The sequence below is a fragment of the Parus major genome, chromosome 6 (assembly GCF_001522545.3).
Source record: "Parus major isolate Abel chromosome 6, Parus_major1.1, whole genome shotgun sequence".
Classification (NCBI taxonomy): Eukaryota; Metazoa; Chordata; class Aves; order Passeriformes; family Paridae; genus Parus; species Parus major.
Genome location: NC_031775.1, coordinates 25,065,276 through 25,137,364, shown reverse-complemented (window position 1 = coordinate 25,137,364; position 72,089 = coordinate 25,065,276). Strand labels below are relative to the sequence as shown.

Genomic DNA, 72,089 nt, shown 5'->3' with positions numbered 1-72,089 from the left:
AGCATCTTCAGGGGTTGCTATAGCAAATATAACGTTGAAATCCCCTTGGCAGCAGTGAGATGGAGCCCTGTTAATATGCAGAATATATTCCCTAGTTCAGAAAATCATGCATTATTTTGCTTGATTGTATTAACATCCCAACATATTTATTTCAGCTGCATGAGTACAATTGGTCAGATATGAAAGAAAACCTTTTTCTCTGTTAAGTTGCATTATGTGTAAATTATATGGGAAAGTAGGTAGTGGCACTGTAGGCAGGTAGCATTGTATGGGTTTGTAGGAAGCAACAGAAGCTTGTCTGTGTAGCTGTGTCCATCAAAGATCTTTGCTTCCATTTCCTGAAGTGAATGGCAGCACCTTAGTTTTTACTGTTCTGCATTTCTGACAGTGTTGGTTATCTGGAATTTTGGGGAAATCGTGACCTGTGCCTGTGACCTGTACTTAGAACCAGTACTGAGCTAGGTTTTGCCCAGTCTTTACACATTCACATCTGTGGTTCTGTGGAGAGTAAAATGTTTCTCTGCTTTTCCAAGTGCTGTTTCCTAGCAAAAATCCTGAACAAGTAACACAGCAAGCCAGAGCTGATGCAGCTGTGTTTGCAAGTAAGGGATGAGCCAGTGTTCCAGCAAGGCAAGTGCATTTCCTTGTCTCTGTGTTGCATGAAGGTGTCTTGTAGGGTCTGTATTGAGACTTTTGACTTGTAAATGAGTGCATTCTGGGCCTCGTTGTACTGGCAAGGCACTAAATAATTAAAAAGAAAAGAAATAGAAGTGCTCTCTGCCAAACAATTGCAAAATAGGGACTTGACTGTACTACTGTAGATATGGGAATGAGTCCTTCATTCTGAAAAACAAAAATAAAGGGACTGTGCTTGCATGAAAACAGAACAATTTTTTAGTTATTAAGAGCCATTGAGCAAAGACAGTAAAGATTTATCAAAAATAAGTTAACTTTTTCTTCTGATAAAGTTTAGGTAGATGAATTTTCTTAGGTCTAATTCTCTGTAATTCTGTAAAGTGTATGCTACAGTGACACAAGGATATTTACTAAAACTGGAAAAGAGAAATCAGTCATGGCTGAAAAAGAAATAACAATGAAAGGAAACTGCTGGACTGAAGGATGATCACCATTGAATTCCTCAAGTATAAGCCTTGCTTAATACTCCCACTAATAAACTTGTCACAAAGTATAGGAGCACTTGAAATAAATTTGTTGATCTCACAAAGCTGAAGCTGTCAGTACACAGAAAGATTGAAATGCCACACCAGAACAACTGGGTGACAGAAATAGCAAAAAATTAGCTGAAATTTAATGGAGGAAAGCACAGGGTCAAGCACAGAGGGATTAATGAGCAGAACTTTTGCTACTTGTTCAAGTGGCTCCAAGTGGAGATGAGAGCTGGAGAGAAAATCTGGGTGGTTTTCTTCAGCACCATTTGATTGGGAGCCACCAGTGTGTGAGAGAAGATGCAAAGAGGACTGAGAGATGAATCAGGCCAAGGGACATTGTATTGTGCTCTGACAAAATGAAGTCTGAGAAGAAATATGAGTATTCTCTGCTGGGGAAAAACCCAAGATGAGTAATTTCAGGCACAGAGAGGCTGGAAAATTTGACCATAAATGGATCAGGAATAAAATAACAGAATTGCAGTCACCTAGAAGCAATATGGGTCAGCTTCCTATTAGAAATTGTGAGTCTAAGAAATATGATCATTAGATACACAGTTTATAAAATATATGAATGCAGCCAAAAAATTAGGCTTAATGTACTTTATCTTGTGTTTGTAAACAAGTGTTTTGTCTAGTAAAATTAAAGCCATGTAAAACCAAAGTAAAAAAAAAAAAAAAATCTTTGTTGAACCAGCCTGTCCACTTAATAAGTTGCCTTTTACAAATTAACAAAATGGAGGTAAAGGTCTTACAACTCCTTCAGGGTTTTAAGATGGAGCAGTTTATGCCATGATTTTTAAGATTTTTTTTCCTCTTCCTCATTCAATTATTATATAGTTGACACATCTTTTCTGCAAGTTTTTTTGACAGTAAACTTTACAGCAGATCCTTCTGTCACATCTGCCAGTGTAATTTAGTTAATTTCAGTGCAGTTTTGTGAACTAAGGTCTTGGCTTTCAGGCCCTGATGAATTATCTGCCAGAAGTCATTTTTGCCACTCTACATTTTTGTAAAAGGCCAATAAGAAAGACATAAAAAAAGTCAGAAGCATGTCAGGTGTACATTTCCTGCTGTGTCACTAAGGAAGATTTTAGGACTCCAAGTGTAATGATGTCCCCCTGTAAAGCTTCAGTTTTGCTGCTGAAGTTGTTGGGAGAAGTATGAGACCATGGGGGACTACTATGAATACTTGTTACCATGGCTCAAGTCTTCAGCCAGTGTTAATCAGCCTTATTTTCTAGATGTCAGGGAACCTAAACTGATTGATACCCCTGATCCCCAGTATGAGACTGTCTGTGAAGAGCATCTGATATGGCCTTGATTTTTGTGTTTCCAGGGTCACATCATCACTGCCAATTTTTCTGGAAGACTATTTATAATTTATAAATACGGTCCATGCTTACTCAGCTTCTTAATTGATTTAGATATTTATCAGAAGATACAAGATATTTCCAAGCCATGTTCTGTCTCTGAACACATTTACATAATGTCACTGCTTCCACTATTTCCTTGTCATTTTAAAACATGTTTGCAGTGAGTGGCTGATGAAAAACTCATTGAAGTCAATGAACACAAATGAGTTTTACTTCAGTATTTTACATGCTTAATATAGAAAGAAATATATTACACTGGCCTTGCTCTTCACTGCTGATGCTTTTCTTGCCTTCTATTTATTTTTCTTGGTTTCCTCTTCAACTTTGTTCTCTAAATTTGGTAGGATCTGCTCAGGGGTAACTGACCTGTCCTGAGACAGGTCAGCAATTTCCAAATACTATTTAGCAGGGATATGTGAGATGCTTTCCTTTGCCCTTTTTTTGCACCTAGCAAGGGGTAACTTTCATGAGTTGTTTTGCACTTCATATGACAAAAAATTAACACCAACTGCCCTCTCCCTGGAGCCTGCAGTGTAAGCACCATTTCTCATTGCTATAAAACATCTCCACTCTTATGGTAGCAGTGAAATTATCCAACTTTTAAGATTTATTTCTGAGTGAGCATTTACACACTGACAAATTACAGCTTGAACTGATTTGCACTCCCTGGAAAAAAAACAATCTGTACACTATCATTTGTTTTTTTCTTTGAAGTATCCCTTGTTTTCTCAAAACACAGAGGGCTGGTATTTCCACAGGACTTCAAACCTATTGACTTGCTCCTTGCTATGGCCACAGATCACTTGTAAACCAATCTCTGGCCAGTTTGCCTCTGTGAGGGACTGGCTTTGTTGATCACCAACATATTTGGTGCTGGGCTCAGGCAGAGCTCCTACAGTGCTCTCATGTAGTCCTACTGGCTGAGGTACTGTACTGTTCTCAGAGGTGATGAAACTTAGAACTCGTGTTTAAAATGAAAATCTCAAAGCACTTCCATAGAAGGATGTGCCCCTAACCTGCAGGCACTCTTTGTCCAGATAAATGCAGCCATCCTCCTGGGCAGTGGTTGGTGCTCAGACCTCCAGCTGGGCCCTGCCCTGCTCATTTCTTTACTCTCTGTCAAAGCTTTCAGGAGCCTCTTTTCTCGTGTTACAGTGACTAATTTCAAAATGAGCTCCTTTACTCACAATGCAGCAAGAGGTAAGCACTTTATGGAGAGTAGCAAAACCTGCTCCATTCCTTTTCCTTTTTTTTTAACCTCAGTGCAATGAGGCAGTGTCAGCTCTGGCAGGCAGGAGGAGGCGGCTGTGATCAGCTGTCAAATGAAAATCCCTCTGACACCAACAGCAGGCAAGGAAAAATGCTCAGATGGACCAGAGATGACAATTTACATAGGTAAAAGTTTGAGAGACTCTGGCAAAACATGGTTGTGTATCACAAGGAATTTCTTTTACCTTCTGTTCTCTTTCTGGAGATGGGAGAATGGTAGATCCAGAGTCAAGCAAAAACACAGGAGAAAAGTAGTACAGTCCATCTTTGTTTGAAGCAAATCCATAAAAGGTGCTCCTGCTAAATCAGAAGGTGAATTTTGCTGCTCAGTTAAACTACTAAACTAACCGACCAAGAATCACTGAGAAAGTTCCTTTTTGTTCTGCATTGAGATGCTCTCTGTTTTCTCTTAGTCTTGTCTAAGTCAGCTCCTTGCTGCAATCTTTCTACAAGGTGTCAAACCATGGAAGGATGTTTCATTTTCCCTCTGTGGACAGTGTAAATGAAGGACAATCCATGGAAGAAAGGAGTTTGTTACATTCAAGCTGATTCAGCACAGTGGATTAAATATTATATGGAATAATTGTATTCTACTCTTGATTACTGTTGAGCAAAAAGCTGAACCAGACAGAGAATTTGCATAAAGGGATTCCCTAGTTATTTATTAACAAAATTACCTTGTTGTTTGATTTGCCTTGGTTTTAAAGTGCCACAATCAGGACAAAAAGGCTTTAAGTAGTGCCTTGTACAGATCTCAAGTGAAGGACACCTGGGAAAAGAATAGGGTCTCAGTGATGATCAAAATGAAAAGATTTCAGGAACCAGTTATGTTGCCAAAGGGGAATTCAGAGCTTTGCTGTCCTCAAGTACCTGGTAATGCTATTTCTTCATAAAGTCCTTTCAAATATTTCACTTTAGATCATGTTTAAGGCGCTCTTCAGTACTCCTTTCTACAGCAAGTACAAGATCCTTAGAAGCTTAGTGGATGTTTCCCAGTTAATACATTTTCTTGTGGGACTCTCTAATCCTCACCTGTCAAGTTTTTATGCTCTGTCCAAATATGCACAAGTACATAAATCCTATGAAAAGTCCACTGATGAACAGTTGTATGTTTCTTAATCTCCTCCTGTATCCCTTTCCAGTAAGTGTTCTGAGCAACTGCTTAGTAAATTATTTATTGTTCTTGGGTTCAGGTATTTCTTGTATTTTACCCCTGCACTCTGTATTTCTCTATCTGCCAGAAGAACAATTCTTTGGGAGTGCAATTGTTCCCAGCTCAGTTAGGGATCAGTTGATTTTTCTTTAAGGAAACAACTTTATAGGCCCAGCTTCTTTCACTTCTGATTTTTAATTGTGTGTTTTAGATGCCTGGATATAACTTTCCATATGGGCTACAAGTATTTTCTGTCCCCATCTTCAGTTTCCTTTTCCCCTTTTAAGTGTTCTTTCCTGAGAGAACTTCTAATATGGGACTGCTCCACTGCTGAGCTGTCCTCTGTGCTCCTACTTTGGGAACTACTTCCCACTGCCAAATATCCATATACCTTAGTTTGCAGATGTTTTCTGACCTCCAAAACAGCTTCTCTTTTATGACTAATAATCATTGATATTTAAATAATGTAGTGAAACATAATTTGTGATGGTTTCTGCCATTTCTCCTTTCCCCCCCAACCATCTTAATAAGCTGGAACTCATCAGAGCATTACTGAAGAAAAGATATTTTAATTTGGAGTAATTTTATCTGCATACACTGCAATAGATGTTCTTTTTCCTGTATTTGGCATTTATGAGGATTGTTATTGTGAAGGCAAGTGCTTTAAAAAGTTCAGTGAGTTTGGACAGCTTCAGCAAAAGCAGTGATTTTAGATACAGAAAAAGCACCTTGTAAATAAGACATTAAAAAGTTCAATGTCTTTGGGTTATTTGGAAGGAAAATAAGACATGAGTTTAACAATCTCCAAAATAACCTATATGGAGAGAAGACGTGATAGAAAGGGGTAAAGGGGTAATAATTCAGTGTCTGGAATTTGAAGACACACTTAATCTAGAAATAAAGTGCAAATGGTTGCTAAGACAACTTATAAGTTGGTAAGTTTTTCATCACATTAGGGCCTTAAAGAAGAACAAGAGGTCTTTTTGAAAAGTCAGATCAGTCAGAAATAATGGGCTTCCCTTGGAAACATATTTAAGTCAATTTATGGTGGTAGTCCTTGCTATCAATGTTCTTGCTCTGTTCCTCCTGTCCTTTTCCCCCTGCTCTTTTTTTTTTCCTTGAAAACAAGAATATTCAGCCAAGACTTTATAAATGAAACTTAACACTAGAAAGGGAATTTTGAACTGCTGTACTCATCTCCATGTGCAGTAAGAAAAAACCATGAAATGGCTTTGTGTTGTGTCCTCATTTTTGTGCTACCTCATAAGGACCAACTTCCCCTCATGGTACAATATATGGTGATGGCAGCACTATGTTGTATCCTAACTATCCACTGGAGTTGTTGAATATGCTTAAGTGAGCAATTATGATCCTTAAAACACCCATAAGAATTGGATTTTTTTGCTATGAACTGATGAGTCTGAAGTTACTGTAATAATAAATTCTTTGATTCAGGAATTATTGTTTTTCTATTTTTTCTAGAAACAATAAGCACCTCCCAATTGCCCTACAGTTCCAATCAAACAACATTCAAATCTTCCCATAAGTCTTCAAAGGCACCAGAACTCTCACAGGACTAAAAATCTTACTCAGAAACATATTGCATATTGAAAATACCAATAATGAACAATATTTTTTTTAAAAAAAAAAAACCTCTCCAAGAAATTCTACAATTTAGCATTAATGCCTTCCTCAAGAAGAATAAAGTCTGCCACAATGTTTTTCAGCTTTGGGTGAGAATGGGTGTTCTCAGTAATAATGAATGACATTGTGTATCACATAATAATGAGCATTTGCTGAGAGCAGCCATGCTCAGAGACAGAGCCATGTCACTCAGACAAAACAGGAATTATAGCCAAATTCAAGGGAAGCAAGCCCAGAGAACCAGGAAACTGAAGGACCTGAAAACTGTTCTCAAGCTACTTGCCATCTCTAACACAGAACATTTAACAGATAGAATCACAATATCATTTAACAAATCTAAATCAAAAATGTTTCAGACTAGATTCTTAAATGACTTTCTAGGATCTTCATCAGTATATCTACAAAGATTTTTGCTTATGACAGCACTTGATGTGATAACAATTGAAAGAAAAGTTAAATAATCCAGGTAATTTCCTCTTGGTTAGCTACATATCTTTAAAGAATATTTTTTAAAAATAGAACAAAACTAGCAATCTTAATCATGTCCTGAACTAGACTGAATTTAGTTCTGCTGTTGTCTTCAATTTCTTTTTGCTTTAAAGAGAAAAAGTCTCTGTATTTTGGCCAAGTAACCATCCATTTATTTATAAGCAGTGGACAACAGCCAGCTGAGAGCTGTTAAAATTTCTGAAGCAGCTAAAGAGAGAGAGTTTATACATCTTTAGTATGCATTGTTTCACATAATGTAATTGAAATTGTAACAAATTTATATTAATACATCTTAATTGAGAATTATCACTCATGATACTCTGACTTTTGCTCTGGCTGAGCTGGAGAGTGTAACATCTTCAGCTCCAAGGCAGAAGGCAGCTGGTTCCATATAGAAGTGTCATTGAAATCACTCAATCCATCTATGGCTTAATTTCGGAACAGATCCTGAGTCAACATCTAGATGTGTATAAGAGTTCCATATAGAAGTGTCATTGAAATCACTCAATCCATCTATGGCTTAATTTCGGAACAGATCCTGAGTCACAGTCACAAGGCTTGTGGGAAGTCTTCATAAATTCATTATTTTGCATGGCTGTGGTAATTACTGTCCTGTAATGCTCTTTCAAGTTTCAGCTATAACATGCAACTCATAATGACTTGATCCTCTCTTTCTTTATTTTTTTAAAGCTTTGCCTGAGTCAAGATCTTTGAATTATTACAGCTGTTAATATAAAGATCTTCCCTCCTCAGCTGGGTCTAAAGCTATGCAAATTATATTGTAATTGATAACAGTCTTTCTCATGTTTGATCATAGCTTTTGAATTATACTTAAAAGGGAACTGATTTTGGTGAAGAAGGCAAAAAAATCAATAGTTTAAGAAGAAAATTCTTCACTGAGGTAAATATAGTCATTGACTGTAGTGGATTTTGACTTTGCACATTTGATTTTTTTCCACATTTTCTCTTAATTCAAATTATCTTTTCAGCACTTGTATCTCAATCAGAAAATCTCTCTGATTTAATTCAAATAGACTCAGATGTTCAGAGTATCTGAACAAGGTTGTTTTTACTCTTTTGTACTGAACAGCCAGTGACTTGGAAAGCATTTATTACCTTGCTCTATAAATTGCTCATCTAAGGCTCCCAGGGAAAGGCAAACACACACTGAAGAGTGCAGTTTTACTGTACATGACAAAGGTAATGCTAAAGCAATATCCTACAGAAGTGTCCCGGCTTTTCCACTCTACATGGAAGATGTGGAAGAGCTTCCAGACACATCACTTGTGTCAGCCACCTGATTCTTAAAGTTTTTTCTTCCAGTGGAATTGAGGAACTGATGCTAGGAAAGGTGAAGTTGTGACATCATTCTGTGCTCTTCTTTTCCTCCCCTCTTTAAGCAAAAATCAAATTCTGTACTGACTCTTCAGGCTTCTTACTCTGCATTTCCCATTCTACCTGCTCTGCTGCAAGACACCTGGAAGTAAAGAATAAACAAACCACAAGCACTGCTTTTACTCTCTACTCAGCCTCAAGGGTTGCTTGTTTTTACAAAAGATCTAATGATGGCATTGTTACTTCAAAAAAAAAAAAAGACTGTGACCCAGAGGACTCTGGACCTTCCAGTCAGAGAGACTTGGAATGAGGACAGGTCTGAAAACCCTGAATATTCACCTGAATTTTTTGCCAAATGCAGTTGTTTGGGGATCACCAGTGATGTTTCTAGGACCCTGTAGGTTTCTTCCCAATCCTTTGCAGGTGAAAATAATGTCTTCTTATTGGGCCCCTCCCCATTTTATTTCAAATTATGCCATCCCCTAGAGCAGAGAACACTTTTAAGGACTTGAGAATTTTGCTAACACCTCTCACAAATGGACCTTGTCAGAAAACTCTGCTGTAAGTGAAAAATCCAGTTCTATGAAGGATAATGAATGTTTTACTACTGCTCAGAATTAATACTGAATTCAGCTGGATATACATAAAGTTTTGAAAGATAAATATTTCCTTTTAGATGCCTTGAAATTGAATAATGTTTTGTGCTTTTTAATATATTGTTTATAAGCTCAGAGAAATGGAGAAAAATAGAACAACAAATCTGTGATTAATTTGAGGCTGTTTAGATTTATTCCCTTTTCTCTCTATCTAAACAGATATTTTGGCTAAATCAGTTCTTCTACCAAAAATGTTGCTTTTAATTTTTGATCAAGCTGTGTTTTTCCTCTAGAAAATAGTTTAAATGTTACATATTAGTCTTTTGTTATTATGTTGATTTAGATGTTAAATATATAGTTTAGATCCTTACTTCTAATACCCTAATACCTAAATCATGTGCCTGAGATGGTTAAATTCAGCCTTAAATCTGATACAAACTCTCAAGTGATGACATTATATTTTCTTGATGCATTCATTGTTCAGAGTAACACAGGGAACATGAACATGATGTACCTTGAATTATTACCCATGTTACAAAGTTACTGTCATCCAGCTACTATTTCTGTATAAGTGGCTTCTGTTCTCAAATCCTCCATTCATCTGTGTTAGAAAAAAGTCTGTGGGCAGGAAATTTAGCACAATCATTCACAACAACATGTATATTAATAGCCTGGTCTACTAGGTCAGGTTGTTAGGCAAATTAGGATATATCACAAATAAAAATGACAGGTGATTTCATCTTGTGGCTGATTAATCAATTTTTGTCAATTTTAAAAAAGGAATTTTTTAGAACTTTTGCAAAATCTTTCCTTAACCCATCTTTTTGTCCTCTTCTTCTTTGTACTATGCAAACTAATTTTTTTTGAAATTATTTTTTTCTTAGTACCATTTTTTTTTCTATATCTGAGTAAGATTACTCACTAAAACTTCAGGCTCTTGCTTTCTCCCCCATCTTCACAATCCAGAGAAAATTGTATCGCACAAAGAGTTTCTAAAGAGAGCAGATTCACGACACAAGCCTTATGATGACTTTGCAGGAATGAATAAGGGGAATAGATTTAAATCTAACTTCTCTTGACAGTTTGTGAAGACAAAAATGCAGATAAACCTGCATCTTGGTGCAGGACTATCATCCTGAAGCATTCAGCTGAATGCTAAGTGGCAAAGGAAAACTATTTTTAATGTTTCTCTGAGGCATTTGATTGGGTTGTAATTATCTACCTGCATGGTTTTCCATGGAGGAACAGGGCACTGCTGGCTATAGTGAAAACATTTGCTTTTTGAGATGGGATTTACTTACATTAAAATCTTGTCTTTTACTGCTGCATGCAGCAATTAATGAGAGTGAATACTGCTGACTGATTACAAGTCTAGTGATGCACTGTCTTGCTTAACCAGCAATTATTATATTAAAATATACATCAGAACCAATTCCTTTCATGCTCTAATCTTTGCCCTCCTTAAACTCATCTTTCAATAACAGACTGCATTCTGAATTACCAAGCCTGAGAATGAAGCATTTTGTCCTTTGGAGCAGGAATGTAGCCTGTCTGTGGTGTTTGCTCCCCCATAGCTTTAGATTTTCTGGAATGGAAAGTTTAATGCTGGAATTGCTGTTCATTCCCATCTTCTTGGTGCAATACAAAGAGACATAGAAGTAAATCTAATGATTTCTTCTTTCATTCACCTGAAAGGTAAAGCCCAAAACAACAGAAAAATATCATGTCTGAATCCAAATAGATCTGAATCTCTTTTTTGGGTTTGTTTTTTTTTTTTTTGGATGTATTTGTTTTTGATAAAAAGCTAATTAATTATTTTCCTGATCCCTGAACTTGTTCTAGGCATTGACTTGGAAGCTGGTATTAATTAATGAAGAGCTCAGTGCCAGCTGTTTATGCCAGAAGCCACCTATGCCCTGGAGTTCATTAGGGGCTTTATCTGGTGGTATGGGGTGACTGAAAATCCACGGATCTGCCGATCCGTGCTGCTCTCCCTGGGAGTTTGGGGCTGATTGGGGAAAAGTGAGCACAGTCCATGCCTTAGAGTGACTAGGGTGTTCTAAATCTGAGACATTTTAATCACTGCATAAGTCATGGAATAAATAACCATGGAAGCAATGCATAAGAATGTGAAGATAAGGACAGATTTAGAAGACACTATGGAGATGGTGAAAAAAAGTTACCTGAATTTGTGAGAACCAAGGCATGTCAGGGCAGTGTTACTGGAGTTTTTGCTCTGTGTTTCAGCAGGACAAAGCCAGCAGCCCAGGAGGGATCCAGTACCTTGGGTACCAGCTCTGCTGTGAGAGGCAGTAGGATGGAGATGAGACTTGCTTAGTGAAGATGTGTCTGAGACATGGGAGAGTGGAAGGCTGATGTGCAGGGAGAGAAAACTGGGAAATGGTGTGGGGAGACCTGCAACAGAATGAGGAAGCTGAGAAATGGGAAACCCAGAGATTTCCCTTGTGATAGGGATCTTCTGTGGCAGTAGAAGGAGGTTCAGAAGTGTGAGATGTACTGGGTTCCCAAAGACTGAGCCCTCTAGTCCCGTAGCAGGACTCTGGTATGGGACTGCTGCTTCCTCTGCTGTATTTTCTGCTTTGCTGAGCCTTAGCTGGGTGACAGAGCTATAGCCTTGAGTAAGAGAGCCTCAAGCACTATTATTGTATAAGCTTTCTAGGGTAGCCAAGGGAGACAGTGCCCTTTTTCAACTTCTCATGATATAGCACTTATGTGTTTTAAAGATAATGAAAAATTCTTGAATTATATTTCCCCTGGAATATGTTTTCCTCAAACAGAAGCAAATAACCACTTATTTTTTGGAATAACTTCCTACCTCATGTAATACTGTTTTTTTCAATGCTAGAAGTTATAGAAAACATTAAGAAAAATTCATAAGGTGTATGGGTTAAAAATTACCATTTCACAGTAGTGCTTCATGGAGGGACTCTTCCCTATTGAAGACATAAACCCAAAGTTGATGTCTATACAGAAGTCAGCATGAAAGCACAGGACTTCACAAGGGGCTGCCCATTGCAAGAGACAAGTCACCAGAAGTGGTCAGAGATGTTACAGCAACCAGCAGGAAGAAATTTGTCTTTGATCTTTCCCTTAACAGTCTTCTATGCACTCTGGGAGTGTTCGTCCCAGCTAAGGTCAGAGTGTTCAAAACTGAGCTGAGAGAATTACATTGGACAGGCTCTGTCTGCAGTGTCTGACAGTTTCAAGTGTTGCAGACTTTCTGAAGAGCCTTAGACAGTCAGTCCTTATTAACTGCTCCCAGACTGGTTTTTTTTCTAAACATCGTGCCTGAAATAACTCCCGTAAGAATATAATCTTATTTTTAATGATTCCCATGATCAGCCATTTCAAGAAGATGGGATTTACATAAATTTCTAGTTTCTTCTACTCTATGCCACCTCTTTCACTATTCTGTTCCTTTTTATCTATTAGGGAACAGTTAGACAGTAATACTGCTCCATTTCCAAAACAAATTATTTTTTTTGTTTGTAACAAAAAAGCAAACCAATAAATCCCTACAAGAAAATTGTTTCCCAAAGAATGCAGAGCTAATGCCATAAAACATAATTACACTGAAAAAATCTATAGTGAATTAGAGTTCTGTTGGGTTCTGAGTTTGTCTGCATGTGTTTTATTATTGTGTTAGATGATATTCCATGGGACATAAAATAAATGTTGTATTTCTTAAAGGTTTATGAGACATGGCAGGAATTCCTGAAATTACAGACACATTTTGGAGAATATATACTCATTCACTTTTTATCATGTTTGTGATTTTTCCTATAATCCTATCTATGGTGGACATAAAAGTCCTCTGTCTTCTTGGAGGAATGCTGCCACATGCAAATGCTTTTGACAACAGCTGAAAGTCTCCTTTCTGAGAAGAATCCATGAATCTGATGGGCATAATGCAAATAGTCATCCATCTGTTGTCAAATATAGTTAAGAGAAGTTTACCATCCCAAAAAAATGTTTTAATCTAAATAGTCCAGTCCATCTAGATTAGAACTACAATCCCTGTAATGCACATTGATTCCTTATGTCATTGTTTAAAATCAATGTCAGAACCACCCCCTCAAAAAAAACCCAAAAATATGAAACAGAAAATGAGTGATGAGGATGAATCCAATGAGGTAGAAAAATCTGACCTAGCTTCCATACTGGGTGCTAGTGCTTTTTTGTAACTGGCCAGTATGTTCCATGTGTCAGTGCATGTTTTGTAAGCTAAATATCCTTAGGACAAGAATCCACCCTCTTTTTCTTTTATCTCTATCTTACTCTTTTTGCTTGTTTCCTTTAAGTATTTTCATTTCAGATACAGAGCCTGATGTCATAACATTAGTTTCTCCTGGAATTTTTTTGCTACTTTGTCACCTTTCTGTAGCAGTACAGCCTGTCCCTTAGTCATAAGGACAAAGTTCAGAATGGAGGGCACCAGGATTTAGAGTTTAGTCTTTAATAAAAGTTAAAATAAACAGCCTTTCATTCTACTGTAAGATACTTACTGATACAGCAAACAAAGTTTATTTGCTACAGGAACTGAGAAAATTCTATTAAGTCAGAAAAAGGGATTCTGAGCTTTTACCTTTGTTGTCTAAAATCTGATTTTCTCTGAATTCCCCTCTTATAAAAGATAGTGGAGAAGTTGGTTTCTCTGTTCATATTAAAGGGGAAGTTAAATAAAACTCCCAAGAGTTACTGTGCTCAGGTGTCCTGACAATGCAAACAAATTGTTGTAGTTTCTTAATTTACCTAATGTTGGCATGAAAATGTTGTTGTCATAAAAGACCTTTCAATCAAGACCAAGAGGGAAAGGATACAACTCTCTCCAGAGATGGGAACTGGAAGTTTATGCATATTTCTTTTGAAAACAGACTTTGTACAAAGACTATGGCAGTTTTCCTCTGCTTCATCTCCAACGTAATTCACCTTGTCAGAGGAGTCAAGAGACTTCACTGTTCTATAAAATATCAAGGGTTAGGACAATAGGTAAATAATGAATAACGGAGAGATTTGCTTGCTTTGCTTCCACTTCTCTTTAAGATGCAATGGATCAGGAGACAAGTACCGTGTGTAATGCTCAGGAATTCTCTGAGGTAGTTGTTAAATCTTAAGCTACTTATCAGACGTCTTGTGTTGGTGCTCGAGAGCCTTGCTGACCATGACTAATTTGTCCTCAAGTTCCATTGAAATGTCTTGGGCTCCTTGAAAGGGCTCTGCCTAATAATGCATTACAAACACAATCCCATCTGTTTAAGCTCAGTGTATCTTTGGCCTTGTTATAGCTGTGAAAGAATATGTTCCTGGAGTGATACTGCACAAGGAGTTTATTTGAAGATTATCTGTGTTCAACACAGACAGCAAATTATTATGTCTTTATAATTCAAGCTCTATCCTTGACAAACTCAGGAAATTATTAAAAAATATTATTTTAAACACTAGCAAATAAAAATTTTAATATACCTATACAACCTTTTATTTTATTACTGTCTTTTTACTAGTAGTTGGAATTAATAAAAAAAATATAACTGACAGGTTAAAACATGGTCATATATACTCATGGATAGATAGCTAAGAATCATAATTACTAGATTTTAATAACTTCATCCCATTTTAATTGTCAACAGCTATAAAAATATCTTAATATATTGCCACTCCAAGTTTTTATTGTCTTGGCACAATCTTATCACAATTTTAGATACAAAAAAAACCCAAAAAAACTCAAAGAAACAAACAAAAAAACCCCAAACCTCAAACTCTCATTTCCCACACCAATAAGCTCAAAAATAAACAATGACATATGGCTATCCTCTTCTTCCCATCCCTTTTCCTTAAGAGACCTCATTGATGGAGCTCAGCTGGGTCACTATGGCTTTCATACAGCCTCATAAGAAATAGAAATACACAGGAGCAATTCTCAGCATACAGACCTGCAAAAGTCACACCAGAGGCTGGCTGAGCATATGGCTGTAAACCTCACTTTCCTACCAGCAGGATGTTCCATATGCTCATCAAAATCTTGCAAACCAGATGGGGTGGATTTTTTGTCTTGTTTTCTTCAAACATTTCAGTAATGTCAGTAAGCTGAAAGTGTTCTGTACTCTCCAGGCCCTGGTACGAAGCTGCCCTTGGTTGGCCACCACCATCCTCATCCAGCTTTTTTTTCTATCTTCTTGGTATTTCTTAACACCTAACACAAAGAAATGTTATGAGTTTGGTGCCAATTTACCTTAAGCAAGTTTGAGCTATGCTTTACCCTTATGCCCCTTGCCTTAACATGAAAAAAGCTTTTGTGTCACTGCATACGGGCGGATTCAGACCCAAATTCATAAAATTAATTATTACAAAGACTTCTAGGCCTAAAGAAGATGTGATAAAGTATGCCACTATATTTATTTTTCCTTTTAGTATTCAATCACTAAATAAAGGCTAGGGTAGGGGAGAGGAGAAGATACCTCCTTTAACTGATATCTAACAGATATCTGTCTTGAGAGGCAAGGCTGTGACACTCACCTTTGAGTTACCTCTGTTGTAGTTGTTGTGACAAGCCTTTCAGAGACATTCTTTTGTGAAGATCATGTGTAAACATTTTTACCTTTGACTTTGTGAATTTGAAGCAAGATTGAGCTAGGAAGTCCTTCAGAGTGTTGTGGTGTATGCTTTAAGCAGTACACACAACAAGGTGAAGGTTAACAACTTCCCCAGTGTGGTTGTGCTGAATGTTAGAAAAGAAAGAGTTGTGCACTGAAACAGACTTCACTTTTCCTTACTCTTTGCCTTCCACCTCAGCAGAGCACTGCTGTTTACTTCATCTGGTAACAGTCTAATAGTCTCAAAGAAAGCTGCTTTCATAAGATTTTAGCTGTCCAAGGTGCCATTACACATCTGTACGCAGTTTGCAGTGCAGTCACTTATCACACATTTGTACATACCCAGGGACAACTGAAGGTTTCACCCTTTAAATAGAAATAATATAACTTTATTGATATTTCTGGACTAGTCTTTTAGCATAATAACCTTTCCTGAGCTGCACTGCTGGCATGGTTTGACCATGCTGTAATGAGGTGTTGATGGGAGGTTAATTTAAAAACAGCCTAAACCAGGCCTAATAAATGTAGGCTGTGACAGAGTGGAGTTCATCATGTGAGGCCAGATTTGCACCACCCCTCAAATGACAACCAAGCTGTTGCAGCAACTTAGTAATTGAACACATAATCTACTCCAAAAGTGTCTTTGGTGATAGAAGGTGCCAAGTGTGATCTTTCCATCCAAATGGGCTTGGTGAGGTTTATGCCCACCTGACCTAGGAGGAGGTTGGAGGTAGCTGGACCCTCAACACACAAGGATTGCTGCTATTTAATATCTGCTTTTGGAATTTGGAGGCTCACCAGCCTGAATCCTTCTCTCTGGCAGTGCATGGTGAGCATGAGAGAACCACAGCTGTGCTAACTCCACTCCATCATCCCTGTGTTAGGAGGCAGAGGAGGATCTGAGCTGATCTTTACCCAAGGGAAGTGTCTGACTAAACCAAACTGGCATTGCAGCCATTTGTGTGTGCAGCTGAGTTTTGGGTCTCTGACTGTGTGTAACTTTATTTGCACTCCCACAGAAAGAGAATTGTTTATACATTAACATACATTGAAATTATTTTGACTTCATTTTGATATATATATGAAACTGTTCTCTATGTTCGCTTTCAGTACTCAGAGGTCACTGTAACTTTAAATACAATTTTATGAGCTTTTTTTGAAAACAAAAATCACCTCTTAGTAATAAATAATTAATTGAAATAATAAATAAGTAATTGTAGGAATTATACATATGTGCTTCCCTTGGGTCCCTGCAGCGTTATTTTAATTAAGGCTAAGGTTCCTATTTGAATAAATGAATGACAAAAAGAATATTTTTTTTAAAGCTATTTTGATTCCTTCAATATCAATGTTTCACTAAGAAAGTTTATTAAAAAGAATGAAGTGATTCAGATAGATTTTTGGTTCTTGGCAAATGCAATCTGTGTTCTTTCAGAAATCTAATTTTCTAGATTAGTGGCTCATATCTGACATTATAAATAAGTAAATGCTTATTGCTTTTGTAGTACAGCATGGAAAACAGTGTAACCAACATGGATTTTTTCTTGGGTCAGTGTTTCAGCAGTATTAATGCTCAACATGCTGCAACTATACAATGCTCCTGAGAGTTGTACATTTATTTACTCAGAGCTCTGATTTTTTGGCAGAATAAAAGGATTTTTTACAATATGCAGCAACATAAGCAGATAAGCCTTCTAGCATTTCCACTTGTTTCTTCACAAAGTTGGTTACAGGAAGTAGTAGCTTGATTCATAAAAGAGGTAATTAAATAGGAGAAATAAATCTGGAGGATCTCCATTTTTCTGAACAAAACTGGAATATTTTGCTTTTAATAAATGTATCTAGTTTCCATTTTGTAATGGAGTAGTAGTGATAAAATGTCTTCATAGAGTAATCTACACATAGAGTGTAAAGAGATTAAAATGAATTAATGTTTAGAAATGAGCAAAGGATTTAGCCCTTTTGACTCACAGCATGCATGCTGCACAAATCTCATTGACTCAGTAGGAAAGAGATCAGATGAAAGGGAAATAGAACTGGGCAGTATTTTTAGTGATCAGTTTCTCCATTCCTTTGCCCTAGATCCAGATCAGCCTTAATTAATTCTGACATGTCTTCCAAACCTGTTCTCAAAACCTTCAGTGCTTCAATGTTCTATATCAGATTTTCCTATTATTTCACCTCAGTCTTTCTGGTTGCACCACAATCCATAGCATGTTGTAAAGAGAATAGTCCTCCTCTATAAGTGAATTTTATGTAGCTCAGGGTTTACTGTCCTTATTTATTCTCAGCACTGGGGGGTTTTAAACCATTTTTTTTCAGAGGTTGTGCTTTCTATACCTGAAGTAATAATTTTGTTTTTCTGGCATCTGCCTAGTCCATCTGTACCTTTAAGAAACTATTCCCAAGCTATCCAGCCTTCTTGGGCTGTAGCTCTTTAGTAGCAGAGTAGGAGAATTATTTCACACATCCTATTTAGATGTCCTGGAATAAACTTAGAAAAATATACTTTGCCTAAAATATCCTTTAGCTCATAGTACTAAAGCCAGTAAAGAGCATAGAGAAAAATATCTGTGTGAATTGTGGGAGTGTTTGTGGTCCAAAACTGATGAAATGTGCTTTTCATATGGATGCAAGCAGAATTTTTTCTTGATTGATAGTTCAAACTACATGCCTAACTTGAGATGACATTTGAATTTCATTGCTGGTGATGGTTTTGTGGTTTTTTCAAAAAAAGGAAAGGGTTTATTTTTCTGTTACTGCCAGGTTTTTAAGTTACGCTTCCTCTTTTGCTGGCTGTGTTTCATAGTGAAAGAAGAGAAAGGAAAAAGTTTCTATTATGAGGTAACCTGTAACATGTAGCTGCTAAAGGAGATAATATGAAGCTGGGACTAGAAACTATTCTGTGAACAGGTGTTTTTTTCTGTTTTCTAAAGGATTAAATTTATCTGCCCCCTGAGTTTCTGATGCTGTGAGTGCACAGGGCTGCTGAGGCCAGCAAGGGTCCCACGCAGTGGCCCCGTCCTTCTGGTGTGCATTGTAGGGTCCAGTCCTGTGTCACACCATGGGTCAATATCAGCAGTAATTTAAAGCTTTTCATATTCATGAGGCTCCTTAACCTTTTCACCTTTGCTGTGCTACCTGCCTGCTCTGACAGCTGCTGCTGACAATGGACTAAAGTTTAATATCGGCTTTCATATACTCTTTTTAAATTTTTTTTGTATAAAATACTTTAGCCTAAACATATTTTGTGCTTTATTTTCTATATTTATGTGGGGTCAGTCCTGGTTACTTAGAAATATTGACTTACTAATTGGTATTTGAATGTACTTGGTGGAGATCTGTATTAACATTTAGCCCCTAAATGGAATATGTGGTTTAAAATGCTGAACACATTACAGAGACGTGTAGTTTAAATCAACTTCTGCTCATTTTCATAAAATTAGCATTATTGAACATGATGAAACTTTGCTTTGGTCATGGACTATATCCCAGTTTTGTAGTTTCCAGAAACTTAACATTTCTTCATTCAGTTTGAACTTTTATTGTGAATAAGAAATCTTTTAAGCATTGAATAGCACATTTTCATAGAAGGAAACCCCCTTTTTGTCCAGCTGTGGGTTAGATTCTGTTCTTTGCTCTTCATTTTCTTGGTTGCAACATACTTAGCTTTTAGCCAAATTACTTTGTAAACATACCTCAGCAAACAGTAAGTAATATTTATTAAAACAAACAAAAAAATCCCAAACAAACTGACACATTGTTCACAACTTTTGCACCACTGCCTTAGTTTAACAATTACAGCTCAGTCATCCAGGATTTAAACCAATTCATCTTTACTGCTACTACTCTTCACTCTGTCCAATTCATCTGTCCAGTCCCTGGAAAAGATCAGGATCCAGTCTAAGAACCGAAGCTGTGTTGATTTAATCATTGCCAGAGACTCTTGATCACCTGAGGCTCAGCCCATTTCTGAACTTTAATCTTGGATATTCTGATGCCATGACAAACTAGTTTAGAGCATGAGAAGGGTTGTGCTGGGCAGCACCAATGGTCCATGTCACATCCAGGCTCTGAGAGGGGATGTAGGTGGGTACCTAGACTGGGGAAGTAGAAGACAAGCACATAAATTACTTCCCCTTTACAATCTCCTCAGCTATTTTCACATCAGGGGCTTTGGGATGATTTCTGGGAATGTAATAATCCTCAGTGCATTGCTTTTGCATTAATTAATAAAATATCTCCGTTAGCTCAGCTGAAATTTGAACAGCTACAGGATCCTTTAGTAGGGATGGCCACATGTCTGCTACCCCAAAGTAGGTGCAGGAGAAAGTGTTGAGAATATGGTGGTTTCCTAAATTATGGTGTGGATTATGTGATGCTATGTAGCACAAACATCCCATCCTCAAACCACTAAAAGGAGATTACAGGAGTAAAAAGGATGCAGACCACAAACAAAGCCTTCAATTCATAAATATGTGCATAAATAAAGTGCACAACAAGGTTCCAAATGATGTATTTTTCTATTTTTTCTTATAACTCCCAAATGAGATATTTAATAAAATTCCTGTGCTACTAGACAGTGGAATTTGATGGAATTTGGATTGAGGATTACAAATATATCTGGAGTTACTAAGTGATAACAGCTTTGGCAGAAGATATTAAACCTTTTGGTTTCAGGACCCGAACTAATCTCTTGCCCACTCTGACTCATTCCTTCCTCTGGGGTGGTGGAGCTGTCCTGACACACAGGCAGCTCCTCTCAGCTCCTTCAGCAGCACCAGTTGCCCTGGTGACCACACTGAAACAATGAGAAATTCTCTGTTCATCCTCTTACTATTTATTTGGGCTCGAAACATTTTCCTTAAATGTAGATTCTTTCAATAATACTGCCTTTTAAAGACAATGTCAACAAAGTTCTCAGATACGTGCTTTTAAAAAATTAGCAATTAAGCAGGTGAATTTAAAATGTCAAAACTTTCCCAATTACTTTGCAGTTTTTCAGTTACTGAGCAGAAGATACTTCTCCATTAACTCTACTATGAGAAACAGGTTGTCTGGCTGTGAAAAACCAGTGTAAAAAAATCAGTTTTTTTCAGATCATGATACATAATATGTACTGCTGTGTAACAATTTGAAAAACCTATTTAAAGAGTATGGGCTTACTATTCCTATTAGTACCTTCCTGCAGTTTTCAAAATTTAATTTGTGGCTCTATTACCAAAAATATTTTCCAAGCAACAGTAGAGGAAAATCCTCTTAAGCACTGGATCTCGGATTTACTAATTTCATTATCGCACAACATGCTAAATGCAGAGGACAAAACATGTGGTGGCTCTCTAATGATAACAAGTGACATTATATAAGGTTTTTTTTAAAATTTTAGTCATGGCTGTTTGTGTTGTTTCCAGCTGAGAGGAAGAAAATACCTGCTGGATGGCACACTGAACACATTCCTGGTAAATAAGAGTCTGTTTCCTTAAGATAAGATAAAGGAGAACTAGAAATTTATGAAGAGGAGCTGGGATTCTTTAGAGAGAAACCACACATTTCCACTCACTGAACCACTTAGGTAGGGGTAGTGCTGGCTTTTATTGTAAGAAAAAAATAAAGCCATATTCTGATATGATGTAAATCAGCCTAAATATGAAGTTAGGGAAATATACACCATCTGAAAAACAGATCTGAAGGTGGGGTTTTTCATTTAAGTAAATACTTAGGCTAAGACTTGAAGACTGAAAAGGTACATTCATCTTAGTTCTGAACTTTATCTAGTAGCCAATTCCTTTTAATCATGTTACAGAAAGACATATGAAGTTTAACCATACCATTAGTGCTAATTGGGTGTGCAATGTGTTAGTACAGGAGCATTTTTGTTTTGTCTCCACTGGCAATTAATGCAAGTAATTTTGACATCTGAAAGATACTGTAATTTGAGCAATTAAAACATTACTGCCAGTGCAATCCTGTGATAAGTAAAGTAAAATATCATTACAAGCCTAATTTTAAGCAATTTTTTCATATTTAAGAGAATGTCTTATAATTTTCACAGGAAAGGCATTTAATGAATTCTTTACTGATACCCCAGGCAGCAGATCCCACAAAACTCATCATAATGTCAAAGCTATCATTAGACACAAAAATGTCTGCATGCACAGAGCATCTGCTCAGCTGACAGAAATCTGCTCATTGTCTCCCCATTTCAGAACAAGCAGAAGGGAGAATGAGATTTCCTGAATCACTGATTCAATTAAAAGCTTCAGGAGCCTTAAAAGGTGCTTTCTCCCTTCCCTCGTTCTATCTTTTATTTCTTTTGATGGAGTGCAGAAGAGAGTTTATACCTCAACCAAAAGAAAAAATAGCCTTCAATTTCAGGGGCCAGGAAACTGCCAGGTAGATCCTCAGCATTTTGTTGGTTCCATACTTCATTCTACATGAACACAGGCAGTAAACACAAATCTGTGCAAGTGGATTAGAAGGATGATTGCTTGGTGATGCATTTAAATTGTCAAGATAGAAGTGCTTATAGCTAACCTAGAAAATGGATTTGGGCTCCTGACAAGGATTAGGCTAGACTTCAATATAAATTCAGCCCTCCAGCTCCTAGGGTGTTCAAAATTAGCTAGCTTCAGATTAACATCGAGATAATCTGAAAAGCAAAGCAGGAAAGCATTTTAGAGAGCATATTTAAAAACATATTTAGCATTTGAAAGCATATTTAGAGAGTAAAGCTAAACTTTGCAAAAAAACTCTCCTGAAAATTTACGACCAATGCTTGCTTGTCTAGTGAGCAATTTCTCTGTCATTTTGTAACATTAATCCCAGAACATGAGGGTCTAGTCATTAGCCATTCATAGATTAGCAAACTGAAGAGAGCTCTTGGACTTTTCAATGTGAGCCAGCAAAGTAGAAATAATGAAAAATCAAAGTGTATTGCCACTGCCAAAATGAATCCATTATCTTGTCATGTTTATCCTTTTAATAGGGTACACTGAGCAGGTCACACTGTGAAGTAAGAAACTACATGTTGAAGGCACCAATTTATAGTCCAGTGGCTTTCGTTGAATGCTCCAATTTCTAAAATGTGATAAGCAGAGAACATAAGGACAGCCATACATGAGGCAATTTTCTGTGATGTCGTGTGCTTTGAGACTACTCTGCTGCACCTCCATTATGAACAGAGTCCCTGAGCCCATTAGTGTCTGGACTTCCATTGGACAATTGTCAAATTCCAGTGGTCTCAATCAGCTATTTGGGCATCTTGGATTGACTGTAAGTAGCAGTGGCTAACCTACCTTTCCTGCTGCACAGATCTGTGCTATCCAGTAGCCAAACCCCCAGTCTAGGGGGAAAAGCAGACATATGGCTAAGTGTTTTGTTGGATGGGGGCCATAAGTGAGAGAATTAAAGAATGGTGTTGTGTTTCTCCCTTTGGTGAGCATCCTACATAGCACAGGCAATGCTTTTCTAAAATGAATCCCTCAGTACCATCATGGGTGAAAAGATGTTATCCATTTGCAAAGAAATACATCAATGTTTATACCTTTGCAAGAACAGAAATGGGGAAAGTAATACACAATGCTAAAAAAAGAAAACTAACAAGTCAATGAGGTCTAAAGGTGTAATTGTTGAGAAAATCCAACATTGTGTTTATGTTCCATGTTACACAGAAAATTTGCTAAATGGATTCAGTATTTGATTAGTGTGTGTGGAAAAATGTCATGGTCTGAAGCTACTAATTTAGCCTAACTTCTGATTGCACTGAAAAAACATTTGACAGTGAGGGCTGTGGGAACAAAGGGATTCATTTATACCTGGTTTCACACCCATCAGATCAGCTGGCTCTGCTGATATAACTTGCTCATCCTGCCATAATCAGGCTCCAAGCCTCGAATATACAATGAATTTATATTTCAGTAGGTAGATCCAGAAGTATTTTTCAAAGACCCAAAACTGGGAGCTCTTTTCCTCAGAACAGAGATGTGTTTATGCTGCAGAATGCCAGACAGCACACAGCAGTGGCTTTGAACCTGTGGGCAAAGGAATCCACATAGCACAGCTGAGAAAAGCCTACTGTTAGCAGAGTAAATTTGCTCTCAGGGGGCTGGGAGTGCATCTCTGTTGGAAAATTTTAGGACTTTACAAGTCAGGAAAGACTGCTGAAACTGCTTGTTGAGAGTCTATCAGTTAGCTTAGAAACCAGAGGCAATCTACATCTGCGTGACTACATAGAACTTTGTTTTGTCCCAGGTCTTTCAGGAAAATAGAAAACATTGGCAGGAACAAGATTATTTGAAAATAGCCTGTAAGGAGAGACAATTCCACTTAAGATACTTAAAAAAAAATCTAATGTAGAATGAAAGGGGAATTTGTTCTCCTTGGTGTTAGAGAAATCACATCTCCAATGCGTAAAAATTGTCACAGTTTCTTTTAGCTTTTAATGAAGCAATGATAATTAGCACGTGTGGAGAATTTTCCTACTTTTATTTTTCAGAACAATGTTCAGATCTCCCAGGGCTCTGAGGTTTCAATCTTTTCCCTCTCTAAATAATTCTGTAAAATTCCTATGTTTGAACTGCAGGTTAGTTATTATTTATTGGATCCTTCCAGGAGCCAAGGCTGGCAGAGCAGGTGCACAGCACGTTTGAAAACAAGGCAGAAAAAGGAGGTTATGGAGGAATGCAGTAACTTTCTCCAACATCTCAGAAAAGGTTTCTGTTAGAGGTGGGGTTAGCAACAAATCCTTGTGCTGCAGGTGAGTCAGAGCCCAGGGAGACATGCAAGGGAGCAGCAAAGGCTGGCTTTCCTCAGACCACAAGAGTTATGCAGTGCCAGATCCCTGCTGTGCTTCATGTGGGACAAGGGAAATTTCACTCTAAGATGAACCCCCTGAGCTGTGGCTCCATGCACATTATGGAGATATGGCAATTGCCTTCTTTGTTTGGAACCTTACCTCTATCCTGGTGTTTGTGGAAGATAAACTTTATTGTAAAGGCAAGCAAACATCCCCAGTTAATTCCCTCAGGAAAGCTTGCACCTCAGTGGAAAAAAACTCAAAAACAACCCCTTGGTTTATGGATTTTAGCAAATGTCTTAACTACTGAAAATCAACTCACTCATCTTTTTTTTATAAAAAATGAATATCTAATCTTCTCTCTGGTGCTCCACGTTTTTTTTTCTGTACCTCCCTTCTGCTACCCCCACCCAGACTTTGCCCCAGGAACATCTCAGAATGTGTTTGCAGAGGTCCCAACCAACAGGTGCTGGTGCCGGGGGGTGGCTTTGTCATGGATTGCAGTGACACATTCAGATCTCTGGCCACTTGGTGGAGCTGCAATGAAGAATGTGAAAGAGCAAAACTGCAGCCAAAGCAGAAGTCTGAGCAAAGTGCTGGGCTGAGACTCACAAGAATTCATGGCAAGCACTCAGGTGATCAGGGAGTTGGGTGTAAAACAAGTGTGAGAGAAAAAAGATCTTGCTATTTCAGACAACTTGTGTCTGGGAATGTAAATGGAAAAACGTTGCTTTCATTTTGTTCAGTTTCAATAACAGGTGATTTAAGGTACATGAGCTTGGAGCACTTAAATGAACACTGAACTGCTTGCAGAAGTGTGGTGAAACTGAATTTAGCTGTCCATGATAGCAGCAATCTCACAGAACATCCTTGGTTTTGCCTGATGAAACTGAAATTTTGTACTGTGAGGAAGAGTAAGAAAATTTTGTAATTCAGTGGCAAAAATGGTGGAAAATAGCAAAAGTCTAAATTGAAATTTTTGTAAAGTATAAGAAATGGTCATTTTCAGAACTCTAGAAGAAAAGCATATTATAGAAGGAGCATACATTCTGCTATATGTTCTTTCTGGGATAGTATTTTAAAATTTAAAAAATTATATTGATTTTGAAGGGAACTCTATAGCAAATGAAATACAGAAAAATTGAATATTTTTTGAACACACACTTTCTAGAGCTGTCTATTAACCACAAATTTTAGAATGATCAGCCTGGGGGAGACAGTCATGTGGAAACATTGTAGGAAGTGGATTTTTTTTTCATTATTGATTTTTTTTTTGCGGTTGGATCAGGTTTATTTTTCTTTATACAATTGACATGAATGGAATGAATCCTATGGGACACTTTGTATTCTGCCCTCCAGGAGGGCACAAGGATCCATGAGAGATCATGAACATGGACTAAGATCATGCAGCAGGTGGGATAGCTGGACTGGATTAAGATTTGTGGGGAGTTGGGTTTATTTTTCTGGGGGCAGCTGTGCAAAAAATAAAAATATTTCATGTGGTTAGAAAATAATAGCCACAATTCAAAAAAATATATACCAGTGATTCTTTATTTCTGTAAACATTTCCATTGGAATATTTACCAAGGTCCTCGAGTCACATTTGAATTCATATGAAAATTAATAGAAAATAATGCTGTGATTGGACATAATTAGGTAATCTCCTGGTCATCTTCCTGGGGAAGAGGTCTGTGCTGACTTACCAGCAGGGCTGAGGATACAGTTGCCATGGGGAAACACGTTTCTTATCCATGCTGCCCACATCCTGTGGATAAATGGGAGATCTCGTGTACAGCAGCTGTCAAGGCACATTTTATAGGTACAAAAGTCACTGTGTAAAACTTCTTATAGTCTTGCACTGCTTTGCTGCAGGACATGCTTAATTAATACACCAGAGGGTCGTTTATTCTTTGCAAAATATGAGCCCATCCATGTCACTGGAAGCTCTGACATTGTGGAGATGTGAGTCACATCAGTGAAAGCTGCCTGAGGCTGCATTTAACCTTGTGCACTGAAGCTGAAAAGTAATTAATAAATGCTCTCAAGTGTTATGTTTTTCCCTCCCACCAACTCAACATCTTAATTACAAGGGAATAGGTACAGTGAGAACTGATCTGTTTGTAGCTGTTCTGCGCTTCTTTGCAACCTCCCTTACAAAAAACTGTTTGTAGTCTCAGACTGAAATACCTTCTGTAATATCACCAATCTCAGACCTTATATACGTAGGAATGCTATTCTTCTTTACATTGCAAGCTTTGGATGGATTATTTCTGGTTCTTTACTCAGTGCCAAGGTTCCTGGTCCTAGGTGGAGCCTTAGGTACTATGATAAGAAAGACAATAATGGCAATAATAAAAATAAAGCTACTATCTCCATATGGTCTCTCTTCAGACATTCTAACCTCTACATATGTTTCTTCTCCTATTCAAAGGAGACAGCCCCAAGTGCTTTCAGGGATCCAAGTGACATTGATAACAGGGAAACACTAGACGTAAAAATAGGCATGGAATTGCAATTTCAGTTTTGTCATTCCTATTGCAAGACAAAACCCAACAATATTCAAAGTTTAAATAAAATTTGACTAATCATAATCATAGGACAAAAATCAGATTTTCATGTGTCATGTACTCCCTTAACTCCAGAGAAATGTTAGTACTTGTAGAAATGCAGAAAGTTGTGAGTAACCACAAATTCTAGAAGGGATCAGCAAAGGATCCCTTCAGTTTTGTAGCTGAGACCATGGAGTGTTGACCTGGTTCTACAGGGTTCTTCCCACTCTCTTAATGAGAAGGGAAGGCAGCCCAATAGCTCAATTATTATTATTCAATTCAATTATTATTGTTATTCAATCCAATTAATTACGTGCTCTACTGTCTGCACATCATGACTTATTATAAAGAGATTTAGACAGCAGGGGAGGTCTGAGAGTGTTGTAGCTGGACAAAGATACTGCAGTTTGGAGAGGTCAGAGCCTGTGGCTGTAGATAAGCTCTAGGTTTGCTATCAGAGGAGGAAAATGAATAGGAAGTCAATGAGACCACGAGTAGTGAAGGCAAAGTGAGAGAATGGGACAGTGTGCTCCTGCCAGGATTGGCTTCCTGAATTCCTTTATAGATTCTATTCCGTTATTAGGTCACAACCACTGAAAATATCTCATTGTGAAACAGCCTGTTGGAAAGGAAGGACACCTGAAACTGATAAAGCCTGGTCCAAAACACAGACTTCTAGATATGTAGTCTTGAGGCTATGCCATTAAACTGACAATGATTTTACAAATTATTCCTGAAAAGTGTGGTGGAAACCATTTGTGCTGCCAACATGAGGGGAAGGATTCTCTTGGCTATAAAAGGAATGGGGAGAATTGGCTGAAGTGTAGTTGCTTGCTACTTTGGTATGTAAATTTGGTCAAATAAATCCCAACCTCGATCTTTGAAATAGCAGAGATGATGTGTGAGGTCTCCAGGTTCTTAAACTTGGACTTTTTATATACTTCTTGTGTTTTTCATGGACTTTAGGGGCTGACTTTGCTAACTTTTTCTCTGCCCCAGGCTAAGCTAGTGATCTCATGCAAAATAAAATCAGAGTTCTTTTTGTAATCACCTGAGGCCAAGAGCTGGATAAACTAAAAAACACTTCACTCAGCCAAATATTGATATTTTTCCACTACAGCCACAGGATCTGACAGTACTGATTTGTTGGCTTCAGTTCTCCTCTGCTACATCTTCATCACTTGCTTTCCTCACAAGCTTAGTTCAATGTAATCTTGGAAACAGACACATTTTACACTAGTGAATAAATATGACATGCCGCCTTGTTTTTCCTCTTCCTGATTCCACCTTCTATTGATTTATTAAACCCCTGAGTTTTGATGACAAAGTATGTTTCATCATTCTTCTCTGAAGGGGCCTTTATCTTAAGTAGATCATTGTTGATGTTGATTCATGCCTTCTCTGGAGAGCAGTGATTTTGGATTGTCTTATATTCATATTTCCTCTCAGGCTCTTCTGAAATAAACAGTTCTCATGCCTAATTTTATTGACATGTTTTTGATCTGGTTTTGGGCTTGTTGCTGTTACCCCCCCTTCCATTCTGAATTGCTTTGTCCTTTTTTTCGATGGGTGTTTGTCGATGTATGATTTGTTTAAATGGAGGAGTATTAAGGTATTCTTTAGTGCTTTCAAACAGATCATACTTAATTGAACAATAATACATTATGCTGGGTATTGTTCCATAGGCTAATTACCTAATCAGATAATGCTGGGGAGGCAAACTTGTAGCAGACATTAATTATCGATGCATGGGCTGGTAGCAGATGGCAGTATTTGCAGTGGAATATAAGTTGATTGTTCAGTGGATTAATTAAAGTTTCCACAATTTCATGCCCTCAGCTCAAAACATGGTGTAATAACAACTGTGTGCTTTTTAAAAAAGGAAAATAGTATTTAGGTTTGGTTCTTTAACTGAATAGATTTTCCTGCAAGCAGAAAGAGAGAGCGAAAGGAATAATCGATTTCCCAAAAATTACTTTAGTGGCTTCTATTTGCCTTAGAAGTGCTCAGAATGGGCATGGTAAATAATGGGTAATTATTGTGGAGTATATTAACAATTGAGGAAATAGGGACTAAGTCATGTGCTTTTCTTCACAACTGCTTGTATGTAGAATTCTATTCCATTTTGCATTGTCTCTTGGTCAAATTAATCTACATCACTCCTCCTTTTTGTCTTAGCCCTGAACTATATGAGAACCCTGGTACATCTTCTCTACAGATTGGACATGGTTTGAATAATCTCAGTGCCAAAAAAGCCACCCATGAACACAATTTTTGTCTGGCCAAAAGTTAAGACTGTTCCAGCTCAAATCTGAGGGAAGAACACATGGCAAACTTCCACCAGGAGGGCATTTTCTGCTGGGGAGACACTGACCCATTATCCTGAATAATCTTCAGGATTAAGATGTTAAGTGAAAAAACTCGGCAGCTCTTTGTCTGCTCTGAAAATGTGGTTTTCCCCAGGGTTGAGCTGCAGTGATTTGTAGCTTAGGGAGGTTTAGGGAGGTCAGGCAGAGCCCTCCCATGCCGTGCTGTCAGGGGAGCACACACAGACAGCTCCTAAAGAAACATCTCTGCATCACTGAGGAGCTCCAAGGGCTGTGAAGCACATCTAGACTTGTTTGGGCAGCATGGCTCATCAGAAACAAGCACTGAAGTGAAAAGGACTCTGACAAGAAATCCCTTATTTCTGTTTGCTGTGACAAATTGGTGAGGAGTGTGAGAGAGAGGCATGGCATCACACGATCTATTCATAAAGGAAGCAAAAGCAATAACTGCTGCGACACTAATGAGGTATAAAATATCTCACCTGACAGCCACCAACACAAACAGGCCTTGATTTCTTTTTTTTATCTCAGCAATATGAGCTCAGCCTAGATTTTATTATCTCCTGCTGGCTGTAAAATTTATGGAAGAGACAAACCCAAGACATTATACTCCCTCTGTAAGTTATAAATAAGTTTAAAGACGCAACAGTTAAGTTTATTGTCAGTTTTTTGAACTTTTGAATATCTGATTTGGTAAGCAATAAACTCACAGTACCTGGCACTTCTATGCACACATCTCAGCTTTTTGTCACTGTTGCCTTTGCATAGATCACATCTGGAGTCTCATACCTTGGCTTTCTGCAAGCCTCAATCTTCCTCCTACAACTACCAGGGTAAATTAAGAATAACTTTACTGAGGATCACAAGAAACTGCTATAAATTGCTTGAAATGAGTGTATAAATTAAAAAAAATATGTATCATATTTTTATTTACATAATTTCAATCAATAAAGACTGGTGGCTGGTCAGTAAGAAAGAAATTATTATTCCCCCCAGAGTCCAGAAGAATCCCTTACAGGAACGATTCCCTTCTTATTTAACAGAAAAAAATTCCTTTTAATTCCTTTTTATTTCCCTTTTATTCTTTTTTATTTGCTGTGAAGTTCTTCAAGAAATGGAGGCTGGATCTTCCTGAGTAACTGAGTACCAAGAGGGTACTTGGATTTCCTGTCTGTCTTGCCACCTCAAATTATTTCAATGTGCTTGGATTTCTTAACTAAGTACTGGGATTGCCATTTCCAAACCACCTTCAACATAAAAATTAACAAGCCATCATTTATGGGAGGTAGAAACCAGATTTCTTCCTTTCTTCCAGCTCAGCCAGGAAGGTTGGAAGCTGTCTCATGACAAAGTGCATGTTGTTTTCCCTTGATTTAGGTATGTGAAGACACTCCATCTCACATCTGTAGATCTGTTTCTAACAAACACTTGAGAAATTCAATAGTTTTTTCATGACTGAGGGCCAATGGAAAGCTTAAAACTTGAAAAAGGTACTTAAGTCTTGACAGTTTCATGTCATCAGTTGGATTGCTTGGAAAATATTCACAGTCCAAGAGAAGAGGAATAATTCCCACTGTGTTCTGACTCATTGTTGCACCCTTTTCTGGGCAAAGCTCTCCGGCTGTGAGAGCACCAGCCTGATGAGTTGACTCTACTTTTATTTTCTGTTCTATGACACAGAGCTAGTCCAACCAAATCAATCCCAGCAAGACTTAGTGGCACTTTCCTGCTGGCTCCCTGGAGTTTCATGACTTCCTTGAGGCTAAGGCTTCCTAGTGTTGCTAAATCCAGTGCTCGGTTTTAATTTTAAAATATTGTTTTTCAGAACTACATTCAATATATTTCTCATAGATTTCACCAGTGAACAAAATGTGTTTCTACAGTAACAAATAGAACAGTGTAATTGCCCATGCAACCTGCCATAAATCAGCTTCAGGTGGTCATTTTTAAAATGTGGATAGTATAAGGACTTGGAAAAGTTTGCTGTTTCAAGGTAAACTTCCAGATTTCAGAGCGTCAGCCAAAAGATCTCCCATGGAGTTTTATTCTGTGGATGTCTCTGAGATAAATCACGTGCCAATTTTTTTTGCTGTTTGTTTATGTATCTGTCATTCCTCTTCCCTGCCAATGGGACAAGTACAATCAGACACTGGACTTGGCCAAATTTCTGGTTGTTTGCTGCTGTGAACCTCAGCAAGAGCACAGGGCAGGAGAGGAGCAGCTCTTTGCCAGCTGGGAAGCCAAGGTGGTACTTACAGGTGAGGGAGAGGAACTGCTGTAGCCTCCCTGATCTCCTCCAGATGTAATCTCCTCCAGTGCTCTATGTTCCCATTAAAGAGCTGTATGATGGACCCACGTTCATTTGTAACCAACAGCCAGCAAAATGTTTATGTATTTTCAACCAGATTTCATTAAATATTAGGGAAGAAGGCTGGACAGAGCCCTGAGAACTCCTCTAGGCTGGAGTTCATGCTGGTCAGCACAGCTTCCTTGTGTTTCACACAACTCTTTCTCTGTCGTGCTGCTAGGGAGCTTTAACTGTGGGGAGTCCTCAGCTGATTTATTACAGACCTTACCCACAAGTAAAAGCAAGTTAGGGATGGCTTTTTTCCCCTGACAGCATCTAATATAAATCTTCTCTCTGCAACTGAATTAAAAACATTAGATTGACAGAATATTGCATGGATTTGTGCCAAGGACAGTGTATGATGTTTCCAGCAGGCTGGATAAAAATGGAACAGTTCTGCATTGGCTTCCACAAGGCCCAAATCAACCTTTTCTGCTGAGCTCCTGTAAAAACCCAGTTGAAACAGGTGATGTTGGCCAGGGAATCCACTGCATCTCCACAAAGCAGTTGGATGTTCTGTCAGCACAGAGTTCATTTCCCAGGTTCAAAGCAGGAGCGCTGCTGGAGTGCAGTGAGCTGCAGGGGAGCACAAAATCCCAATATCTCAAAATCCCAATATCTCAAAATCCCAATATCCCAGCCTCTGCTGGTGTTTGGTGCCTGTTACACCAAGCTGCTGCCTCAGCCTCCTTTCTGTGTGAATGGAGTTCAGTGTGCTGGGAAATGATGCTCCATAGAAGGATTTGATATTGGTGTGATAGCATACATTGCAATAGCATTATATCTAATTTAAAGTATATTAACCTGTCTCCTGCCCTGATTACTAAAATCCTGTCTGCATCAGTAGAAATCTTCATAACAAACAGCTGCATGGAAGGCACAGAGAGTTGCAAGAGCAAGAAATATGTGCTGATAATCTATTTAAATGCAAATACCTGGCTATTTGACCTGGGATGCAAATGTTGAAATATAGTCAATATTAAACTCATAGATCAAACTATCAACAACAGTAGTTTAAAAATATGTGCATATACTTCTATGAGCAAATTATTTCAAAGTTAAATTCAATAAATTTCAGCTGCTGCAAAGAGAAAAAAGACTGCTTCTTATTAAACTACAGCACAACATTCAGGTCTGTGCAAGAGTCTTCTCTGTTTGAAGCTCCCAATTTTATTTTGTTTTAAAAAATCTCAGAACAGGGCTGATTGGTTCATTTAATTGATTAGTGAAGTTTTTTAAGTAGTGTAGTAAACATTACTCAACCATCATGAGCTGAACCTGAAATTGGAAGGTTATTTGATTTTGTTGTTATTCTATAAAATACACAGATATTTGGTTTAATTTATAATTTGGGTTATATTCTCCATATATGTCATTTAAAAATATTTATCTTTTGCAGTCCTGGAAAGTGGAGTATATTTTTCACCTGAGGGTGAAAGAACTTCATGGTCAGCTGGTTGCAAGCACTGCAACATTAAGGGGAAAAAATAAAAGTAAAAAAAAAATTAATTATCTGACTGACTTAAAATAAAAATTCCATAAAGATATTTTCACTGGGCTTTTCAAACAGTCTCAGAATCTGTATGTTCAAGATCTCATTTCAGAGATATTTACAACTAGTTTGTCCAATTTTGTATAACAAAAATTTTTATTTTAACTTGGCTCATAGTCTGCATCACTGCATAATGAACAGCTCTGAAAATTGAGTTAGTTTCTGTTTAGGGTAACTCAGCTCTAAGGAAAAAAATATAACTTAACCTGGACACTTTGTAAACTGCTTCTAAATTTGGTATTTTTGGTCTTCTGAATTCTTGCAAAGAATTTTGATCATTCTTCACCTTCCTTGGCACAGGCTTGGTGAAAATGGGGCTTGGGAGAGGTATTTGCTATAGAACAGTTCAGCAGCAATCTCAGATGTCTCTCTGGCAGAAATATTTCTAAATTCCCCCAGATGCTCAGTCTGTGGCTTTGCTGCCTGTCCCCTGTGAAGGATTTTCAGGCTCCATTTCTGGTGCCCCTTTTCACTGGAATTTGGAGCCATCTTTCACCTTGGAGTGAGATTTGCCACAGTTTAGCTGTCTATATGCTCCTTTCGAGTGCAGTCTCCATGGAGAATTTATCCTTCACCCCAGGCCCAGTTCCACCCCCTCACCATCATTTTAAAGTCTGTTGCTTTTGCTGCTCTCCAGCAAGACGAGGTTGCTGCTGAGGAGAGGAAATAATGAGCCGTACTCTGGTGCTGTCCAAACTCCATTTCAACGAGTCCTCATTTACCATAAAGAATAAATTCACACAAGAATTACACTTGAGTATGTGAATACACCTGGCCAAGGTAATTAGAATATAATTCTTTTGCCTTAGCTCTGTTTGTGTGTTAGAAAGTGAATAGTTGGATGCCAGGGAAAAGGATTCAATGTGAGTAGTTTCTATTATTGCAGATGTAACTTGTTAGCAAGAAGTGTTCCTGAGGCTCTACTGGCTCTTTATATACCTGTCTTTGTTTACAATGTAGATATGCAGACACCTTCCAGTTTATAAAAAATTACAACAATAGATAATTTTTCTCACTAATGCAACTTTTGTACTCCTGAGATGACATATATATCGATTTGTATTTTTCTTGGTTAGTTATTTAAGGATCATCTGAAGTCTTCATGGCAGATTGTGAAATGTTTTTCCTTGAAACAGGTCTCTTTCAGAATATTTTTTATACTCCCCTCTTTGCACCAGCTGAGCATCCTGACCACAGTGATGGCTGTGGTTAAACTGGCTCTGTAGAGGTGACAATTGTCAAACCAACCAGCAGGAAGGGCACACAGCCAAACTGGAAAATTGGACATTTGTGGGTCAGGAAAGACCACCAAGAAAAATGCTATCTTTGTGTTTAAACTTAAAATAAGGTAGGCTGGCGCTTAAGCATTGTCTTATCTTTTCATGTCTTGTAGTGATGAAAGTGCTCTTGCAAAAGGAGAAATTGAGCAATTAGTATGACAGAAAGTTTTGCTTCTGTCTAAAACTTTTCATTTAATCAGCTGCCAAGCAGCAAAATCATCATTCCCATCTTCTTGCCCAGAGATTTCATTTCTCAGGAAAGAATCTTTCCTCCCTCTCTCCTCTAGAGAAAACATCTGATACAGCTTTCCTACCAGCCTCTTACCAAAATAATTCTGGGGTCCATTAACATCTGGAGTTTGAATGGGTACACAGGATGTTTCAGCAAGGAGTTTTTTAAGGTGAAAGAGCAGAACTGCTGTGCTGTATCTTTAGAGAATATGCTGCTGGCTCAGTCAGTGCAGATGCCACATTGAAATGAAACTGGATTTCAGAAAAGATTTCTTTACATCATCATGACTCAGATTAGCACGTTGCTCTCCAAGTGCACAAAAGTCGACAGGACATGAAGAGCTTTCATAACTAATGACTTAATCATTGCCTTTTGACTAGCTTTTTTCTTAATGCAGGCATTATGACTCTGAGCAGATTGGTAGGTGGGCCTTTGATTTGCAAGAGTAACCCCTGTTAGCCCTGACACCTTTTGAACTTTCAATTCAAATGTTAATTTTGGGAAGGAGGGAGCTGTGAGCAAGAGGGATGAGGGAAAAAGGAAGAGAGAAGCGTTTCTTCAAGCTCACAGCATTGCAGCAGGGTTCTCCCAGCCCCTCAGGCTGGCACAGAAATGCACCTGCCCCACATTTCCTCTGCCACATACAGGGATAACACTTTGAACACCTTAGTAATGCTAGTGGTTTTCTTCATCCTTCTCTCCTTTCACTTTTCCTGTTCTCAAAGGCAAAATTGTCTGGAGAAATAATGACCACGGACGCCAAAAAATGCCACTAATTTGGGGTAACGAGACTGAGCAATTTACACTTGATTAGTCAGAGCAGCTCAGCATTACAGGACCTGTTCTTTCCTGTCTGTCTCTCCCTTTCTAGGCTGTGCTGGCACACATTTAAATCCAAGAACAGTCTTTGCCAAGGTAAGGACAGGGAACACTTTAGCCTTCCTTGTGTTATCTGTGCTGTCTCCCCATTCAGCAGCAGACCCAGCTTTTCCTAGAAGTTCTCTTGAAACTATCAGATCTGTTGATTTCCTTATTATTGCTCTGGACATCCTTTGCTAGTTTTTCCTCCACGTGGGATTTACTCTTGCCAAAGCATTGTTTTCATATTCATGCCGCTTATCTCTTTTTTCCCCACTGAGTGTTCTCTCTTTGCATTTCGTTTCAGTTGTTAAGAAGCCCCTTACTTGGGCAACTGGCCTTCTGAAGCAATTCCCAGTCTTTCCCAGGAATTAAATGGGTCCTTCTTAAGCTCCTAGTAAGTTTTCTGTAGCTGTCACCCAGCAAACCTCTCACTCCCATGGCTGTTTCACAGCTGATTTCTTTCAGAAAATGAAGATGTGGAAACCTTGAACACCTTTTAGGGGCTTGGGGAAATATCTTCTCCATTATATGCATGCACTTCATTTTGTTCCCTTCAAATTGGTCCCTGATCTTTTTTCTTCTCCCCATGTCTTTGCTGTTTTCCTGAAATAATGCATTAACACATCTGGTGAGCACACATAGCTGTTGAACAAATTCAATTCAATTCAATTTGATCAGGGTGATTTGCTTAAGATTTGTTTCCAAAGCAAAAGATATCACACATCTATTATGTCTGCAGATAAGCCAAGTGAACAGATGTATGCAGAAACTGCAAGTGTGGAATTTTGCCAGTCTCAAAGGAGAGTGACAATGAATTGGAATATTTAATGTATTAGAACAGGTCTATTAATGCTGCTGGTTCCCCTATTTTTTGTGTTCATCTTGACCTTTCCTGATAAAGGACCTTAATTTTGCTTCACAGAGGTAGCAGTCCCATGACTGTGGGTCACAGAACCTCTTACCACTCCTCATGAACTCTTCCTGCAGTGCATGTTTTTTCATTTGTTATTGAAAAGGATTGCTTCATAGTACTCTTACCCATTACTTTCCTTCACATTTTTGCTAATTTCCAAAACTGCAAAATACACAGAATCATTAGGAATACCTACATTTTATAAACAACTTCCCTTAGTAAATGAATTTCTGCCAATTTTTAGTTCATACAAAATCTATGTTATTAAAATAAATGTGCACTGTCTTTCATAACTAGTTTTTTAAAGCAAACTCCACAGAATTGTTTATGCATTATATTTCAGCATGTGGGGAGCAGAGCTCTGAGACTGGACCAGAGCATTATTCTCTAGAAAAAATCTTTGAAGGTTAGAATAACAGATTATAAAGTTCCTAGAGAACACATGGTGTGTAAATTGCATTTTTCTCATAGCTTGATCAAATCTGGACAGTTTTTTCAGATGGCAAAACACAGTGACAAGTGTCTATTCTGTTCCAAATGTAAATGACCTCTACAGAGACAGTGGGGGAAAATCATTATTAAAAAAAATGAAGAACAAGGCTCTTTGCAATCAAATTGGTTTAATGTATTTTCCTTTCATCATGATTTCAAAAGAATCATTTTGGATAAAATTACCCAGTCTGTCAGTTGTGGGTGGGCAGGCAAAAAGATGAAATGTATAAACTTTGTATCCAAATGGTAGCCAAAATTCTGATTAACTGATCATAGGGATGGGTTACACAACAAATTCACTCTCAGGGCTGTCAGCTGTGCTTGTAGTAGATGTCACTGAGTACCAAGCCATTAGAGAGCAGCTCCTGTGTCTTCAGTCAAGATATTAAAGAAGTCAGGGTAGTACACCACTGCTAAGAGTGCCAACCTGACTATAAAGTTAAATTATAGGCTGGTTGCTGGAACAGAAAATCAGAGTTAAATTTTCATGGTAACATCTGCTGCAGTCATTTGTATTTCACTGCAGAAGGGACCGTAATAAAATTATTTTGCCTTCCCATCAGTTGATGTTTGAATTAATAAAGTACTGTCCTCATCTAGACCCCATTCTCAGGCTCACATTCTTGTAATAAGAAAGATGAATCAACTGAGAGTGAGTTGATCAAGATGTGGAGCAATGCCTAGCAAATGAATATTATAGCTTCAAAGGACAATAGTACTGAAAGGTTTAAAGGAGTCGAGCACAGATTTGAGGATATTTGTCTACAGGAAAACAATGATTTTATTGAAATTTAACCTGCACCAGTAAGGAGCTGAAGTCAACACATGTTCATTTAAACATTAATTTAGTAAATTTTGCTATGTAGCTCTGGAATTGGGTCTACTTATGTCACTGCATCCTTTTCCAGCACAGACAACCAGCTGGCAGAAGCCTGGTGTACAGGAGATTGGAGAGCACCTCTGCACACCAGCATCCTTGTGGCTCTGGAGAACAGCCTGGTAGGTTTGCATCTGCTTCCCTAGCACTGGGATCACATCAGCACTCAAAGTCACCCTCTGACTGACCTGTCAAGATACATTCACTTCACTGCAGCTTTAAGTGAAAAGCTCCATTTTGTGACAAAATTACACCTGGTTTTGAGGCCTTCAATTTCACTTACCAATGCTTTCAATAGGCTGATATGAATATAATAATCCAAAACTTGATTTTGACACACTAAACAACCAGAGATTTTTCTTATAATCTGAAGTTCCTTTTGTCTTGCTTTGCTTTTTTGTTTTAAAATTTCACTTGCAGAAGTACCTTCATCTCTGATGAAAGGGAAAACAAAGTATAAAACTAGGCAAAATTTCATCTAGTTTTTGTGAGATTTTAATTTTGTGAAAATTGTGATGTCTTTCCTTTTGTGTCCTTTTATGGAAGGTAAAAATGTTTCAAAATCTGGTAAGTTTTCTTTGGGTAAGGAAATTATTTCTCTCTAAGGTTTTGTTCTGGTCCTGTATTGTGAGGTAACCAAAGCAAACAATAAATAATAAGGAAGGAAAGACTACAGTTTCCAGACTGTTTTGACATATAATGTGAAAACTACATCCCTTTTCTTTTGGTTTCAGTGGGACTTGGTGGCTGCATGGCAATTTTTGAATCCACAATAGAAATATAAGTTTTGTCATGGATTCTAAATGTTATGGGGCAGTACAGACTGCTGGCAATTTGCTTGTGAAAACAGTTGTTTTCTTTCCTGTCTTGCTTTGCTTTCATGTACATGGCAGGACTATTCTTGGTCTTGATAAGAACCACTCTCTTTTCCAGTGGAGTGAGTCACTTGGACTTTACAAGGTCAGTGTGATCTCCCAAAAGTTCTCCAGTTCCATTGCAGCAATCAGCTCTCCTGCCTGCTCAGAACATGATGCCTCCATCAGCCCAATTTGTTGTCCTCCTCAAGGGCTGACCCTGACCCTGCAAAAAATAAATAGAATGGACAAAGTCCCAGCTTCACAACTGAATGAAGTCATCTGGTTTGAAGTTCCCGATTCGGTCTTTTTAGCAGAATCTGTCATTATTTCGAGTTCTATCCGATCTTCCAGCAGTTTCAGAAAGTGTCACATACATGCAGTGCAAAGCTACTGCTATGGAACTCCATGTACAACATCACATGCCTGAGAGAAATATTGATTTTTCACAGAACATGAAGAACAGAAAAATAAAGAAACATTTTCACATGACCTTGGCCTTCTGCAAAAATAGCCTTGTGTTCATATCTTGTCTTATACTTGTCTGGAGGCCTTTGTGGAGCTTTCCTGAAGACCATAACATCAGCTGCAATATGGAAGTATTTAGCAGCTCTCTGTAGATTTAGATTGTTATTTCATTTTTATGTAAGTTTTTTTCCCTGTGTGAATCGAGACACATTCTGGGGCATTGTGGGATAGTTTAGTCAGCTAAAACTAACTTTAACATCACAAGATCAAATGTTTATCCCCCACTTGGGTACTGTTTGTTTTGACATCGTACTTAAGGACTTCTGTGCAAAGGGCAAGAAGAGAGAAGAGACTAAATAAAATAAATCTAATGAGACTGAATACACAGTAAAGTACTTGAGCCTTCACTAGGTTCCTCAGACTGCATGTTTCTGATGGATTTAAGATCATCTAAGTGGGCAGCAGTAGTCCCACTGTGTTCTCAGCTCTAAACCTCCTGGAAGTCGTGGCAACAAAATCTGGGTTTGGACTGCAGGGAAGCTTTCCATACCACTTCATGGAGCTGACATGAGAAACAGGTCTCTTGTCAGTTCAGAGATCTGAACTATGACTGCTGAGAACTGGCTGCTTAATTTAATTTAATTTTTCTTTTACTTGGTTAGTATGTGGAAAAAGTCCATGTCATGTTCTTTATATCTAATGTAACATCAACACCAGTCAAAAAACTTCAGTTGCGTTATTTCCAAACATAGTTTTCATAAATTACTCTTCTAAACTCATAACTGGAAATGTAATCAAGAGGTTATTGTGCTTTTTGGTGCAGCAAGGCAGCCATAAATGCCATGAGAGTTCATGATGCTCATGAATCCTGCAGACCATTCCAGCATTAACAGAGGCTGTTTGTGTTTATGTCCCCACTGACACGTCCAGCTGTTGTTATGATGAGTGAAATGTGCATTTCAAACCTGTGTGCTGTAGTGCTCCCCAATACCTTGGGTGAAACACTGCAGCCAGAGACCAGGAGGTCACAGACATCCTCCAGTGAGTCAGAAAGGGTGGCAGAGGATCAAGAGCTGAACTCCTGTGTGTGCTGAGACTGTGTTTAGTCTGCCTGATTCAGGTACCATTCAGCATCTGTTCTTCTCATGTGGCTGGAGACTGCAACATAAAATGTTACTGTGGCATTTAAAGGCATGAAACCCTTGGTAAAATTGAGTAGGATGAACTTTAACACTAAGTTCTGGGACACTTCATTGATCTTTCAACATGGAATTAACAGGGAATATATTTCTTCACAAAGGCTTGTCTCTGGAGACTCTGGCTGTGGAAGACTAGTTAAATTAATGGAGGGCAGGATATAAATCCATTGATTAATTCTTTTTGGATGCTAAATCAATAACTCTGGTTGTGCAGATTAAATTCTTTGCATCACTTGAGGCTTTATTTTATAGCACAAAAAGAACATAAATAAAGAAATTAAAACTAAAAAGTGAAGTTTCTTGTAAAAGTTTCAAAAGGAAACATGTGTGTTTGCAAAGATGGATGTGAAGAACAGGCAATTTATGTTGGCCAAGATAAAAAAGAACAACTTCAAATTATTGATAAGTTTAGCTTAAATTTAAAGATGGAAAGATGGATATCCTGAAGTTTTAAATCTGTTGATACCATTTTACCACCTGGCATAGATTCTGCCAATGTCACCCCCTGAACTAAACAGAAACATCAGGAAGAAATGTGAGCAGAGTAGAGGATGGAGAAAACACCTGAGAATTTTTAATTTAGTGATGAAACAGTCATTACTAACGGTGGAAATAACAACCTTCTCTGCCTTTCTGCCTTTCCTGCAAGCCTTTGAGACCACAGCCTCCACCAAAGGTATCAGCCAGCCTTTGGTCAAGGTTTTATTGAAGGCTGGAGAAATAAAGCGTGGCATAAAAAAAATTTAATGTTTTCCACCTGGAGGATTACTTATTTTCCCACTACTGTCCACCTCTGAATGTGTGCTCTTTCTATTCTTGACTCTGTTTCCCTTCTTCCTTTACATTTTACTAAAGGAAATAATCTACTTTGAGGAAGAGCACAGGCTGTGCTGCTCTCAGCCTGTGGCCAGGAAGGCAGCTCTGTGTGAAATAACCTGTTAGTGATGTGTGTTTACCCTGGCTGCTGGTAGGGATGTTTACCAACCTTTGTTTCTCTCACAGAGACACTTCATGCCATGGCCTGCAGAATCAGAAGCAGCACATTTATCTTTGTTGTTCTTTATTCCTCACTCTCTGGGCATTTGATTTATTTTATCTCCAAGAAAACATATTCATACTTATAAGAGAAATTAACAGAGGAAGCTTCTGCTAGCTCATTTTAGGTAGCAATGACTTGCAAGAGGGCAGTTAAGGCCACCTCCATTACCAACAGAAAGATATTCAGAGAGGCAGCATCACAAAAAAATTCTTTGTACCCAAAGAGAGAAGCAAAAAGAGCGAGTGTTAAAGTTAAAACTTTCCTTATTCATTTAAATTTTAAATGTTTTAACTGTCTGGTATTTTGTTAGTTTCCCAGGGATACTTTTTCTGTTGCTTAAATAGAAGGCTAGTAAAAAAATCATTTGCCACAGACCTAAGCTGACCAAGGTTTCCACTCAGTGTTTAATCTTGCTTAAAGGAAAAAAATATTTTATTCAGTCTTGATCCTCTCCATTTTTTTGTTGTACTAAACGTAGTGCATTAATTGACTCTGCTGGATCACAGTGGGAAGCTAGGGGTTTAACCTTGATTAAGGTGGTTTTGCAGTTTCAGCACGATGCCTGTGGTTTGGAACATTCCCTAACTGTAAAACAGAATGTTATCTTCAGAAGAGTAAATTTGCTCTCCTACCTATTGGCACTGTGTTAGAGCAGTACCAAGGTGGCCTCTCAAACAGATCTAAAGAGGGAATCTGGATGTCCTCAACAGCCTGAAGGTTGTGGTTTAACCCAGCTGATAGCAAGCACCACACAACTGCTCACTCCACCTCCTCCAGCCTCCATGGGACAGGGAGGGAATCAGGAAAGTAAAAGTAAGAAAGCTCCAGGGTTGAGATAAGAACAGTATAATAATAATAGTAGTAGTAGTAGTAGTAATAATAATAATAATAATAATAATAATATAACAGGAAGAGGGTGAAATAAAACTCCAGAGAAACAATTGATGCAAATGCAAAACAATTGCTCATTACCAACCAGCTGTTGCCCAGCCAGTTCCTGAGCACCCAGCCCCAGCTTTGCCCCTGGTTCACATGCTGAGCATGGTACCACAAGGTCTGGAATATCCCTCAGGCCAGGTGGGCTCAGCTGTCCCATGTGTCCCCTCCCAGCTCCCTGTGCCCCCCCATCCTCCTCACTGGCAGGGCACAAGAAGCTGGAAAATCCTGTAAGTGCTGCTCAGCAACAACTAAAACATCCCTGTGTTATCAACATCATTCTCAGGCCAATTCAAAACACAGCACTGGACCAGCTACCAGGAAGAAAATTAACTTTATCCCAGCTGAATCCAGGACAATGGGTAATTGCTTTTTGCCTAAAATTATCCCCAAGTCAAGAAAATTTCAAGAGCAAAGCAGTCATACTGTTGAGCTAAATGGTACTATTAGCCAAAGCCTTCTTTATCACCAGTCTGATAAAACACCAGCAGAGTCTAAAAGATATTTTGCAAAAGGACATCATCTGGTCCCTGGAATTTGAATAAAGCATTAACAGGCCTAGATTATTTAAATCTTCCCAATAATTCCCACGATTAAAAATCTATTCCGGATGCTGTTGATGTCCATGGGAAATTGTCAATGAGCTTTGCCTTGAGGTGCTATAAATAAAGATAATTAACCTTTAGCTAATATACAAATCACAGATTTAAGAATTTTTATAACTGCTGAGACTTGAGGATGAAAGACATGAAATTAAAAAGCTTTTTGCTGATTTGTTACCATTAAGGCTGCAGCCTTGACATGCTCTTGACAGTCCCTGAATGTTTTCCTTTCCTGTCTCCTTCCTTTGTGTTTTGATTTGTTCAGTCATTAAAAATAACCACCCTGTAATGATTTCAACTTTATTTCTTCTTTCATTGAACATGTCAGGTTGTGACAGATGTGTTTCTAACCTGAGCCTTGAGGATGTAGAAATTTCATGCAAATGCCCTTAATTACATGCAGCACATTTGAATAGCAAACTCCTTGGCAAAGCAACACTCTCCCAGCCCCTTTTTGCCACAGAGGCATTCAGACTGGCAGAAATCAAACCTTTTCTCTGTACCCAGCAGTGCTGCAGACGCTAAATGACCACTGAATTTAGAGGTAGCTCTCTTTGTTCTGAAAACAGTATATATAATTCTATTCTGGCTGCATGTGTCCCCCTATTTCTACTGTAAGAAATGCTCAGGTTTTATGCATGTGTCAGCTTCACAGTAGTTCTGATGGTAAGGGTGTCACTCCTTTATGTCAGCAGGAAATAACTGCTTTTTGGTCAGGCTGTTGCTGTATGTGGAAAGGCCATCCAGTACACAGGGGGTTAGAGGTTTCATGGCTACCAAATTCTCATGCCTGACGTGATTTTCATCCACTGAGCTCAACCTTAGTGCTACCTGTCAAGTGATAACTTCTTCCATAAGAAAGGAGCCCTTTTTTCTTATTGTGACTTTTGTTCTGGGCCCTTCCCAAGACTGGAGATGAAAATTGGAAAAATATCATATGAGCTAATCCTTTTTATGGTGGTGTTGTCTACATCTACCAGATGGATCTTGTTTTTCCAAAGCACAGAGCTAAAATTTGGGAATCTGATTGAGTGAATCAGACAAGCATGCAAAGAAATATAGAATCAAAATACCTTGGTATATTTTACTTAGAAAAAAGCAAACTTTTAAATTTTCACCAGTAATTTTTTCTTTGAAAGTTCAGAAGAATATTTTAGAATTTAGGAGATTTTGTTGATTTGGGTTTTTTTTTCTGGTAAAGTATGATTTTCTGATTGTCTATAATGAATACCTATAAAGTACTTTCATATTGTAATTATTCAGATATGATGTGTTGTTGCCAAGTACCTTCAGACACATGTATGGTACCTTTTGTTCTTGGGGCAGAAGAGTCCTTTTGAAGCAAATTCTACTTACCATGCTTTGGTCCCTACAGCAGGGGAATTTTGGGAAATGCTAGTGGTTTGTGAGCCTGTCTGATGTAAGTATGACATCAAAAATGACATAAATGACATAAAGACTAAAATAAATCCAGTGATATTTGGTCCTCAGTACCAGCTGTTCTGCTTTATCCATTGCCAGTGGCATGAATATAAGCACAGACATTATTCAGACTAATTAGATTTAATAGTTTGCATCCAAATTGAACAAATAATTACCAATGTGAAGTTTTGTCCAGGCTACCTTCATCTTTGAAGTTCACAAGACCTATCCAGCACTTTTACAGCATTTTTTCTCATGAGATTTCCCATGTCTGGGTTCCCAGACAGAAATTCCTTTAGAGTTGCAGTGTCTCATTTTTGGTTCTGATTCTGGCTGGAACCTGGAAATTCATAAGGGATACCAAATGAGGAGGAAAGCTCCATCAGGATGAAAACATGAGTGGAGGCAAAGGCCATTCATTTACACACAGGATTAGGACTGTATGCTGTCAGATTTCTTTACAGAAGTGCAATTACTTGAAGGAGAATTGGGCATAGATCTGGAATGTCTGTCTTTGCTACATTCTTTGTTAATTAGAGACTACCATGAATACCTCATTCCAACTACCATGCTGTAAGTTGAACAGGCTTTTCTTGCCATTAACAGGCACTGCCCATCTCATCTTTGAATCTGCATCTCTGCAGTGTGCTCTATCCCACAACTTAGAATAAGCATAGGAGTTTTCTGCTGGACTTGTTTAAGCTCTTTCTAAACTCTGTGTGGTTTTAAAGAACAGAACAATGAAGCAGAACTGGTGCAGGGTATACACATGAAGAATATCACAAAAGGACTGAGAAGTGTTTACATTTGATGCATCTTCCCTTGTTTTCTCTTGCCTTACCATTTCTGCTTCTCCTTTCATATGAGAACATAACTTATTTAGTTCAGTCCCACAGGTAATTGCTTGTGTGCCTTCATGTGTTCAGCATCATAGCACAGACAGATTCTTTCAATCCCTGATTGCACCAAGCAGATCACGAAATTTTACAGTCAGGTCTGACATATTAAGCTGCCATGGTGCAATTCCTCCATAACACGATGAGAAATACTCACTGCCACCTCTGCAGCACCTGCTCTGACCTGCTGTCTGGAGCAGCTCATCCTGCTATATCAACTAAATTGGGTATCCTGGGACACAAGTCACCCTAGCCCAGTGCCTAGTGTGTGGCTGAATGTATGCCTCTTACATTTCTTGTTAGTGATTCTGGGCACAGAGGAAGCATTTTCTGAAGATTTATCATTAGTTCATTGCCCATTAATGGCCTGCCTTATGTGTAAATGTCTCTGGACAGTCCCATGTGTTTAATCTGCTTCCTTTATCATTCAGAGATATTATCTCTGGCCCAGGCTTCACTCTGCTGTGGTTGCACTCAAGCATAAGAATTTTTCCCATGACCCTTGTTTTGGATTTAAGGCATTGAAAGACCTCAGCATTTGTTAAATATTGTTACCAAATCAAGTCAAAAAAGCAACCAGAACTATAGATGGGAGGGTGCAGAATAATAGTTCATGTTAGCCAAGTAAGAAATCCTGAAATTCACATACAATATTATCAAAATCACCTTAGATGTGATGTCTTTTCATGTAGGGGTCTCATGTTCTCTTTAGATCAAGTAGATTTGCATAGGTGTCATAAAAAAAATTGAACTAAAAGATTAGTGTGCTGACAAGTGTATTTAATTTCTCAAAAGCCAAGAAATTCCTTGTAAAGGCATCTTTGCCTACAGAGGGCTTTAGGTCTCTGATGTAGAGAGATGCATGGGAGCTATTTTGTCACAGCTACAGCAAGAGAACAAGTGGTCTCTGGAACAAAATTATGGGTGTCAAGACTTGAATCAGCAAGGAAACCACTGGTCTTGTTTTGCCTGAGCTATTTTTATGCTAAAAGTATTTGTTCTCTTTTGATGCTGATTTTATTCAAGTCCATTGATCTGTTAGTGCTGCCATAGGTCTGACTTCTTTTATGCTGAAAATTCCCTAGAAAGCATTTACATTATCTTTTAAAATCCAGAATCTTTTGTAACAGAGGGAAGATCAAGAAGATCACATGAATTCTATAGTGATAAACAGGATGCTGTCATATTATTAAAGAAAAAAAAACAGAAATACAATATTTCTCTTACTGACACCATCAGCTTTTTAAGGCTCTCTTTCCAAATAAAGGACTTCAGCAATGGTCTAGTCATCTGTGTAAACAAATCAGGATAACTCCACTCTTGCCAAAAACTGTAGGTGGTTAATATGGTTCAAAAATCTAGATAAGCAAATGATCACTTAAAAAAAAAAAAAGTCAGGATCAACTAGGAACAACCAGATCAGTGAGATTAAGTCACCTTTTTATTGTGTATTAGCAGGATAGTGGAAGGAATATAGCCAGCTCTTGCCTTTCAATAGTGTGTTTATAATTTCCAGATGTCAGGTGTTAATTCCCTAAAACGTGTCAGGTTCATCACTTGAAGCTGTCTGGAATTTGCTGACCATCTCCCTCTGGAGCTGAGGACCTGGAGGATTTAGTCCCTTGTCTTTGCTTTTCTATCATCTGCTGTACCAAATAAATTTTGATTTCATGGCAGTTAGGGGTCTCTCCCACAATACTGCCCATTTTGCTGCAGGAAGGACTTGCTTACACACTTAGTTTGGTATTTCTTCCTTTATGACAGCATTTGGCAAGTTGTCCAAATTGGAATTTGTCCCTGGATGCTAAGAAGGCCCTCTGGACATTTGTGGAAATGTTGGAAGTGTTGTGGCTTCTTTCCCAGCTCCATCCCCAGGATCCCCCTGCCCTGGCAGCCCACAGAACTTGGCAGAGGAGCCATTCCCTGGTGCTGTGCATCTCCAGTGTTCCTTCCGGCTTTGGTGACAAAATTCTCCAGTTTTTGCATGTTCAAATATCATCTCAAATGCCTGTTTGCACAGACACACTGTTTACCTCATCACTGAAGGCTCATTCAGTGCCTCCAGGGCTGATAGGGGAGCAGCAGTGCCTGGCTGTGTCAGGCCATGATTGATGTTTGCACAAGGACAGGCTCCCAGCTCTGTGGAGTCTTGGTGCTTTTCCACTTCCCAAGATCTAAGACTGCTCCCAGAGCAGGGTCACATTTGTCTTCAAGGCTACTCTAATGCAAACAGGACTCTTTTGAGGAGAGAGGAAGGTGCATCCCAGAAGAGCAAAAAACCCCACTTCAAAATGAAGAAAGGCAACAATCTTCCTGCAAGAACATTTGAAAAAAATAAACATTTCTTCCTACCTGAACTCCTGATCTCATCAGGCACCGTGCTTTCATAGCAGCTTTTCTTCACTGTTTAAAGGAAATAACTCAACAGGAAAATTTTGGCAAAGTGAGACACTGTCTGAAACAGAACATTTTCAGTAGGTAGTATTAATGGAAAAAATCAGAACTCCAGCATTTTCAAGAGTAAAGTTGCATTATGTTTGTCAGGAAAACTACAGTAGTCTCTTTTCCTGTCTCTCTCCATTTTTTGGAGGTACATAAAAATGTCTTTCTAGATCAGATTATTTTTGCTCTTCTTGCTTCTTTTCAAACAAAAAATGTTCTCTCTGATGCTTTCATGTTTCTTCAGAGGACAGCACTAATTGGCTTCCATTGCAAGAAAATAACTCTCTAGAAGAAACAATAGTGTTTGTTATTCCTTTACATCAATTTTATGTTTCTTAGTTGCATCAGCACAGGGGATGACTGGTTCTGTTTTTTGAGAAAGAGTATGGTTCCTGCCTAATTTTTATTTATTCATTATTACTGAAGGTAGATAAGAAATAAATAGAGGGTGTTGACAAATTGTAGTTGGAGACTGTATTCCTTTTTATTTCCTTTGCTCTGATATAAATAGATTTTATAATATCTTATGTCTCTTTCAGGCTTAGTTAACTTCTCTAGTCACAAGAAAATGTTTGTGACACAAAAACTGAACATGATGGAGACTGAATGGTCCCCACATGTAGACAATGTAAACAATGGGAACATGGAAGTCCACGTGTGTAGTAAGATTTTTTTAAAACCTTTGCTTTGAACACTTCAGTGCAGAGCAAATGTCACCTAAAATCAGTAGCTGAGAAGGATGATACCCCACTGTTTTGATTGTGAAACCTGAAATTACTCTTAGAGGAGTTCCCATTTGTGATAGGGGCTTCATGTATCCTGAAATTGTGCTGAAATGCTGCTACAGACCCAGAGAGCTCCTGCAATGTGTCAGCTCAGCCCAGACTCTGCCTAGACTGAGGAGCTTCAAAGAGATAGCAGAGGATGCAATCTTGGCATTCCCAAGAGCTAGAACTTTTCTATAATCAGTTTCCTATTTGGATTGTAAGATAATCATGATTTTCTTACATAACTCTTGGTACATATTTCCTATTTAAAGCCCAGGTGGCCAAACAATGTTTTGTGGGCTTAGATCCACAGGTCAGCTGTGGTTCTATTTTAGGATTAGAGCAGCCAAAAGGCAGAGGTTCCTCCAGCTACACAGTGCTGTCACCGTGGTGTGGGGACAGCAAGCATCAACCTCTCAGTAACTCAGTCTGAACCTTCTGACTTGCAATGCTTTGATTGTTTAGGACACACTAAAGTTAATCTGGGTGTATTTCTTACCTTTTGTGGGCCCCTCTGCTAATTCTCACAGCTGCTTGTTTTAGAGCTGATTCTTATTCTCAGATTTTTGATACCACTCTCCAAGGACTTTTGGAGAATATCTCTAAACCCAGGCACCCAAACAGTACCACCCTTTCAGAAAAATGGCCAAAGGATACTGGACCTTGGATGCTTTTCCAGACACTATGGATGCCTTCTGTGCCTCTTGCTGCATTCTGCACTAGTCAGCAGACGAATGGGACTCAACATGCAAGCAAGTGAAGGACCTGCTTTATCCATCGGTTGAGGGTCAAAACTTCAGGTGTATAACCTGGAGTGGCTCTGACAAAGTCACCTGCTCTTGTCACATTACTGTCAGTGAATGTCTTTTAGTTTGCATTTGGTGGATATTTGGCCCTACTTTTGTAGAACTGCCAGCTCCAGAGGAACTCAAAGATTGCCCAGTTTTTTGCGTTTCCAAGAGCACAGCTGAAAGGAGGTGAAAAAAGAGATCAAGCTACTTCTGAAATGCCCACCTATCTAAATCCCACACAAGTTGATGGCTTATTTGGCCATGTATTGATGAATTATGAAATTTGAGTCCCATTCTATTTAGCAAACTGATACAGGTGTGTCCTTGCAGCTGAGAATTGTCACCAGGTTTTTCTCCAGGCAGGACCAACCTGAAATCAGCTCTGTGGTGACACAGGAATGACAAGTCTGTCAAAACAAGGGAATTTCTAAACCACAAGATAGCACTGGTTCATTTAATATCTGAGAATGATGAAGGCATTTTCATCAAAGGAAGATGAAAAATTGCAGCCATGTCACCAACTATTCCAATCAGTCACCATTTGTGCTCTAGGGTATACATTTCTCAGAAGAGGGACTTATTCCTGAACTAAGCTGGTGTTCACTTCATTCCCTAAAGCACAAAATTAGATAACACTTTTAATTTTATCCCAGGTATTATAACTGCATCTATCCAATCCTTTTATCTCTGCTGTGACATTTTCATATCTCATTTTTCTACCAGTAACTTCAGAATAACGCAGATGGTTTTCGTGTTCCATGTGTATGGCCATGCAGAAGCCTTGTGGCCAGCTGAGTTATTAGACAGCACATCACAAAAAGCTTGTTCATCATCTCTCTAGAAGAAGAAATTTGCTTTATGACAAAGGTTATTATCAGATTTTATCTTCAGTTCAGTAGAGTGTCAGAAATACCATGAAGTGCATTTGTGGTTCTGCTACTCTTAACGTTTTATATAGGGTGAATAAAAGGACAAAACTCCAAACAAACCAGAATTTTGTGATACATACACACAAATTACCAACACCCTTGAGCATCAGAAGCATTAATGCAGTGAGAAGTTCTCAGCATAATTTCCTTTAAAAAAAAAACCAAAACTAAGACAACAAAACCTGTATAAAACCTTTGCAATTTTGAAGACAATAGTGAAAATGAAGGGAGATGTAAATCAAATAAGGATCATATGGAACATCCTTGGGAAATCATCTTAATCACTTGGAATATGTCCTCAGGCACACACTGTATGCTGGGTGATTAAGATAGGCAGGAACAATTACTGTTGAAGAAATGGATCAGAAAATTGTTGTTTCATAGGTCAATCTGAAAAGACTAAAAAAATAGCTGAAAAAAACCTGTTGGAGAACAGAAAAATAGTATCACTTACTTTAGTACAAAGTTTTGTCAAATTCAATTCAGGTCAAGTGAGCAACAGGCTACATGAGAGGGAGTTAAATTGGAGGGAGTTAAAGCAAAACCAAATAAACAAACAAACAAAAAAACCAAAAAAACCCCACAAGATGAAAAACCCTGGCCAACTCTGTAAATGTTCCTGTTAGCACAGCATTTAACATCAAAGTATCTTCCTCAGGCTACTGAGAATAGCAGTATCAGCTGGATATTTTATAATGAGCCTAGACAAAGAAGAATAATTAATAGATACTAAAAGGCTAAATGACCTGCATAATGACAAGCAAAATAACATTTTGATATTCTTTTTTCTCATCTGACGACAACTTTTTTGGGGGAAAAACATTGCTCCTGTTTGGGAGAAAAGACATTTTTCCTGATTTGCAGGACAGTTTTGAACACAGCATTATAAGTTCTTTAAAAGCCCAATCAAGGCAGTGCACTATCTGGGGGAGAAAGCCATGTGATCTTCCTTGTGGTGTCCCTCATCCATCTTCCCCTGTGCTTTTTTTCCTTTGGAGCTCTGCCAAAGTACACAAATTGGGTTTTTCTCTGTGTAAAGCACTGGGAGATCCTTGGATAATTCCTCTCTCTTCGTATAAGGAAGGTCTAAATGATTCAGGAGGCTGAGTCTCACCAGACTCCTGAAGTACTTTGACACCTTTGCAATATCCTCTGTTTTCTCTGTGTTCAGTTCCTGCCTAAAAGATTTGAATGCTAGCAAAGCTTGCAAAGCCTAATTTCTACTTTGCCAGACCACGTTGCCTTTGTGCACAGGTGCTGTCCAGGAGTGGCTGAAGGGCTGCTCAGGCTGCCTAAACTTCCCTGAGGAACCCTGCTGCTGAGCAGACGTGGTATGATATGGAATACCCCTTTGGCCAGTTTGGATCAGCTGTCCTGGCTGTGTCCCCTCCCATGCCCACCCATCCTACTCATGGTGGGGGGAATGCTGGAGAGACAGTGCTGGGGCTGTGCCAGCACTGCTCAGTAGCAGCTAAAACACTGGCTGTTATCAACACCTTTCCATCTACTGATACAAAAGCACAGTCCCAAGGCTGCCTTGGGAAAATCAGCTCATCTCAGTCAAGCCCAATAGCCCTGCCATGGGCAGCTGAAAGCAAATTAGAAACATGGAAAAAAACCTGAGTGCAGAATTGGGCCAGGATGCCAAGGAATAAAACAGTGTTAGCAGCACTATTTGCTAGGGAGAGATCCTCAGCAGGAGTAAATGACAGTAAATGTATTATCAGTGCTTAAAAATAACTTGATATATAGCATAGCACATATTCAGGATATTCATTTTTTGAGACCATTTACATGACATTTCTACAGCCATACCTAAGCTGATAAAAGGAGTAGAAATACATGTTCTACCTCACAGTGCTACATGAGCTGGATCTGTCAAGTGAACACTGCTATATTTTTTAACCTTTCTGCTTCCTTCTTTAATTTTCTCTCTGTTGATATAATTTTGTTTTCTGTATTTCATGGACAGCAAGGTTATCAGCTGAGGTCACTATCCTAATATACAACGTGCTGCACAGAAGAGGAACATTGCTATAAATCATGTCCTAGCTACACAAAGGTGAACAAAAGACAAAAAGCTTGGCCCTGCTCACAGTCTGGCGAGGTCACCACCAAAATCACGCTCAACTAAACTCGCTTTTACAAAGAAAGTTGACACAATCAAAGGTCAGCCTCTGAGATGCCAGAAGAGCTCAGATCCTGAGTACACCCATGTCAGCGTGCTGTGGCTACAGCCACACATGCACAAGGTTGGGATAGGGAGTATTACAGTTTCTCCATTGTCAGTGTCACTTTCTGTCATTTGTAAAGCACACTGGCAATGTAGATCTTCACTTTCTGTGTGAGTCAATCTTTCCACCCATTCTTCTATTTCACCAGGCTTCCTTAGGAGGAGGACACATTACCCTTGGAGCAAGAGAAAATATATACTGAAGTGAATGCAAGTCAAAGAAACCTGTGGGTGAAGAAGGAGTGAGGAGGGGAAGGAGATAAATTGAGCTGGACAGCAGCTGGCCTTTGGGAAGGCAGAAAGAATATAATCTCCAGTATTTTTTTTTTCCTTTGCAATGCTGAATATTCTGTTGCATTAATCAGTGGCCACTTGGGCAGCAGTAGCAGCATGAAAAAAAAGGAACTAAAAAAAATGTCCAGACCAGCATTGTGAGGAATTAATCAGTCTTTGAAGCATAGTAATGATTTAATTTGTTACAAAAAATATGAAATAATAGAAATGTGTTCCCTCCTCTCTTTACCCCAGAAGAGTGCTAATGTGAGTTTTTATTATTCACTTCTGTCAAATAGAAGGGTTATGCACCTTTTCTGGATAATGTTTAAATGTCAAAAATGTTTACATTGCTGTCTTAAATTAGCAATTATTTAGCAGTTGTTTAACCCATTTGTATGTAATGCACAGATGTAGTTTGAAATTGAGGCTATAACAAACTGAGAAGTTCCCAAATGCTAGGCCAATACAGTAATCCTCTGTCCCCATGCCTTTGGGTCACACTCATTTCTCACTTGAGGAATTAGACATGGACAAATGTTAATTAATATCTCTCCTCCCCATTTAAATCCTGGTAGGGCAGAGGCACAAAGGAGAAAATAGGAGGGCTCCACAGAGGAAACTGAGTTTAATCATTAGCATCTGCAGATGTAGCCTTATATTCCTGACTGCGGAAAAATGCAGCCTCACATAGCTTTGGGGTGGTTGCTTCCCCAGAGGTAATGTTGATATCTGGCTAAATTTCTAAAGGAAATGTTCTGGTTCTCCAGTACAATGTTGGGTTGAATGTGGAGGTGGTTGCATGATATTCTACAGCCTGCATTGAGAGGAGGTCAAACAAAATCCAAAGTGTCCCTCTGTCCTTAAAAAACGTGTCTCTCTCTCTCTCTCTCAGCAGTTTAATCTGTGTCTCTTGGATGTCAAGTAGTTTTTTCCATTTTTATAATTTAGAATGTGGTAGCACACTAAGTTTGTGGTGGACTTGCTCAGTTTTAACCTCTATGAAAGTAGACAGCAAGGTCTCTGCTCCAGTGCTCCTCTATTCTACAACATCAGTTGGAGGGAAAAGAGAAAGCAACAGGCAAAGGGAGAAGAGTAGAAGGAAAATAATCAGATTGAGTCAAAAAGACTTCTGGAGCCAGGAAAATAATCAGATCAATCAAAGGAGCCTTCAGGAAGGAGTTAAAGATAGAACTTTTCGGTGGTAGATGACAAGAAAAGAGTAAGATGAATCATCCATTCAAAGCCTCAGTCAATGAGACTGGAGTGGATGACTTGTGAAACATCAGTCCTGACTTACTTCTCTGAAGGAAGTTCAGATGCCCTCTCTGGTGAGGGAGTGTGATAGCCATGAACATGCTACCATAGTTTATGACACTTGAAATGGTATCATTATTATGGAAACCAACACACGGTAACAGGCTAAAGCCCCTGCCAAGTGTTTTTCCATCCTTGATGGTGCCTGTAGTCCCAAATGATGTTTCAGCAGATTTGCTTCAGTGTATCTCATTCTTTTCCTTAAGGACACTGTGTTGGAAATACTCCAGGCACAGAGAAACTGATCAAAAAGGAAATCAGACTTTATCACTAGAGATCAGTAGTGTCTGTAGCTCAGGTTGAGTGTGCTGCTACTATAAGTGGTTTGAGATTTATGCTAGTCAGGAGTGCAAACAGCTGCTCCATGCTATTTCAAATGACTGCTACCAGTTTTATTATTCCCAGGCAGGTAAGGAAAATGCTGTGAAAAATACCAAGATTTCAAACCTGGACTGCTCAGATAATGCACATTACTGCCTCAGAGTCCTCTTATTGTCTATCTTTGCAAACAGCTGGCAACAGCTCTTGGTAAATAAAATCATCCTGGTGAGTGTGAGAGCTGAGGGACCCCCAGGGGGACAGGAGAAGGAGAAGGTACCCAGCTCCACTGCCAGCTCCTCCTGGCTTTGCTATTTTCTTGCTCTCTGCTCCAGTTCTTTCTTGGTGAGCATAGGAAAAAAACTACTTCATTCCTTAACAAGCAAAACGTGTGCTGACTACGGCTGAATGACACCTTCTCTGCCCTTTCCAGGCCTCTGTGCAGGATGGGAAGCTAAGGACATGCAGTGACACCACTTTATCTCCATTTCTATTGTGTTCAGTTTTAGGTTTCATGTCCTGCTGCAGAGCTTTTGTGGCAGACAGCATATGTGCTGTAGTACCTCAGAACCCACCTGCTGTACTAGCTGCCTGGCACAACCACTGCTGCTGCTCCTGTCAGACACAGTATTTTTGCCTTTTAATGTGGGTTGTTTAAAAAAATCTGACAGGCTGTCACCCAACAGCTGGTCTTTTCCCAGGTGCCAGAAAATTAATCTCCAAAATTATGCTTTCTTCCATTAAGAATTTTGTGGTAAACAACTGTTGAAAGCAACAAGATCAGGAAGGGGAGAGGCTTCAGCAGCAGGGTGAGGGTGGCCATGGACAAGTGTTCTGTGCTACCTCTGCTCCTTGGCCGCCTCTGCTTTCCATCACTTCACACGTCAGTGGTGACCAATGCAAAGCAAACTCATTAATCCTGCTGCTAGGGAATTAAAATCCCTGTGTTGAAATTGCATATTTACTCACATCTCAACTTGAAATAATCGCAGTGCACAACAGAACTACTGATGGTTACTTTGTCTGATCACATCCTTAATTAGTGTTACGCAAATTTAGTGAGTAATGTTGAGACTCCAGGACAAGGAAGCAGCAAACAGAATGAAGCACAGGGCCAGTCTCCAAGGAGCTTTAGCTCTGTGCAGAAGCTTACTGACTTTGGACATTGATAATTGAGAAATCCTAGATAGAGTTATTTCAAACTCTGATAAATAATTATCTCCCAGAAAACAAAAATGAGAGACTTAGCCCTTCATCTTCTAACTTGTAAATTACTAATGAATTTTAATGTCCACAATTTCAAATCTCTCAGAAGATATGGTTAACAGAAAGTCCCGAGGATCTCTCTGCTGAAAAACCAAGCCTTTCCTGTAAAAGTGAAAAGTTTTTACCTTTTAACTTCCAGCTTCTTTTCTTTTCATGTTTATGACAGTTTTCCAGGCAGAGTGGCTTTGCAGTTCCCTCAGCCTGTTCTGTGGATAGGGTGACCAGTCAGAGGGAGACAGTAACTCCTCTGTCACACGAGGGCCACCCTCAGTTTTACATCTATATGGTGATATATGAATGCCTGTGCTTTGGACCAGTTTTATCACTGTCACAGAAGGTGTCATCATCACCTACAGGAGCAACTGCTTCCCTCAGCAATGTGATGACAAAGTGTCTCAGGGATTTCCTTGGAGAATGAAGTTTGAATTTTGAAAAGCAAAATCAATTTATGCTCTCATGCGTACTCCCAGATTATGAGAGCATTGTTATGAGATCACCCATAAGAGTTAGGAAATAGATCATTAGAGTAATTCACTCGATATGGTTACGCCAAAGTTAATTCACTTTCAGCCATGTAATAAGATCCCACAGGGTCATTACTTCTTTGCTACATCATCAAAAATAATGAGATTCATTTTTCTCAGTTTATGTGGAAATAGACACTGCCTCTTATCATCCCCAGCTGAGTGAAATTGAAAACTGCAGCAGTTCTTTTCTTGAAGTTTTCCAAGGTGAAAAAGCACTATTTAAAATGTAAGATTCAATGCATTAATACCAGAGACTTGGATTGTTTCTCCCTGGAAGTTGAACCTTTCATCACCAGCAGGATGTGTAGACAGATGAACAACTGTGAAATGAGATTTTTGTAAGTTATTTCTGAAAAAAAAATAAAATTGTCAGGTTCATTAGTAAAAGAAAAAATAGGGGAAAAAAGTGCTAAGACAAAAAATTAATTGCCCTCATATGTAGTATAAATCAGAATGTTTTGAGTATTTACCTGACAAACACTGTCTTAAAACATGAAGCAAGGCCCAGAGACTGTAAATTGCTTGAAGGGTCCATAAGTTTAGGAAGGGCATACACTGGGTTCTCTGCAATAATGCCTCTGCAGGTAAATGTTCCTTCACCCAGGGTAACACTCACTATTTCAGCAGCCATCCTATCACATTATAGACTATCTAACTTATTAGATCTTTTACGGTAGTATGCACTGTTCATCTCTTTGAAGATGCTTAAATAACATTAGACCAGCTGCTGCCTGATGATTTTTTTACCACTATGGATCAGCTGATTCATTGGAAATGGAGAAACTGTAAACCACTGACTTTTTCAGTTAAGTAGAATGTCTGTTAGAATTATTTTTTCTGTTACAGCATCTCTTTTTATACCATTTCACACGGTTTTCAGCAGCCTACAATTCATTCCAAAAGTGTAAAGGGTCTGAAACCAATGTTTACACCCCAAGCACTGTCAGGACAGAGAGAGATGATAATAGTGTAGAAAACATAGAAAATCTTTCAGTCTACATAATCAGACAAGGAGGAGGCAAGGGATTAAAACAACTGGAAATACACAGAAAATATGTTTTGTTCCTCAGGGTCATAGCAAGCATGAGGAAAAAGTCTTGATTTCCTGCTTTTCATTTATCCTAAGTGTTGTAAGGTCTAAATATGGGGATGCTGCAGACAGAAAGGTGTCCACTGAAGGAGAGTATTATTTATAACAACAGAAGAAGTCAGAATTTTCTGAACAAAGAAAGGTGGTTTCACTGCAAAGCCACTTGGGGGATTCCTTGTTTCTGTGCAGGGTACTCTTTGCAGGGACTCCACACAGAGCTCATTGCCTCCCTGGCCATGCAGGAACCCAGATCCTGGTCTGGACAGCTGCTATGGGTCTTGCACCCACCAACCCAGTTAATGCAGTGCTAGCAGAAGCTCAGGAGGCTGTTAATTGTGTGTCCTATTGACTTTCCATGGTGCTGTGGTACGACCCGTGCAGGGATGGAAAGTGCACAGCTCCTGAGACATTTCTCTGAGCCAGTAACAGATTTATGGAGCCTCCTCCTTATCCTGTAATTCTGAAGAACAGGTGGTAAAAGTTGGCTTGCTCTGACACAAGAATAGGGAGAAGCAGCTGACAGCCAGACCCCTTGGGAGGAACCCATCACATTTCCAGGCAGTGCCTGTCTCCGTGCAGCGCAGCCAGCGCTTCCCGTACTGACAGCGTGTATAATTCCAGCACCCGAGGTTCCTGTGCTAGCAGCTAGAAAACCTTATGCAAATTCCACTCTGGTAGGCATCTTTGTGAAAGAGTTACTGTGCAAGAGATTGCAAGCCAGGAAATCTGAATTTGAATGGCAAGTGTCTCCCCTGTGGTAAATTTGCAAAGTCACGCTGAATTTCAGTAAGACTGCATCAGTTTGTGCTGGTTAAGGAACTGATTGCTCCAGTTAACTTATTATACTTCCTAACTTAGGCAATAGCTGAACGTAAAAATCACTCCTTTTATGTCAGCTTAATTAGAAGTGACTAATTTAATGAATGAAGTGTAACTAATGTTTATCATGTCATACAAAGATCTTATTTCAACAAGCCAAATAGATTTTTCTTTCTCTTGTAACTGTAGGAGCCTGATTGCATTTGATCAATATAATAAAAAATACAGCTCCAGACTATAGGGTTAGACTGTATACTAAAGCTATATAACTTGCAGGCCTTCACTGGAAACCTGAACTGCCTATTTACAAGCACTCAGTGCATCAGGCATGGGCATTCTTAACCCTAAGTTAGGTTTGATTCTATTCTAATTGAAACTAGAATAAAGAAAGAGCAGCTCTTTCCAAGACAAAGAAACTTCATTGACATAAAAATAATTAAACCAGAAAGAATCAGATCTTGTCTCCCACCTCAGACCAATGGATTCAGAAGCATTTCTGTCAGGACTGAATAAAATAAATTATAATAAGGTAGGGAACTCTTTATTTTCAGATGCAAAGACAAATAAATTTGGGCAACTCATAAAAATCATAAACCACCTCCAAAGTCTAGAAGATCGCACAATGAAGGAATTGACTGTATTAATGAATAATGTGCCTGAGCAGAACAGAGTATTAGATGAATATGTATCAAGGTTATAAATAATAAATAATAAAGCCAACACAAGTCATATCTTTTGAGCCAAGATGAAAAAGAAAATATTTAAACATGCATACGAATATAAATAATATGGAAAAGAAGGTACCTCGAGCTGCACATGCTATGACAGCTCAGATTCAGATAGCTCAAATGACACCTTAATTGTATTAATTTTCAAAAAGTATGAAGGTATTTCCCAGTATTTAAGGATAGATGCCTTACTGAACTTTGATAGCATTCTTGTACACATCTCCATCTCTCTAATGCTCATATTAGATATGCTCAATTTAATCTCTCTTGGTATACTACAAAGAATTTATCCTTAATATGTATAAGAAGAACTTTTCAAGTTTTTTTTATGGCACATAATAATAATAATCTCCAATATCATAGTTCCCCCTGTAGACTAAAACAAAAAAACTAAAATCTTGAGAGCTTTATCAGTGTTTTCAGTATTCATGTTCTCACCATTATTTGAGGCTTTTTGTTTCCTTATTATTTTCTCAAAGTAGAATCAGAACCAGAATAGCTTCCAAAAAACAGTGCCAACAACTGCAATTCAGTCATAAGCACAGTCCTTGTTAAATAACCTATTTACACTTAGCTGGCAACACTTGCAAAGTAGGCAGCTCTCCACAGTGCACAAAACAATGCTGCTCCAAATCTGATGATAAAATTTAGTTGTAAGGAAGCTTCTTATCTCTGCATGAACATGATTTCCATTAAATTGACTTATCAATCTACTTTCCCCTGGAGATAACAGCAGAATCAGGTTTGGCTTTTTGGGTGCGTAGACTCTTGCTATTACAAATTATGCTGGCATGAAAGAACTGTGGATGGGGCATCGTTCCACTGCAGGAGTCAAACCTGTTAAAGGATGTTATGAACAAAAGAGGAATTCACAAAATATCTTGTTTCGGATAGATCCATAACTGTATTATTTGAGTTTTGATAGTCAGCTTATTTTATATCTTTATTTCTCACCTAAAAGCACATATTTAATGCTACAGCTATAGCTCTCTGTGTGGCAGGGATCCCATCAGAATCAAAATCTCAATGCCAGTTACCTGCTTCATTTATTTCTTGCTGGGAGCCTAATGAGAAAACAGCCAGAGCTACCCTGAGAAGCTGAGAGGAGAAATGTCACTTTTCCAGAGGTACCAAGAAATTCCAGCTGTTCTGAACATGAGAGACAGAAAGAGCAGCTGAAATATCAAGAAATATCATTGTGAAAGAAATAATAATCTCATTCTCTGTGTGATGGACTTAGATTGTACATGTCAGATCTGTAGGAAATAAAAAACGGGAATTGGGCAAAAACTTACCCAAAGCCTGGGGAATTAAAGTTTGTCTTTAAAGCTTCAACAGAAATTGCACCAGTGTTATTCACACCTTCCCTTGTGAGCAAAGTTCTCTCAGAATGTCCAAGCAAAGCACACCCCCAAGGTTTTTTTACTAACTCCTAAATGTGCAACAGAAATTGTATTCCAGAGATTAAAAGTGCTACAGATGATCATTTTGGGAAGAATATGTGATATAGAATGTAATGTTTATGTAGGAAGATGGGCATTAAGAAAATGACAAGTTTAGGGTGAGGCAAGGAGTGAGGCAGCTGTTCTTGTGGCTCAGGGGATGGTTATTCCCCTTTTTTTGTTATTTCATTGGTCTGCAAAGTCAGTAGAAGCCATTGTGGGAAGTGCTGGTTGAAAAATCATTTTTTATCATAAAATTACTTAATAATGATAAAGAAAACTCGAAATTTTTTGCCTATAGATTTTGTACAGTACTTGAACTTTGGTAAAAACTTTAACCATTTTTGATTAGAACTCAGCTTCTTTTGGTGAAGCATAAAATACGACAAGTTATAAAAAAGGTCGATATTTTATGGTAAGGCCATTTCCCTACTGTTACAGAAAACTAGGGATAAATTGCTGTGCATTTATGACTAGTCATTTTTGGTACTTCAGACACTCTAGGATTTCTCAGAAGGTTTTATTCCGAAAAAGCAATATCACATGCTTTCTGCAAATACATCAGTAGGAGTTCTCTAACAGTTTCTGTATATGCCAAAAAAACTGGGTGACAGCAGAACTCTCTGAATATTGCCAACATTAAAAAAAAATGCTTTCTGATCTAAATTTGGGGAAGTGTAGGAAAAAAAAATAAAATTAGTATAGTCTGTACTTTTGACTGTTAAAAGTAGTGAGATGTTAGAATACCGAGTTTCAGGTATTCCAAATTATATTTCTGTGTCCCTTCCAATTGAAATCTGTTCTGTTCCTGCTGGTGGAGGTGAGTATTGGTTTGACCTGGGAAGCACTCAGACCCTGGAGATGCTGATGGCAGCGTGAGATGCCAAGACATCCATCACAGCAGAACTGATTTCAGAGATTCTGGGAAGAAGGATTTCCCATTTTCTATCAGGGCCATTTTCCCTGTATCAGCAGTACTAGCCTTGAACTTGAACAAAGGCCCTCATGTTGAATAATGTGAAAACTCAAAGAAGGACTTTGAGTCCTGCAGAAGAACATTAGCTGTAGGAGCTGTCTGACCAGACAGCACGTTGAAGTTCAGTGATGACATTATTATTGTTAATGAGCAAATAGCACAGCAAATATTAAAAGTAATTTGACTGCATTTGCCATAAAAGTGTCATACAACAAAAAGAGTAAAGATGGTTGTTAGGTGAAGAAAGACAGGAGTTTATATGAGCATGGGAATCCTCATGGAAACCACAGTCATCCTGGCATTGCTCCCAGGCAGAGCAAGCTGAGTGGTGACTGATCAGGTGTCTAATATAAAAAATGATTATTCACTGCTTATACAAGCCTGGTGGGTGCTCAAATACCTGTATTGCTCCTTCCCTACCTGCATCTTCATCTCAGCTAATAGAAAATACTGCGTTTTTCCTGTTGTGCCTTAATCTTATGACTGTGTAACAACAAGTGCTGGGCCAGGCTGGTTTCTAGCAACCTCAGCTTTCAAATATTATTTGCCTGGTTGTTTTCATGCTCAATTCCACTCACTTTATGGCAGATAAAGATGTCAGGTCATTCTGTTCTTGCTGTGTCAGTGATCACATTCTGCAAACCCTTAGGTTTAGCACCAGGGCCCCAACACACAGCAAAGATTCCTCTTCTCTACAGGACCAGAATGAAATGAATGCGTTTTCACAGACATCAGGGGCTGTGTTGTATAGGTGTGCACTTAACCACCTATGTCCAAAGGAAAATTTATATCCTTTGTCCTTGGTTTCAGAGGTAGGGAATCACACAAAGGCTGGGGAAGAAAAAAATGGAAAAACTGGCCTTGATTTTTTTGAGGCCATTTATAATTTCTACTCTACATAGTTTTTTGTCCCACATGAGCTGCAGCTTCTAACACAGTCTAAGATAAAGAAGTATTAAGTGGCACTTGATCAGGTTAGAATAACCAAACCATATGGATGGGTAAGGATTTCTAAGTTTGTATCACATAGTGGAAAAGGAAACATTTTTATTTCACTTCCACACACTGTAGGATGTCACTGTGCTTCTTTTTAGGATATTCAGTGAGAGAATTGAGTGCAGAGGTAATGATACCTCAGCAGAAGATGTGCCTCAGTGAAGGAGGAATAAAAGCTGACTGCAGACAGCAAGGTGAGAGAGAGCCCAAATCGTAGGTCTGAATGTGCAAAAATGAGGAGGAGGAGAGAGGTTTTCTCTCTTCCCAGATGCATTTTGTGCAGATTGTCCAAGGATTCAGGCTCAGCTGTTGTCAGTGAAATCCCACCTACCTGCAGGAGAAACAAGAAAGGATGGAGTACCCAGAAGGGACACTAAGCAGTGCCTCCACTTGCCTATGTGTCAAAGCCTCAAAACCTTTTCTTGCAATGAGCTTAATTCCTCCCATACCTGGGACCATTAGAGATATTCTGAGTACTTTCCCCAGCTTGCTTCCTTCAGCAACAACTTTTAGCAGCTCTGAACAGGACCATGGTGATTTGTTTCAGAAGAAAAAAAGGAGAAGTTTGGGAGAAAAATACATGTATATACCAAATAAAAAAGTTTCTTCTTGGGTCACCAGAGGTGCCGACTAGCACTGCTTGGTATTGCTGCAGCTGCCATGTGCCTGTCCGTTCTATCTGAAAAAAATCAAGAGATTTATAAGACGTCAGTCCAAAGGCATGCCTTGGATGAAAATAAGTTTTCTTCTCTACCCTGAAAAGGGAAGAAGGCTGACAATTTCCTTGTGGGGTTTGCCATGCTTTTTATTAAGTATCTGCTGTCATTGGTGTATAGTTTGCCCAATTTCCAGAATACTGAACATGAAGAAATGATCAGAAAAACACATCTGGCTACTTTCTTGCCAGGTATCTCAGTGCTTTTGGGATTTTCCCCACAGTTATTTTGATAGGAACCAGATTGTACAGATACTGATGCAGTTCAGCAGGCAGGGGCCTGACAGCCAGGCTTGCAGAACAGTATCTGCTCATAGAGTGAAGGGTCTGGGTACTCCTTTCAGCACATTTCAGTTTAACTTTGTTATGTAGTCAATAATTCACTGTTTCCTACCATGGTGACATGAGCCACATCCCTAGAGAGATGCCTTGGAATAAAAATTCCTTAAAAAGAGACAGTCTCCAAGCAGTTGGGATGAAATTTTAATTTATTTTTTTTTCCTGGCAGTTTCCACCCAAGAATATGAATAAATTTGTTAAGTTTTTCCTCAGGTATTACAGTGCCTAAGGCAGGAAGACCTCATGGTCCTTCCCTCCTTGGACAGTAATTAGTTTCCAGCCCAGACCTAGTGCTGAGTGCTCTGTGCACCTGAAATCCCACCTGGAGAAGGTGGCAGGAGGGGCACACTCCTCTCCACTGCCTGCTGAGAGTTTTCCTTCTTCAGCCACACACGGGGAGCCCTTTTCCTGCACACTTAGCAGGGGTGAGCATGGAAAACCGAGGTGCAGAAATTTGAGTCCAGTCCCAGGTTTCCCCAGCTTCCTCTTTACAAGATCAATGTCTCACTGTTTTTGATGTCTCCAGAAAACATTGTGACAAACATATACAAAAAGGACTTGTTATTTCACACCTTTAGAGTCATCACAAAGGATTTCTGGTTTACAATTTCTCCATTATCTTGCTGTAGTTATATTGGGAGGAAAAAGCCCTTTTTTTCTATAGAGGGGAAAAAAAGGAAAAAAAAAAACACTGCAATGATTAAAAACCCCTTTAAACTCCCATCATAGAAAGCATTGAAGAGACATTTTTACAGCAAAATAGCTCATTTCTCCTGCACAAGATAAAGCCATATAGAAAACAATAGTATTCTGCCTTTTGAGGCATCTTGTATTTTTTGACAGTGTTAGCCCACAGCCTTTGATTAGATAAAGGCCTAAATATTGCATTACAGCAGAATTACCAACATTATGGCAGCTGCTTGTTGCAATTGTGTTGACATGACTGGCTTCTTGTGTGAATGTATTCTGGTCTTTCTAATCTCTTTAACATCAGCAGCAGGACATTTTATTTGCAATTGATTTTTAAATTTAGGAGTAATTGAAGTTTAAGTGCAGTTACCTTCTTGCACAGGGACAGGTTGATACTGTTTAAATCCTAATTATGCACTGATTAAAAGTGATTGCATTGCCAAAGTGTGCAAGGGCTACAATTTGTTTCATTCTTAAAGGCTCAGCATTGAGAATTAATTGTATTTCCAGGAAAAAAGATCAAGAAAAGGAAGGAATAAAGAGGAAGCAATTAAGAGTTCATTGTTGAATCGTAAATTTCCTGGTAATTTTTGTAAGGTAGAGAAAGAAGATAGACTTAACTTTGAAAGCAGATCTTGTTGACAACGAGGATTAGTCATTTAATGATTTTGGTACTTGATGATAGAAGCTTTACCTACCATCACTCATACTAAATTTTGCTAAAACAGGTAAGGCAGAAATGGGCTTATTTTCACATAATCCAGTCTTGTAGTGATCTGGTGTTTGCTTTGTTTTCAAATTTAATAATGAAATGACAGCCTGCAAATTGCTCTCATATAATGAGTAGGATAAACAAAACCACTCACACTTTTCTTATGAGCAGGAGTCATTTCATAAGCACTATAAAAAAATAAGAAAGCATGAGGGAAACAGAGCAGAAACATTTATTTAGACACAAGTTATGTTTGTATAGTGGGTTCTCCTGTTGCATCTGATTTCTCATTGATGGAATATCAGCATCCCCAATGTGCAAAGGCAGTACATGTCTGCACCATGGAGGCAATTTAAAGGGGTTTTTTTAGGGTTTCCTTTCCTCTTCCTTTCTCTATAGAAAACTCTGGACTGATTAATTCCTACCAGCCTGTTACTAGCAGGAAAATGTTCAGTCCTGGCCAAGAGAATTGGCAAACAGAATTTGCAGGGTGCCCTGGCTCAGCTCACCACTCCTTCAGACAAGTGTCTGACCACTGCTGATTCCCCAGGAGACAGGGAACTCCATTCTTTTCTTCAGGCTTTAAGAAATCTCCCATTATTTCAGTGCCACTGCTCTGTTAGGCTTCACTAAGGTAGCAGTTAGCAGTAATTGTTAATACTGATGGTATTCACAATTACTACTAATAATCAGTCTTACCCAGAACTCCAGAAAAGCACACTCACACAGTTTATCCACACATTCCTCTTTCTGGGATATTAAGCTGTATGGAGTGGTTCCAATGGGTAGAACAAGTGGTCACTGGGAGAACACTGTGGTACAGGAACTGTGAATTCCACAGTCTTCTTCATACCACTTAACCAAATGATGGATACAGCCAGTTCCCATTTCAGTGATCACAGAGTAAGGTTCCAGTTCAAGTTTGTTTTTAGCCTGGCTCCTCATGAAAGCAAGGCTCACACATTACTCTCTGTGTCACTGAACTACTTTTGAACCCTTTTAGCCTATGTGTTCCCAGTGTAGCACAGGAGATGAGTTGCCAAAATAACTTAGTTCCCATACAATTTGCAAGTTCAGTCAAAAACAGCAGCCCAGATTTCATCAGCAACATTTGTTCTGCTATAAGGAAAAAGCTGAGAAAAACAGCAGAGGAGAACTTTATGATTACTTAAGGAGAATGTAGAAAATCTGTTGTGTTTTTTTTTTTTCCATTTGTAATATATTCACTGGGAGATACACATCCCTAACAAAGCAGACATACAGAAGCTGTGGATGCCTCATTCCTGCAAGTGTTCAAGGACAGGTTGCATGAGGCTCTGAGCATCCTGTAAGATGTACATCCAGAAGTAATCTTTTTATCTTAAACTTGTCAGTAAATAGTGAAATCAGACAGAGAGGTTTGTGTCAAAAGAAAAATTCTGGATTATGGACTAAGGTAAATCTTGACTCATAGTAATAATGTGAAAAGCCATTATCAAAAGGTGTATAGCCTCAACTGAAATGTTAGATTTACAAGGGTGAATGCATAGCAATTCCACTGTAATAAAAAGCTGATCCAAAAGGTGAATAGTTATGTAGCATTTAGCAATAGTTCTTCAAGAAGTCATTGTCATTTTGGGTGACTCTCTGAAAGTCGGTGGATTGTCTTCAGGCACATCCTGGTTGTATCGAAGAGAAGCCATGGGTAATTCTGAATTCTGGTCATGAGTTTAGGCAGCAATTTCTGTCTCCTTAGTGACATTCTATTGTGGTTGAAACATAAACAATTTCAATGGCTCTACTCAATACTTGCTTACTGTCTGTAGTATGATTCTTCCTAAACCTTTCCTGAACCACAATGATCACCTGGGGAGCTCTGAGCGCAGTCCATCCTGGGTATTGGCCTAGGATATAACAAAATAAAAATGACTTCACTATAATTCCTTTTATGTGCATTGGTTTCTCAATTACATGATTTATAGAATCTTTCAGGCTCAATTGCTGCATTTGAGGGGATGCAGGATAGGTGGTGTGTAAACCTGAATGTCTTTAGGGAGTACTGTTCCAAAGCCCAGAGAAATAAGTTGACTTTTTTTTTGTTCAGTGGGATTTGTGCAGGTTCAGAGGACATTTACAGGTTACAGAGTATTGATTTAGAATCATGGAAGTAATAATGTGTAATATATGCAAAATAATAGAATGTTGGTTAGAAATCAATATTGACATTTGTCTTATGCAAAAGTCATAGAAATGTGCTACTCCTGGGATTTAATGCAGAGTTAATATTAAAAAAACCCCAGGGCTAATGTTTTCTGTGCTCCAAGAATTAAAAGGTTTCTAAAACTAATGTAAACCTTTCACACACCCTTTTTTTCCCATGTTGTAAATGGATCAAAAGTCTGCAAGTGTAACTGAAGTTGTTATGTTTGCATGAATATTTTACAATCTATAAACAAGACCTTTACTTTGTAAGCAACTTCTGTATGAAAAAAAATCCATTTCCCATAAAGGATTCACAAGAAGAACTGTATGTTCAAAATGTACTTTCTATTTATTTCACCTCATTTGGTTGTCTGAGCAACTTCCTTTTCAGGAAAGAGGATAACTAAAAACATCTGCTTACTTATTCAATATTTTCTTTAACTTCTTGAATTTCAGTAATAAGGAGATAAACTTGACTCAACCTAATCTAAGGATGGATAAAGACTTTTGATACAGTTGTTAAACTTTCCACTGCTTCAGAGCCAACATAACGTAACAACAGAGATGTTTCCCACATCCCTTTCTGCATCAGATTTTTCTCCTAACTTGTGGCTAGAATATTATGAAGGCTTCAGCAAACATGGCTAAATCTATTAAAAAGAATGATCTAAGGTCATGGTACCAGTATTATTTTCTGATGAAGAAGCTTCTCTTTTCGAGCAGTTGTGGGCACTGACCTGACGTCCAGTGGAGGGATCAGTCTGGCAACCTTTTGCAATCTTCCTTCTTATTCAAAAGCCTTTATTTCTGTTTGGAGAATCTGTTTCCTGTTAAAATGTTTGAGTAACCAAGTATAGCTTATTTCAGTATTGCCACTCACCCACCAAATGTTTGCAGAACATTTGTGGATTTCCCAAGACATTCCTGAATTGATGGTGGTCTCCCATGATTTCCAGGAAAATGCGTACAACTGTGACAAGTCAGATACCTTGGACTTACAAGAACAGAGATCATCAACAGCTTTGAAATATGAATAGACATTTCCAAGTTTCTTGGAAAATAAAGCCAAACCAGCATTTTTTTTTGATGGTAGGAAGAAACACTCTACTGAGCCTGTTTGATCTTTTTTTGATATCTGAGTCCATATGGGATTAAATGAGACAGGCAAGGTCCTGTTCTACATTTTTATTGCAGTATTACAAAATACTGTATTTTATACAGATGGATACAAAGGCTTGTCCCAAATGTTTTACAGTAGGATCTCTTTCTCTTTCTTCAGATTTTTCCTATCACTACACAACCTAGATGAGCAGACTGTATTAACCATTTATTTTTCACTTTTAAACTGCTTGTGACTGCATCAACTATTTGTCTTCTTTCAATTATGTCTTTCTTGTGAATTGTTAAATCTTACAAAGAATGTTTTTCTGCTACAGGTGAATTTCATCTCCAATCCTCCAGGTGAATTTAATCCCAAATCAAATCCTTGTTCCCTGCAGCCACCTGCAGAGAATTGAACCAGTATAAAAGTCTTGTTGTATGTGTAATTTTTCTTTTTGGGGGGGTGAGCTATTGTGTGTAGGTGCTGTGATTAGTACTTGGAGTTTAATTTCTTGTGGTGGAGCAGTCTGAGCAACAATCCTCTCTGGTTCAGCAAACAGAGGTGAGTGCTGTGAAGAGGTTCTATAATGCACTAGGAAATCTGTTGTTTAATGGAAATTTTTCTCTCATAACTTGTAGTGGCTTACTGGATGTTCAGGAAAAGGTTTAACCCTGTGTCTTTTGATTGACAATTATTCCAATCCACAATCTAAAGAAGCCTAAAGAAGTGGGTACTTTGTAGGCAGACTGTGGCTGGTGTTAGCTGACTTGTGGCTAGTTGCCTGAAGTTAAAACTGTGTGTTCAAAGGCTGTGCTAGATAAAACATCCTGCTTTGTGCAAACATGAGACTCAATCAGTGTCTTGGAGACAATCTTCCTTTCATCACTTTCTAAAAAAAAAAAAAACCCAAAAAAATAGATTTGAAAATCTTGCTTTCTTTATTTTTAGGATTGGTGGCCAGTTATCCATTTACGTACTTTTTTTCTGAAGTCAGCAGAAAACCTTCCATAGCTCTTGGTTTTCATACATTCCTGACTGTAGGGATAAAGTCAAAAAGAAGGAATCATGGGACAGTGTGTTACATAGCAGAACAGAGCTTGGGAAAGGAAGCTGAGATAGCTACTTACTTGCTAAATCTAGCAGCAAATAAAATGAAGAATTCCAGCCCTATAATCTTGTAATTAAAACTTGGCAAACTGGTGGGAGATTTTATTATTATTTTTGTATTATTTTAGCAATGCAAGAAGCAGAACATCTTAATTGTCAAAATGGCCTAATAAAAAAATGTCATAGGACTTATTATTTTTAGACTAGTTCTTATTACTATATCTATAAAAAAGGGAATGAAAATATTTTGATACCTCAACCATTAAATTTATACAGGAATAAAACCACGTGATTTTATTTCAAACCATTTATGAAGAATGGGTAAACTTAGGAATAACAGTGGTTCTGGACTTGAACCTCAGCTTTTGACACCACTCTTTGGAATAAAACTTCAGTTGAAACAGAGGCCAAATTCCTTTCTTCCTTATATCTATGTGTGATACATCTACAGAAAAAAGTCAAAGCAGTAAATATATGAACTAAAAAATATTTTTTCTAGACAAGATCCATTGGAGAATAAAACTAGCCTCTTTATTACTTTTTTATAGCCACCTGTAGACTCAGAGGCATGTAGTTTGAAAGGTTCTTTTAGCAGATACATCTGGCTGTAACAAAGCATTTTTAGATGGGTGAGATGGTAATTTCTGTTTGTCAAAACAAGAGCAGCAGAAATCGTGTTTGGTTCTGAAGATCCCTTTGGGGAAAGATTTATTGTTGAACAATGCAGGCTGGAAGTGGGGAAAGGATTAGCAACAGTGACAGATTGGTAACAAACAAAAAGAACCCTGATGATAGTTTTCACAGAAGTTTTGAAACCGATTGATAGTAGAGGGCTTTCTTCCCTCTGCACTGCATCCTCTAAAGTAATAGCATTCCAAATTACAACTTTACAGGCAGATTTACCTTTTTTTTTATTATTAGGACACTCCATTAAAAAAGATACATTAATGTGTGAACTTACAGAACTCTCTCAGTGCATCCTATCTGCCATCATAAAAAGAGACAGCTCAGCTGTAAAAGTGGCAGTCGTGTTGTAAATTTCTTCTGCTATATCCTGCAAAGGTTATTATTCAGCTTATCCAAACTGTCTTCATTCATAAATCTGAGACTTTTAATATATGAAAAGTTATAACATTGACTGTGAATTCCTGTCTATTTTGTGGATAAAAAGGGCAGGTTACTTGCTCTAGTGCTGAGTTGACCAAGTGCTATTATTTGTTACTATTTGTGAAATGAGTTAACTCTGGAGATAAAAGAACAAGTATCTTTCCCACCAAAAGTCACTATTAAAATTAGTGGTTTTGGTGGGGAATATGTGCAAAAGGATCAGTGATTAATTTTGCAGGAATGCCTCTGTGCTATTCTAAGTTTCCTCTCCACATGGGGTGTCCGGAGCTGGTTGACCTTTCTGAATCCTAAAGACCTTTCACACAGCTGAAGTCACAATGGAGCCAGTCAATTGACACAAAAGGTCAAGAGATGCCATTAAAGCTGGAATTGGTTAAGAATATCTTGGAGTTCTGGGGGGGTTTTTTTTGAGCAAATGTTTTGTGTTGGTTTTGGGTTTTTTCCCAGCTTGACCTTGGATGGAGTTTCTCACTCAAACACAAGAGATCATAGAATGGTTTGGATTAGAAGGAACCTTAAAGATCATCTTGTTCCAGCTCCCCTGCCATGGGTAGGGACACTTCCCACTGGACCAGGGTGCTCAGAGCCTCACCCAGCCTGTCCTTGAACACTTGCAGGAATGGGGCATCCACGGCTTCTCTGGGAAACCTGTGCCAGTGCCTCACCACAATCATAGTGAAGATTTTCTCCCTAAAAGCTAATCTAAACCTACTCTCTTTCTTTGTTAAAGACATTGCCCCTTTTCCTATCAACCCATGACCTTTTAAAAAGCCCCTCTCCATCTCATGTAGCTCCTTCAGATAATGAAAGACCTTTAATTTCTTCTCAAGCTGTCTCTTCAGGCAGAACATCCCCAACTCACTTGAAAAGCAAGAAAATTCAGGATTAGGGTGTTTGCATAAGAAAAGAAATTCAGATTCTATGATCCAAACCAAGAATATGAAGTTATGCTTTCTTCATTCATGCATAGCAAATAAACATCTGCAATTTATTACCTGGAAGAATTCCTGTGTCATAACCCCTGGTACTATAAAACAATTTAAAAAAATATATCAAATGCTGAAAGGGAATGCTGCTGGAGTCAGACAATATATTGCTTTATAATTTTTAATTTGTTATAGAAAAAAATATTATGGTTCCAGGCACCTCAGTGGCAAAATTCAGAGAGAGGTTACCTGTAAGATGAGTCAGGGAGAGTACAGAATTTAGGACCCAGTTCAGTTTAAATGTTGGGCTTAGAAATTAAGTTGTAACTGTCTGAAGTAAAGATAAAACTGAGTAGGCACCTCCAAATGATCATTTAAATTTCTGCTAGCTTGACATAAAAAGCAATATGATCTAGAAATCTCCATTACTCTCCACTGGTACAGCAGCACGGAGCTTTCCACAACGTGTCTTCTATTGTTATTAAATCTGGCTGTGGTGTTTATCAGTGTGGCTTTACAACTCTCAGAATTCAGAGGTGCACCAGGTTAAACAAAGTTTGCCTGGAAATAGCTGTGACCTCTACAGGATTACTGTAGCATTTAAGGTAAGAAAAATTAAATCATCCATTTAGTCTCATTCTGGATGCAACTAATCAGAGTATTTACCCTTTACTCCTCTGTCTCCATCTTAACTTTCATCTTGGCCAGCTCATCTGGAAGATTTGTAGTGTAGAATGGATCTGAGAACATGATAAATCCTTCCAGTAAGAGTAGGTGGGTTTATTGATGCCAACAAATCCTTTCCAGAACATTTCAGTAACTTTTACAGAACCTGCTTATTCTTGCATCCTGGTAAATTTTGCAATGACCTCTCCTTTGCCTTGGGGTAAATGAATATAATCCCACTGTTAATGTTTTTCATAGCAGCCACAATAAGTCCATCCTATCATGAGTTCAAGATCTCGGGGGACTTCATTCTATTTGAATGTTTTTCCA

General features: G+C 38.5%; 2 long non-coding RNA genes across 2 annotated transcripts in view; both read left to right on the top strand.

Moving 5' to 3' along the window:
* Positions 1 to 35,891: 35,891 nt before the first annotated feature.
* On the top strand, positions 35,892 to 39,830 carry LOC117244659. Its single transcript, XR_004498138.1, has 3 exons — positions 35,892 to 35,975; positions 37,895 to 37,985; positions 38,797 to 39,830. It is a non-coding gene; the product is annotated as an uncharacterized LOC117244659 (long non-coding RNA).
* Positions 39,831 to 68,405: 28,575 nt separating this feature from the next.
* The window catches only part of LOC117244673, a 10,517-nt gene continuing 6,833 nt past the window's right edge, over positions 68,406 to 72,089 (top strand). The window contains exon 1 of the long non-coding RNA XR_004498180.1: positions 68,406 to 68,493. This is a non-coding gene — a long non-coding RNA (uncharacterized LOC117244673). The remainder of the gene's footprint in view (positions 68,494 to 72,089) is intronic.